The sequence below is a fragment of the Sycon ciliatum genome, chromosome 8 (assembly GCF_964019385.1).
Source record: "Sycon ciliatum chromosome 8, ocSycCili1.1, whole genome shotgun sequence".
Lineage (NCBI taxonomy): Eukaryota > Metazoa > Porifera > Calcarea > Leucosolenida > Sycettidae > Sycon > Sycon ciliatum.
The window spans coordinates 2317400-2389488 of record NC_088650.1 but is presented as its reverse complement, the minus strand read 5'-3'; the positions used below and the strand labels follow the sequence as shown (position 1 = coordinate 2389488).

At 46.7% G+C, this 72089-nt stretch overlaps 2 protein-coding genes across 2 annotated transcripts in view; both read left to right on the top strand.

Moving 5' to 3' along the window:
• Positions 1 to 939, top strand: part of LOC135823006 (uncharacterized) — a 1746-nt gene extending 807 nt beyond the window's left edge. Inside the window, exon 1 of the mRNA XM_065335842.1 lies at positions 1 to 939. This exon is cut by the window's left edge and continues 807 nt beyond it. Within this exon, the coding sequence (XP_065191914.1) occupies positions 1 to 939 (939 nt within the window).
• Positions 940 to 44982: 44043 nt separating this feature from the next.
• Positions 44983 to 46728, top strand: LOC135823004 (uncharacterized). The gene has a single exon (XM_065335839.1). The coding sequence runs from the start codon at positions 44983 to 44985 to the stop codon at positions 46726 to 46728; it is 1746 nt and encodes a 581-aa protein (XP_065191911.1).
• The last annotated feature ends 25361 nt before the right edge of the window (positions 46729 to 72089 follow it).

Genomic DNA, 72089 nt, shown 5'->3' with positions numbered 1-72089 from the left:
CATCGGCGATTTTGCAGGGACGTGCGCGTTGTTCGTGGTGCTGAGTGTGGCAGTGACCACCAGCTGCTTTGTATAGTCTTTGAGTTCCCGCATCGCCCGGTGGGGGTTGCCCGACGTGGAGCGAGCCGGGGGCGCCGATTTAATGTCGGCAAGCTGCGGAGTAAGGCGGTGGCCGAGCATGATCAATCGGATTCCTGCGCATCCACGTTACAAGACGTCAACGATGTGGGACGTCGCCCCCCGCGCTGCGTGACCACCGCGGACAAGTATCGTGCCGCTTTATCTGCTGGATTGCGAGATTGCTGGAGCAGCGATGGTAGCGTTGGGGAGAAGTGGACCCATGTGCGCAATACCGTGGTTGCCACAGCCGCTGATGTATTGGGCCCGAGCGAACGCCGTCAGGCCGACTGGTATGATGACAACTCTGCAACCATACAGCCCCTTCTGCGCGCCCGCAATGAGTGCTACGCGGAGTGGCTTGCCCACGGTCAGCAGAGGGGCGACACGTATTGGGCCAGCTTCGGGGCTGCTCGATCGCAGGCGCGCGCAGCCGTTGTAAATGCCAAAGAGGCTTGGATTTTGAATAAGGCACAGGAGGCAACAGAGGCGCGCTTCAACGGGGCAGTCGTCTGGAAATGCGTTCATGCTATCCACGCTGCATGTGAGGGATTAACTCCGTGCAAGACTTCCGCCATTAAGGACGAGAATGGAAACCTGTGCCAGTCGACTGAGGATCAATGCAAGCGGTTCCAGAGGCATTTCACATCTGTCCTGAACCCAGAGAGCTCGTACAACCCCGATATCATGGCTTGCGTTGAGCAGCGACCTGTAGTGTCGAGCCTTGAGGAACCACCAACCATGCATGAGATCTCCAAGGCATTTCTCGACTTCGCAATGGCACCGCTGCTGGTTCATCGAGGATACAGCCAGAGTTGCTAAAGTTCGGTGGCGAGGAGCTCAACAACAAGCTCATGGAGCTGTTTGGAGATGTGTGGCGAGATGGCTGCGTTCCGCGGGAGTGGGCGGATGCTACCCTCATCCCCATTCCAAAGAAGGGAGATTTGTCGCAGTGCGACAATTGGCGGGGCATTGCGTTGCTGGATGTGGTCGGCAAGGTCTTGGCGAGTGTCCTTCAGAGAAGGCTGCAGGTATTCGCAGAGGAATTTCTCCCTGAGTCCCAGTGCGGGTTCCGGCGAGGGCGTGGCTGCTCTGACATGATCTTCACCGTCCGACAGCTCATGGAAAAGTCAATCGAACATCAGGCCAAGGGATTTTTTGTGTTTATCGACCTGAAGAAGGCCTTTGATTCAGTGCCCAGGGGGTGTCTGTGGCAGGTCCTCGGCCGTGCGGGAGTACCAGAAAAGCTTATCAACATCATCCGGTCGTTCCACGACCCCATGTCAGCATCGGTGCAGTTCAACAACATATTATCAGACCCGTTCAGCATTGGCAATGGTCTTCGCCAGGGGTGCTCTATGGCGCCGGTCCTTTTTAATATCTTTATGTGGGCCGTGATGACCCAGTGGCAACACCGCGTCAGGAGAGTTGACGGGGTTGGCTTCGAGCTCCGCTCAGCATACAGCAGCGATTTATACCGTAAACCCCGCCGTGACGACCAACACCATTGCCTAACAGATTCCCAGTTTGCTGACGACTCTTGTTTATTCGCTACAACTCGGTCTGGAGCGGGGGCAGCATTGTGCTGTCTTCACGAGGTGGCGTCGGGATTCGGCTTGACCATCAGTGCAACGAAGACTCAGTTTGTAGTTGTTGGCCCCGGCATCACGCTTACTGACCGCGCTCCCCTCCAACTTGGTCAAGCGGAGGTGGAATGCGTACCGCATTTCAAATACCTCGGTTCTGTAGTGGACAGCGGTTGCCGTTCGTCCCGGGACATCGCCGCAAGGATTGCCCAAGCCTCCAGGGCCTGCGGTGCTCTTCGGAGGTCTGTATTCTCCAATCCACATCTGCTGATGCACACCAAGCGGTGCGTATTCAATGCTTGCGTTCTGTCCCTGCTGTTGTATGGCTCTGAGTGCTGGACGCCCCTTCAGCATGACCTGCAGAAGCTCTCAACCTTCAGCATGAGGTGCATCCGATCCATCCTCGGGGTCTCTCGAAGCCGGATGTGGGACGAACACATCACCAACGAAGAGCTGCTGGTGCGCTGGGGAGACTCCGAGACGATTAAAGACAAAATTGCACATCGGCGGTTGGAGTGGTTGGGGCATGTGGCGCGGATGCCGGACAACCGCATCCCAAAACAGGTACTGTTTGGCTCCTTCTTGCAGCGTCGCCCAGCACATGGCCCACGCCGCAGATGGAAGGACTGTGCTGTCCGAGATCTACGTGCCCGTGGCGTGGAGGCATCATGGTATGATGTTGCATGTGAGTCTCGCGCGGAGTGGCGCAGCACCTACCAAGAGCCTGACAATGTGCCTGAGCCTCCGCCCCGAGTGGTATGTACGGTATGCGGACGGGATTTTGCACGGAAAGGAGACATGGCTCGGCATAAGTGTCTGGAGGAGCGTGCGCGGCCTGTGTCTGAGCAGCGGGGCGCCAGTCAGTGCGGGCGGTGTGGGCGGTGGCTGAGAAGCCGCGGTGGCTTGGTCCGGCATGTGTTTGCCTCAACGGTGGATGCCGCAGTGCCACCTGGAACTACCGGAGCGTCGGCACCGGCGGAGGGATGTTGTGCCGCGCATTGTGACAGGTGTGGTCGCTGCTTTCGCGGTGTCCGGGGACGGGGAAGGCATCGCTGTTCAAGGGTGGCGCATAGACCAACAGCAGAGGAGCGCTCAGCCTTCCAGCACGTGTGCATATGCGGCAAGCGGATGCGACTACCCGTGCACCTGGAGCGTCATCGAGCGTCGTGTCCTCTCTCTCTCTCTTCTCAAGTTTCCCAGTGATGGGATCACGTGACCCTTTTGCGGCAGTGACTCTACAGGACAGGACAGGACAGGTGTGTGTGTGTGTGTGTGTGTGTGTGTGTGTGTGTGTGTGTGTGTGTGTGTGTGTGTGTGTGTGTGTGTTTTGTGTATGTGCTGGAGGTGAGTGGAAGGAGATTTTTGAGCTCCGGTTTTTTTAGAAGTTTTCTTCCACGGGCTGGTCTCCAGCTCCGGCTGGGGCCAGCCCAGGTGAGTTATAGACTCACAGTAAGTAGAGTAGCTGTGCTGAGCGAGGCAGCCGTCATCTTGCTGCCGCGGACGAGGACAATTCAGCGTCGACAACATGGTCACCTCGGATATGACCACTCGCGCTGACCCTCGTCCGCCTGAGCGCGGAGGAGTTGCAAACCCCCGCTCAGAGCTTAGCTTGCAGCATGCACCAGCCGCTCGGAGGTTCGTGCTGTCTCTGGGAACCTGGAATGTGAGGACTCTTGTTGAGTCCGACGGCGACGTGAATACGGCTTCAAAATTTCAAAAAAAATCAAAACATTTGTTGCGGGAGGAGAAGAAAATTGACCTGGTTTGTCGGCAGCTTGGACGTTTCGGAGTGGACATCGCAGGTCTGCAGGAGACCCTTTGGTTCGGCACGGCTCAGTACAGCGTTGGCGACTCTCTCGTGTTGGCGAGTGGACGCCCTACTCCAACGGCGGATGACTCTGGACGTCGTGGTGAAGGTGTGGCGATAGTGCTGCGCGGAAAGTGCAAAGACGCCTTTGTCAGCGGCGGTTCGGAATGGAAAGGACACAGCTCGCGACTTGTCTCCGCGAAGGTAAAGTTCGAATGTGGTCGTAATCGTTCAGTATCTTGCATTCATATCGCTGTTGCGTATGCACCAACATTCAGTAGATCACGTGAGGAGAAAGCTGCGTTCTATGAAAGTTTGCAGTCCTTCCTTGATAGTGTACCCAGGAGTGACCAGTATGTCATACTCGGCGATTTCAATGCTCGTGTTGGTGTTGGTGCTGCTGGAGACGAGTGGAGCCGCGTAAGGGGTACACATGGACATGGCGTCATGAATTCTGCTGGAGAGGATTTACTAAACTTCCTGGCCAGAAACAGTGCGCTCATCTGCAACACCTGGTTCAAGAAGAAGGACATCCACAAGCACACGTGGCACCATCCCAGGTATGGGCAGCCTCATTGTATCGACTACTGCATTATTCCAGAGTCATGTCAGCGTCAATGTCTGGATTGTCAAGTTCTCCGCTCTGCGGAGTGTGACACCGACCATAAGTTCCTTGCCATGAGATACCGCTTGGCGGCGGTGCCCAGTTTCCGCAGGCAAAGTAAACCAGCCAACAAACCCATCGCTTCCGCAGTCCTAACGGCTCCCTCCAATGATGAAGTGCGAGCAAAATATTCCACTAGTCTTGATGCTGCCTTGGTTCAGAACTGGCCAGATGAGCTATCTGTGGACGGATGCTGGGCTGCGTTGAAAACTACGGTGGCGGACGTCGCTCAAAAATGCCTTGGCAGAGAGCGGCGCAAACAACCAGACTGGTTCCTGGACAATCGACCGAAGATTGAGGCTGCCCTCCGTGAGCGAGACGATTGCTACCGAGCCTGGATGTCGACCAACAGGGCAAGTGATCAGAAGCTGTATAAGAAGGCCCGAAGTTCAGCTCGCCGTATCGTTCGTCAAGCAAAGCAGGACTGGCTGAGAAAGCAGGCTCGGGACTGCGAACGCTTTAGTCTAACATCTAAGGGAGGCTGGGAGTGCATCAAGAGGATCCAGACTGCACTTGATGGATTGCAGCCCCGCAAGACAGCTGCTATCAAGAATGCGCAGGGTGTTGTGTGCGAGACACCAGAGGCAACAGGTACGCGATGGCGGGAGCATTTTGACGGTGTCCTAAACGTGATCAGTGATTTTGTCCCAGATGCCATTGATTCCATTGGGCAGCTACCGATTCGGCTTGACCTTGAGAACGCCCCAGCCTGCAGCGAGATACACCGTGCTATGCGAGCTCTTCAAAATGGCAAAGCATGTGGCCGATCAGAGATAACAGCGGAGATGCTCAAGTGCGGCTCTGAACTGGTGCCTAGGTTGGAGATGTTGTTGGCTGAAGTTTGGCGGACGGAAAGGGTTCCTCAGGATTGGGCAGACGCCATCTTAATCCCAATTCCCAAGAAAGGTGATCTTAGTGACTGTGGTAACTGGCGAGGCATCGCGCTTCTAGACGTGGTCGGCAAGCTGGTGGCAAGAATAATAGCGGATCGCCTGCAGCTGGTTGGAGAGGAATACCTGCCTGACTCCCAGTGTGGTTTTCGCCATGGTAGGGGATGCTCAGACATGGTGTTCTCAGTACGCCAGGTTGCCGAGAAATTGCATGAGCATTCATCAAAGGGCTTTGCGGTGTTCATTGACTTGCGCAAAGCATACGATTCAGTGCCTAGAGCAGCCATGTGGAGGGTTCTCTCCAGGCTCGGCATGCCGGATAAGCTGATCTCCATCATTCGGTCGTTCCATGAAGGCATGTCTGCATCCATTCGTCTCGGCGCAGATCTGCTCGACCCTTTCCAGGTGGGAAATGGCCTACGTCAGGGATGCACGATGGCCCCGATCCTGTTCAACTTATTCATGGGTGCGGTTGTGGAAAAGTGGCATGCTACCATCGCCAATGACGAGGATATCGGTATCCAGGTGTCGCAGTTTCGCAGAGACTGCTTGTTCAATACGCGTCTCAGAGAGTGTCGCAGGGTGACTATCACGGAGTGTCAGTTTGCGGACGATTCGTCACTGTTCGCCAAAACCTACGGCGGTGCTGAAAGGGCCTTGGCCACGTTTCGACAGGTTGCAGCATCTTTTGGCCTGTCAGTCAATCTGGGCAAAACTAAGTTCATGCCTATGGGCGTTGGTGTGGTGGCGTCGGATATGTTGCCTTTGGGTGGAACCGTCGAATGCGTGGACAGATTTCGCTATCTTGGCTGCCAGATCACTCCTGATGCTAGGAGTAGCTTTGATGTCTCTCGCAGGATCGGGTGCATTTGGCGCATTGAAGAAAGCTGTGTTTGCGAACTCGGAGTTTCCTATCGGTCTCAAGCGTGTTGTGTACGGAGTCACTGTGTTGGCAGTACTCCTCTATGGTGCTGAGAACTGGACACCGAGGCAACGGGATCTCCAGCGTCTGGAGTCGTTTCACCTGCGATCTATACGCATGGTCCTGGGCATCAGTCGGGCGCGCCAGATGGACGAGCACGTGACAACCCTTCAGGTACGGCAGTGGTGGGGTGACATGGAGCAGGTCTCTGACAAGGTCCGGCGCCGTCGTCTCCAATGGCTGGGCCACCTGGCTCGCATGGATGACCGTATTCCCCGCCAATTGCTCTTTGGTGCCTTGCCGTCTAAGCGACCTCCACATGGCCCCCGGAAGAGGTGGAAAGACCCAATCAAACATGACCTGACGGCGGTGTCCATTGACATGAATGAGTGGCTTGAAACAGCAGATGATAGGTCTGAGTGGAGAACCAGGTGTCAGGATGGAGTCTACAGTGTGGTATGCTCTCGTGTACAACCTGCCGTGAAACCACTCCTGTGTATGGTCTGCACACGCCGTTTCAGCCGTCCTCAAGACATCGCTAGACATAGTTGCACCTCCCGTCGCTCCGCAAAGGCAAAAAACAAACAGTGAAACAGCCGTTCACGTCCCGCCGGACTCGCAGGGCCTCATGCCGCGTCCCGGAGACAGCACTCCTCCAAGTCGCCCCGTTTGGGGACACATAGCCAATCGTGGCAGTGGGCGAAGGAAGGAAGGAAGGAAGGAAGGTGTGTGTGTGTGTGTGATATAGAGAATGAATGTGTGTGTGCGTGTGTGAGATATAGAGAATGAATGTGTGTGTGCGTGTGTGTGTGTGAGAGAAAGCGATTTAGAGAATGTGTGTGTGGACGCGCGTGTGAGTGTATGTGTATGTGAGAAAAAGGAGAGAGTGTGGGTGTATGTATAGGATATTGCACGGTTCCGAGGGGATTATTTTTCAAATCCCCAAGGCGCGCAGCGCCGCGGGGATTATGACAAATAATCCTCGCGGACACTGTGCAATATCCTGTATAGACCACACTTTTCGGGTGATCAGCAGCGCTGCATGCAGCATGAACCAGTGCACTGTGAACGGAACACCGAACGCGAAGTACCGGTAGTTCTTATTATAGTCGTTTGTTCGTCGCCTCTCCAGGTTTTGATCCACTTATTGGTTTGACTGAGGCGAATGCGGATTGTCACACACTTTCTTTGGTTTGGCTCCCAAGACGAAGCCTCATGAACTCTGCTGCTTGTTGGTAGCTGACAAGACCGTGGGGAAAAGCGATACTGATAGCGATCAGGTGAAGACGACGAAATAGTAGATATTGTAATTATTTGAAAATAATTTGAGGTGCTCTGCTCGTCTGTCACCTACCGGCGTGGAGGCGATTTATTCCCTATAAATCAAAGACTACAATGAAGAATTGTCAGACACTGACGTCCGTCGCATGGCTTAGTCAAATGGTGTAAGAGTATCCGAAATAAGATGGATTGTTTGTGATCGTGTGGAACAAATTTGCCAAGACCAGTGCAGTAGAGCGTGAATGGGTGCATCTACACGTACATGTAGAACCAATGACATTGAGTTAGTAGTAGGCTAACTGCTGCAAAGATTTATCTTTCAGGTCTGTGAAAGAAGGAATTTTCCAAACACTGTACTAGAAACCAAAGTTTGCATTGAACGGCAATGCTCAGTACTATGCGTCTTTGTCATTTCGTTCAATGTTTCTATGACAACTCGTGTGCTGGACGAGCATTTGTTGTCATTGACTCAATTTCATTTACTCTCCATAGGCTATTGGATTATTTTCCTTACTCGGTCTATTTATAACCAGTATCTATATGAGAGTGTGGTGTGTCTCTATGGTTACCGGTGTTCGGCACACCCGGTTCATGTAGCATGTTGCAAATTAAGATGCTCTTGTTTGTTGCTGATAGAAAGATTGCCACTTCCCTAGTTTTGTTTCACCAATATGCTTTTCTTTTGATAAATATAGCCACTTCCCCTTTTTAGACCTTATCTGGAAGGCCCATTCTTGCATATTCAAACAGCAGCCAAGGGAGCTAGCTCTCATGGTTATGCTGGTAGAAGGACTGGGTCCGACCCACCGTCCGAGGGGATCCACAGGATTTCCTGTGGATATGAGATCCCCTCGTTTGAGGGGATTATGAGCCATAATCCCCTCAAACTAGGGGAAATATCCGTAGATCACCTGAAAAGGGTGGTCTATGTTTGAGTCGTGGTGTGGGAATGTTTGGATTTGGCATTGACTCTTGCGCTGTGATACGCGTCGCCTATGACACCCTCAGAATTTCCCACCTTGCTCCCCCTTATGTTCTGGCTGCCCGTTTTGGATCTATCAGTTGTCTGATGATCGTAGTAATACATGAAACTCAGAGTTGTAACAAAGCTTCCAATCTCTCTCTCTTGTGTACAAGGCTCTGCCCTACATGGGCATTGAGCACTCTTCAGACAGTGAAGCAAACCACTTGACTACTCTAGCTTTACGGATTTTTTTATCGCATTTCCATTCATTGTGGTTATTTTGGTCGCAAAAGAGATTCACAACTATGCACACATTTACATCACAAAACACACACACACTTGTGCTTACTTGCTCACTGCCAAAACTGGTCACGTGTGTCTTCCCCAGGAAAGGGCCCGTAGGGTCCGGTGGATTCTGCCGGCAGAAAAATTGGCAGAATTCGGTACTTTTTCTGGTAAGTTTCATGCATGTTTGGTATGTGGATAAAGAAATGGAGCAGAATTCGAGGAATTGCCCGCCATAAGGTTTGTATGGTTCTGCCAATTTCACTGCTTTTTGAGCACAATCTGCCACCTTTTCGAGCAGAATCCGCTGGTCCTTAGAAAGGGGAGAGAGACTCAAAAGGAATTTTGGAAAGATGACTCGGTTGGCTATTGGACCGCCCAACGGGGGACACCCCCTGAAAGCCCCAAACGTTGGGTGGGCTTGGAAATAATCCCACGTATGGCCCAATATAGGCTCATAAAGAGGACATACATACATACACACACACACACACGCGCGCGCACACGCAAAATGTTCTCTTAATGGTAGATTCTATTCCAGGACTGCATACATGTACATCATTATCCTAATCACCCATTCCTACTCTGCTCTGTTTGCGTATAGCATCATGTGGATGAATGTCTGGTGATATGCACATAGCTAACTGCTACATCACACTCATAACGTATACACTGTAGTGCAGCTTACGCATGGTTGATCACACAGTGAGCAATGAGTCCTGGAGGCACGAAACCTACGTCACAATACCAGCCAAGTCGTGGATGAGTGTCCGCCTATGCACCAGACACTACCTGATGGACAGGTATCAGTCAGCTATGTGAGTATCATCAGCCATGCATCTACTAGGCCACGTGCGTAAAGTATAGATGATGGTGGTGAGAGAAGCATGGCTCTTTGCCAGTCTGATCTGAAGACAAGATTAGAATAGAATTACTTAGAAGAAGGAAAGGACCAAAGGTTTACACCGCAGTATGCATTGTTGTCCAATAACTTATTTTCAAGATGATGTAGGGTCAGAACGTGTGGCATTTTCAACAATATTCACTGATGATACTGACATTCAACGACCTGACGTTTGCCTCGATCACGTCTTGGATACACTGACCAACAGATTTCCAGCTGGTCATAAAATTCCATTCATTCAAAGAAAAAGAAACTGTGAAAAACTGAACAAGTTATCGTCGCACACATGATGTCATTGCCGTGACAACTTTGACAGGATCAAGATCATAGAGGTGTCAATGAATGAACCAGTGATTCATTGACTCAATTCCAGGGAATCGTTAGTATTCGGTACCACTACAGTCGTTCCTCTTAAACTTTAATCCAGCACTTTATAAACCAGCACCCTCTATAAACCAGCACCCTCTATAAACCAGCACCCTCTATAAACCAGCACCCTCTATAAACCAGCACCCTCTATAAACCAGCACCCTCTATAAACCAGCACCCTCTATAAACCAGCACCCTCTATAAACCAGCACCCTCTATAAACCAGCACCCTCTATAAACCAGCACCCTCTATAAACCAGCACCCTCTATAAACCAGCACAATTTTCAGTTACTAAAAATGTCCTCTTCATGCACATTGCAGCAGTATATCAGATTTTCTAATCCAGCACCCTCCCCAAGCCAGCAGAATTTCCGTAGCACAAATGGTGTGGGATTATACAGGGACCACTGTACTACAATTATGGTCTATATGTATGTGAGCCTTTCCTGATACGTTGAACATGTTTTCACGATGACAGCGTGAACAAAGCGGAGAACCTACTGTATGAGAAACAGTGTTCATAACTGAAACCATAAACTGGTTGGTAGAGTCTCAGTCTTGCCAACATTTGAACCACGAGATCAGGGATTATTCCTTTACTATAATGCTCCCTAGAATAATGAGTGTCTGAACAGGGGTATAGCCCCATACGGTTCAAATGGGCACAAGATCGAGACCCTACCCGGCAACCGATGTATGGTTGCAGTGAGCCTGGAGTACTGTTTTCCCATACAGTGGGTCGTCTGCTGAGCTGGTTGTTGCTGAGGCCCAGGTTGCTCGCATGTGAGAATCTATAAATTACAGCAGATTATTTTGAAGTTGATTGTTCCAACTAGGAACACACGCTTCTTGCCGAACTTGACACTTGACTGACTCACGACTGCCATCCGGAGCACACGTGGAGCACTTCGCACCTTCCACTGGGCAAACCTGCAAGAAAGCACCACTCCCTGCTCAATACACAGTGTTTCGGGGAATTCACCCCTCATCAGTTGAGCTTGAGTAGACTGAGGAAAATTGTGCCTGAAAGGCACCACTTATATACTGCTCTCCAGGCCAAACCATCACCAGGGATACAAACTGATGAGAGGTGAATTCCCCGAAACACTGTGTATTGAGCAGGGAGTGGTGCTTTCTTGCAGGTTTGCCGAGTGGAAGGTGCGAAGTGCTCCTCGTGTGCTCCGGATGGCAGTAGGCCCCGGTGTAATATGCCTGAAACTTTGCCGAAAATGCTTTTTGGGAAATTCTCGTAAACCTTGCCGAAAATGCTCCCAAACCTTGCCGAAAATGCTGGGAAAATGCTCACTTTTTTGTCATCCTCAGCACACGCCGTCAAAACCAGGGAGTCAGAAAATACTCAATAAGAGACTTGCTCGAGTCTGCCATGGTAAACAATTCATAAACTACTCAACAAGAAGCTAACCCACGGAATGCGGAAGTGACGTTCTTGTTTGGGAAGTTTTTCTTCTCTCAATTTTGATACACAACGGCCAAGTGCTCCGTTTCCCCCAAAATGCTGCATCACGAGCCCAAAGTGCTGGGTTCGCGGATTGTACCGAAAATGCTCAAAAAACTTGATGCCGGCATATTACACGGGGGCCTAGATGGCAGTCGTGAGTCAGTCAAGGGTCAAGTTCGGCAAGAAGCGTGTGTTCCTAGTTGGAACAATCAAGTTCATGACTATTACCGCCGAAGCCTCAATTTCTAAGTTCAGATTATTTTTATTATAAATACTGTCAACACCTTGCTAAGGGTGTGCAGACTCCACTGTAGCCTGTAGCCACTTCATGTTTCACACAGTTACACACCACTACTCGAAAACGGTCTCTTGGCTACAAATTCGTAAATACTGGACATGGATATTGAATAACTGTACTCAGTGACTCTTTACATTTTACAGGCTACGTTTTTTTATTACAGGCTGCGACAGAGCTCTCGGCCATTGAAGAAAATGTTGAGTCACCTCCACCATTAAACTGTGCTCGCAGTTTAATGGTGGAGGTGACTCTACGTTTTTTTTTATTATTATTATTGTATCTCTTTGTCTGTCAAATCCTATATATAGGATTTTTCCAATTTTCGGGAAAAGGTAGATCATACCTCACAAAGTAAAGTTCTTTCTTCAAAAACCTGCTGGAGTCTGCATTCCGTGTTTATCAGAGATGATGCCTGCCACGTTTCACCAGCACAAGGGCTTTACCTTTTCTGTAACAGGCCTTCCCAATTCCCGTGCAAAGGTGTCCAGAATTTTCAAAATCCTTTATATAGGATTTGACCCCTTTAAAAATTGGTTATGTTCTTCCCAGTTGCCCCTGTCAATAAAAACCATGGTTGGCAATATCCAAGCCTAGATATAGCCCATATGGAGCTAACAAAAACATTCTATGTATCATGGCTAAAGAGTAAGCACCTCCTAGGCTAGTACAAAAATAGTATTCCACTATTAATATGTGTACATAACTGATTTAGCAAATGCCCCAAACATGTAGTGTCTTTAGTTCATATTGATCTGCGAGTACTTTACAACACTACTTCAATGCTAGGATGGTGCTAATATTCATCTATTCCACTCCTAGTCTATTTCTACCACTTGTAATTGCAATTCATCAGCAATAATTGCACACAGATACCTTTCCTGGGGGTCTTAGCCAGTGAGTAACCTCTATTCATTCATTTTAAATAAAGAGAGGCATTGTGGGAAAGATCAAAATGCATCTTCAATACCATTGCTTCCACCTAGACCATTTTCGAGGCTGCAAATGCGTCTTGAAGTCTAATCCTATATATGGGATTAACTGGTGACAGAAAAAGAGATAGCTTTCCTTTTGATCTTGTCTCTTATTGTTGCGACTTTTCTACAATATTGTGTTGCATTGTTTTTATATAGTGGTCCACCTTGTTCACACTGTCATCGTGAAACTTACATACTACAATCAGGTACGTGTAGTTACGAAGTTTGTGTTCAAACCGCACTACCCAGATCTGTTCATTTCCAACAGCAATGGACAAACAGGAATGTCGTGAAATTATGACTCCATACCAGTAAAGAATGTTTCTCCGGCCATTTTCAGTCTTTAATTCGGCAAACATTTGAAATCTGTCCAAACTCTGTAGAGTGAGTTTAGATATTGGGAAACGCTGTCCAGCTGTACTTATACTACATGTACATGTATGTGCTACACTTGATACTGTGCGTAGAGGTACAGACTCACTGAAATGTTTGCTACTTTGTCGGCTCATCATCTCAACACAGATCTTAGTGAGAACAAAACTACTTATACGTACTAACGATGAAGGAATTTAGAAAATATTTTCCAAAGGGAATGTTTGGCCATGTTGCTGAGCGTAAGTTACATGTAGTTGACTATGCTTGAGCCAGTCTCCGTCACGTGATATCATGCACTGCGTTTCTGTGTTCTACGTATAGCTTTGTTAATGATAGCAATGATGATGTCCATGAATGTAACGTGATCACTCTTAGTCAATGTAGTGGTTGATTGTGTGACGATGCAGTTAGACAGTGTTGATGTGTAGCATAGTTTACATACAGTGAAGTCTGTATTCTACATTGCTGTTTATCTCATAGTGGATATGTGGGAGAATCTCCGACAAAATGTCTTTTTCTACACGTCATGTAAGAAGGAAATGATTTCCTAACGTGATCCGCTGCAAATGTGGTAGCTGTGTCTGTGGCTGGAGGCCCAATATGTAGCTGGAACTGCCAGACAAATGCCGCATAGAGCTAGAGATGCATACATCGGTTATCGTGATTGATGTAAAATCAAGCGATGTCAGAGGAGAACAGGGTGTTACGTCTTCGTGAAGAACTTGTCCAGTGAGTGTTGTTTGGTGAGTTTTGCTTGTACAAGTTGCCAAAATATGCCTCCATCATGAGGAAATGCTGATTTTGTGTGTCAGGAGCTACAGCCAGTTACATGACATTGAACATGTATGTAGTGCGTATGTGCACGGCGCGCTGAGTCGTTTGACACCCCACTCGCATACAATGATACATTGCATGCAGTATCGGTCATAGTAATATTATCGCATTATCAAAATCAAACACCAACGCTATAGGCAATACTGACTATACTCCCATGGTGCTGAAATTGGGTATTGGCAAATGAGTGTCCCTGTAATCCACCTGGTCCTGGGGTCATACAACCCTGCAGGAGCTGGCTCTGGATCTCAAGACTGTGTATTCTATTGGTAAAGGTTGCCTGATGATCGCAGTAATACGTGAAACTTAGAGTTGTAACAAAGCTTCCAATCTCTCTCTTGTGTAAAGGTTTGCATTCTGAACTCAATGCCACTGGGTTGTTATGTCTAGTGTTATGTGTAATGACGACGATTGAAGGGAAAACTCTGTACTAAAGGATACAGCCTGCAGTCTTAAGTACAAAATTAATCAAATCAAGAACAGAAGGAAACTGAGCAGGTAAGTACTATACTGTTTAACATACACAGAAGCAGATAAGTTTTTTAAGAATTTTGAAACTCCACTATAGCCTTGTCATATTTTCAGTATACCCAACTCACAACACACAAACAGTCCTTGGCTACACCACGTACAGTTGAAATTGTCCACATTTTCACCCAGGAGGTCATCATCAGGGATGTACATGTAGGAGAAGAATGATAGAAAGTTGGCTGTTAAAAGACAGTACAGGAACAGTCACACTACTACATGTAATCTGAAACAAGTTACAAGCTAACACTAAGACATAACAATGTAAGTGAGCATTTCATCAAGTGTAAAGTGGCCGTCAGACAGCCATGGTAAGCCATGGTAAGATAAGATGAGTTTGATAGAAAAAATACATTTAGGAAAGCGACCCTGTCAGCTTTTCTATTATTGCGTCCACATGGTAAGAGCTAACGACATCGCTATTGAGCCACGTTGTCTATGTAAGTTTCTACGTAACGTGATCGGTACCTGCCTGGACCATGTACGAACTCATACTCCATGGCGCCATGGCTCCTACCATCGTGTGGCCGGCCGCGTGCGTGTGCATGGCAGACATGTTGCTAGGCTCCGGCGGGTTATGCTCGCGAAATCATGGAATTATGCTTTCATGGATTCTCGCATTATGCTCGCAAAATCCTCATATTATGCTTTGCCACGAGGGGATACATATCCACTTATGGAGCCTCAAAGTTCGGAAAATTGTGCCTTTTTCGTACTTGCAGGTGGCCATAATGTACATGTATGTGCAACAAAATAAATGAGTATCCCCATACCAAGGTACTAGGTGTCCATGCATGCTAGAGATCAACATGGAAAAGAGAAAACATTACTTCTTCAATTCATTAGTTGACTACTTTTTTGTAAAAAGATTAATATATTTTTTTCATTGCCGAATTAGTTCGAGTTACCTTTGAAAATTATCATCACGGTTGACCTGTCCTCGCAATCGTCATACTCGCCCAAGCGTTGTCACCCTCACTCTGCGATCAATCAGCTAATCTCTCCCGTAGCTCCATCTCTACTTCCATCATGACCGAACATCAACTATACCTCAATTTGTAGAGCTACATTGTATACTCGTAGCCTGCGCAGTCATGGCTGCTAAAATCCAGAGCAGAGGTCATGACTTCGTAACATGCAGAAGGTACATGTACATGACTGTATGCAGCATTTTGCGGACTACCCGTCACTATCTCGTTCGCGCCGGGATACCTGATAACGGCGAATTCAATCTCATCTTCTGCTACAGCAGTACATGTAGACCTACTGTATCAACGTGAGAAAGAACTTTGAAGGAGACGAGCTCGAGCATACAATAATGTATTGCCATGATTGCTACCCTACTTTTCATTGAAAACATGATGTGCATGACCTCCGAACCCTTTACTGAGTAGCATGCAGACCACGAGCACTACTCATGTGCATTGAACACAATAGTGTATTCTACAATGTACATGTACATACTAGAACTGTGCTGTCTGTACTGCAATACCATGTAGTTATGATCCTACCTCAGAAACGATGCCAAATTATCCTACACATTTTAAACCACCAAATTATGCCGGCATAATTATGCCGGCATAATCCGCCGGTGTCTACATGTTGCAGCCTTTTCGGATGTGCATGCACGAGGAACTTCCTTCTTTGGAACTGCTTCTTTCATGAGCTGTTTCGGATATTTCGTCTCCTGGCCTGGCTTATTTCGATGTCTCTACTGAGACCTCTTTTCACGGAATATTACTCAATGACAGGTGAGTAGACCAGTTCCCTTTGATTCATTTGCTTGTGTTGACTCTTTCATTTACGAAAATGGCTATGAAAAAGAGAAAAAAGTTCGTTTAAAAGACCATCGGCTAGTATAGTATGGTAGTGTGTGTGACAGGCGAAGGATGCTGTCACATTGCTGTGACTGTTGCTGTAGTAGCTGACACTAGAATTGTAAATGTGAACTAGTATGAATTGAGAAAGAGCATAGAAGAGAGTGAAAGTTTGAGGTGTAAAGTGCTCACCTGAAACCCAGCATACAACTACACTAGACAGTAGTTGTGAGTACAGGTGTATGTGAGCAGTACAGTAGTCTACTTTGACCATTACGCATCCCACTATAAGCTCATGGATTGACTGATTCACTTACCCAACACCTCCATGTACTCGTGTGTTTGTGTAGAGTAGTGTGTATTGTGGAGATGCTAGTCATCAACAAGTTCACTGCATGCTAGATCTTTGTGATCTCTATCCTTACACAGTTAGAGACAGCAGTTGTAGAACGTCAGTACCGTTGCTCAGTCTCGTGCAATGCTATCACATGAGATGATTGTCCAGTAACTGGTGGAGTTAGTGGACAGTATAGCGTAACTTGTAGTTCCTTGCTCCTTTTCCTTTCCTTTAATTCTGACTACGTTCTCCATCCGAGTGATAGAGATATCTGCTGGATTACGTTGTATTTCCAGTAAAATCTGCATTGCCAACCCAGTGTTTCTCCTTACCATACTACTATACTATGCTGCAAAACTTCACTCGCGACCGCCAGTTGTGCCATGCAATTGTCGGGTCAAGGCGTCGTGCCCCCTCAACGGTGACTGCCAGTCTTCCGACGTCGTGTACGAGGCGCATGTAGCATCCAACGAAGTCAAGACCTACGTCGGCATGACTGCTACCACATTCAAGCAGCGCTACAACAAACACACTTCGGACTTCCGCCATGAAAAGTACGCCGCATCGACTAAGTTGTCCAAGCACATCTGGGATCTGAAACACGAGAACCGCGGATTCGACATCAGATGGGAGATCAAGGATAGAGCACCTTCGTACAGTAACATCAGCAAGAAGTGTGGCCTATGCTTAACCGAAAAGTTCCACATCCTGAAAGCTTCAAAAGCTACCTCCCTAAACAAGAGAAGTGAGCTGGTATCTAAATGCCCTCACCAGCGCAAGTTTCTGCTGGCCACCCCTATTACATAGACAGCTATGACCGCTGCGGGTTTTTTTGACGCGTGCTTGCAGGAGTTTGTGTGCGCTTAGATTTGTCATACGAACGCACAGATGCCTGTGTATACGTGTGGACATGTGTCTATAGGTGTGTGTAGATGCGTGTGTGCGTGTGTTTGTGCGTGTGCGAGTTTAGGGTGTCGTGGGTGGGTGGGTGTCCTGTGTGTGCGTGCGCCCGTGTGCAAGTTAGGGTGTTGTGGGTGGGTGTATGTGTGTGTTAGTGTGTGCGTGCATGTGTGTATGTGTGTGTGCGTGTTACTATGTGTGTGCGTGTTAGTACTTGTTAGTGCTAGACCTGCGCCTACTGCATCTGCCTCTGAAATAGCCCGTCCCTGTATACATTCACGCGATTACTCCTCTCGCTATTATTATCACACCTCTCTCCACTTAGATATACCAGCGCTGCCTCCTATTCCATTATCGTTGTCTGATGATTGGTTCAGCCATGAAACTCGGAGTCACAACGGAATAAATTTGCCAAGGTTTTCATTGTGTGCCTTTGTGTACATACTACCCCTACATGTTGTCAGTCCATGTATGCAAATCTAATACATAATTATGAACACAAGCTTAAAGCATGCACTGCCCTGCGTCATCGGGGTCTCATTCTTCTTACAAGGTGTAAGTACATGTATGTGCTGTGCACACGTCAGATCATCTGATAGGTATGCTATGAACTGTCTAGTCAATACCATGACAACCACACCTTCAACCTCTCCATCACTCACTACCCTAGTCACCAGCACTATGTAGTCATGGTAACCAATACAATCAGTTGCTAAGCAACAGCTGGTCATTGCGATCATCAACCATCACTCATGCTGCAGGTATTCAGGTCAGTGTGTCCAAGACCAACAGCAATACCTGCATCTACAAACAATCATGCTCTAATACCAAAGGTCAGCGTTCATGCACTGAAACTCCCCAGCTGACAATCATGCTCCCATTCTGCAAACCCAATATTCATGCTCCGAAACTGTGAAGTTAACCGTCATTCTCCTACAAGTACATATAGGTAGTTACACACAGGCAGAAGTCTTGCTACAGAACTGCACAGTCGACAATCAAGCTCTTCTAGCCCCAGTCAACATATTATTATTAGTAAATTAGCTTATACATTGTCTAAGCACTCATCAGACAGCATGATGTTAGACAACTGTGTATTATATATTATGCTCCGATACAGAGTCATCATTTCTACTCCAATGCACACGCCACTGTACATCCAACATTCATGCTCCGATAATCATAACCAACATTCACACCGCCTTACCCAAACTGCAAGCATCCATGCTCTGATATACGCACAGAAAGTATTGCAGCTCCAAGCCTGCCTGCAAGCACTCCCATTGCAAGTCACACAGTCACTGTCCCCATCATGTTCTACAGGTCACTGTAAGTGACAAAGACTGGCACAACACAATCATAATACATCAGTATACAATACACAGTCGTAGCCACTGCGGACAACAGTCATCAGTATACAATACACAGTCGTAGCTACTGCGGACAACAGTCATCAGTATACAATACACAGTCGTAGCCACTGCGGACAACAGTCATCAGTATACAATACACAGTCGTAGCCACTGCGGACAACAGTCATCAGTATACAATACACAGTCGTAGCCACTGCGGACAACAGTCATCAGTATACAATACACAGTCGTAGCCACTGCGGACAACAGTCATCAGTATACAATACACAGTCGTAGCCACTGTCCACATCATGTCAGGAGAAACAATAATATGAAAACATCAAAGGTCACACACACACACACACACAAACACACACACACACACACACACACACACACCATTGACCATTTGACGCTCATCGCCGGAGGCGATGATGGATGCTACAGCAGAAGCCATAGCAACTTTTGCTGGGATTGCACCATTCGACAGCTTGCACACACACACACACACACACACACATACACACACACACACACGCACACGAACAAACACACACACACACCACACCCGCAAACACACACGCACACACTGACACAAAATTCCCCACATACACACGCACGCACCCCCGCCCCCCCCCCCCCCCCACTCACGCACGCCCACGCACCCCCCCCCCCCCCCCTCATACACACACACACATGCAAGCACACATGCTTGCACTTACTCACTGCCATAACTGGTCACGTGGGTCTCCCCTTGGGAGAGGGGAGAGAGACTCAAAAGGAATCTTGGAAAGATCACTCAATTGGCTATTGAACCGCGCAACGGCCCACACCTCCTGAATCCCTAAAACTCTGGGTGGACTTGGAAATGATCCCACTTATGGGCTCACCACACCTCAGTCAGTGGGTAAGGACAAGGTAATGAAAAGAGATTGACGGCATCAGGGTATCCGTCCCGGGATCCAACTGCAGTTACCCCTGCCTCCGGTGAAGGATATACTTGCTACTAGTGTGTGTGGCTAAATCAGAGTGGATCTGATAACAATTATTATAAGCTGCACTAGAACCACTGATTACACAAGAGTTAATCTAGCCAGAAGTAGTCCATGGTTAACAGGTATGTATACTTCAAATAGAAAGTATATGAACCCTGAAACCAACACAGGTGGCAGGTACAACAATACACTTTCAAGCAGCCGAGCCCATTGGCAACAGATCCAACACTATCTGGTATATGTGTACCCACCAACCGAACTAGCTGACACAAATACATACACACACACAGATTAGTTGTAATTTCTAGTCATGTATAAACACGGACAAAAAGTATATGTTCTCTTACCGGTAGATTCTATTCCAGGACTGCATACATGTACATCATTATCCTAATCACCCATTCCTACTCTGCTCTGTTTGCGTATAGCATCATGTGGATGAATGTCTGGTGATATGCACATAGCTAACTGCTACATCACACTCATAACGTATACACTGTACTGCAGCTTACGCATGGTTGATCACACAGTGAGCAATGAGTCCTGGAGGCACGAAACCTACGTCACAATACCAGCCAAGTCGTGGATGAGTGTTCGCCTATGCACCAGACACTACCTGATGTACAGGTATCAGTCAGCTATGTGAGTATCATCAGCCATGCATCTACTAGGCCACGTGCGTAAAGTATAGATGATGGTGGTGAGAGAAGCATGGCTCTTTACCAGTCTGATCTGAAGACAAGATTAGAATAGAATTACTTAGAAGAAGGAAAGGAACAAAGGTTTACACCGCAGTATGCGTTGTTGTCCACTAACGTATTGCCAAAATGATGTAGAGTCAGAACGTGTAACATTTGCAAACATATTCACTGATGATACTGACATTCAACGACCTGACGCTTACCTCGATCACGTCTTGGATACACTGACCAACAGATTTCCAGCTGGTCATAAAATTCCATTCATTCAAAGAAAAACAAACTGTGAAAAACTGAACAAGTTATCGTCGCACACATGATGTCATTGCCGTGACAACTTTGACAGGATCAAGATCATAGATGTGTCAATGAATAAACCAGTGATTCACTGACTCCATTCCAGGGAATCGGTAGTATTCGGTACCACTACAGTCGTCCCTCTTTAAACCAGCACCCTCTATAAACCAGCACCCTCTATAAACCAGCACCCTCTATAAACCAGCACCCTCTATAAACCAGCACCCTCTATAAACCAGCACCCTCTATAAACCAGCACCCTCTATAAACCAGCACCCTCTATAAACCAGCAATCTCTATAAACCAGCACCCTCTATAAACCAGCACCCTCTATAAACCAGCACCCTCTATAAACCAGCACCCTCTATAAACCAGCACCCTCTATAAACCAGCACCCTCTATAAACCAGCACCCTCTATAAACCAGCACCCTCTATAAACCAGCACCCTCTATAAACCAGCACCCTCTATAAACCAGCACCCTCTATAAACCAGCACCCTCTATAAACCAGCACCCTCTATAAACCAGCACAATTTTCAGTTACTAAAAATGTCCTCTTCATGCACATTGCAGCAGTATATCAGATTTTCTAATCCAGCACCCTCCCCAAGCCAGCAGAATTTCCGTAGCACAAATGGTGTGGGATTATACAGGGACCACTGTACTACAATTATGGTCTATATGTATGTGAGCCTTTCCTGATACGTTGAACATGTTTTCACGATGACAGCGTGAACAAAGCGGAGAACCTACTGTATGAGAAACAGTGTTCATAACTGAAACCATAAACTGGTTGGTAGAGTCTCGGTCTTGCCAACATTAGAACCACGAGATCAGGGAATATTCCTATAATGCTCCTATAGAGTAATGCGTGCCTGAACAGGGGTATAGCCCCATACGGTTCAAATTGGCACAAGATCGAGACCCTACCCGGCAACCGGTGTATGGTTGCAGTGAGCCTGGAGTACTGTTTTCCCATACAGTGGGTCGTCTGCTGAGCTGGTTGTTGCTGAGGCCCAGGTTGCTCGCATGTGAGAATCTATAAATTACAGCAGATTATTTTTGAAGTTGATTGTTCCAACTAGGAACACACGCTTCTTGCCGAACTTGACACTTGACTGACGCACGACCGCCATCCGGAGCACACGTGGAGCACTTCACACCTTCCACTCGGCAAACCTGCAAGAAAGCACCACTCCCTGCTCCATACACAGTGTTTCGGGGAATTCACCCCTCATCAGTTGAGCTTGAGTAGGCTGAGGGAGATTGTGCCTGAAAATCACCACTTATATACTGCTCTCCAGGCCAAACCATCACCACGAATACAAACTGATGAGGGGTGAATTCCCCGAAACACTGCGTATTGAGCAGGGAGTGTTGCTTTCTTGCAGGTTTGCCGAGTGGAAGGTGCGAAGTGCTCCTCGTGTGCTCCGGATGGCAGTCGTGAGTCAGTCAAGTGTCAAGTTTGGCAAGAAGCGTGTGTTCCTAGTTGGAACAATCAAGTTCATGACTATTACCGCCGAAGCCTCAATTTCTAAGTTCAGATTATTTTTATTATAAATACTGTCAACACCTTGCTAAGGGTGTGCAGACTCCACTGTAGTCTGTAGCCACTTCATGTTTCACACAGTTACACACCACTACTCGAAAACGGTCTCTTGGCTACAAATTCGTAAATACTGGACATGGATATTGAATAACTGTACTCAGTGACTCTTTACATTTTACAGGCTACGTTTTTATTATTTTTATTATTGTATAGCTTTCCTTTTGATCTTGTCTCTTATTGTTCTGACCTTTCCACAATATTGTGTTGCATTGTTTTCCCATACAGTGGGTAGTCCACCTTGTTCACACTGTCATCGTGAAACTTACATACTACAATCAGGTACGTGTAGTTACGAAGTTTGTCTTCAAACCACACTACCCAGATCTGTTCATTTCCAACAGCAATGGCTAGACAGGAATGTCGTGAAATTATGACTCCATACCAGTAAGGAATGTTTCTCCGGCCATTTTCAGTCTTTAATTTGGCAAACATTGAAATCTGCCCAAACTCTGTAGAGTGAGTTAAGATATTGGTAAACGCTGTCCAGCTGTACTTATACTACATGTACATGTATGTGCTACACTTGATACTGTGCGTAGAGGTACAGACTCACTGAAATGTTTGCTACTTTGTCAGCTCATCATCTCAACACAGATCCTAGTGAGAACAAAACTACTTATACGTACTAACGATGAAGGAATTTAGAAAACCTTTTCCAAAGAGAATGTTTGGCCATGTTGCTGAGCGTAAGTTGCTCTGAGTCATTGACTATGATTGAGCCAATCTCCGTCACGTGATAGAATGCGCTGCGTTTCAGTGTTCTACGTAGCTTTGTAAATGATAGCAATGATGATGTCCATGCCTGTCACGTGACCACTCTTAGTCAATGTAGTGGTTGATTGTGTGACGATGTAGTTAGACAGTGTTGATGTGCAGCGTAGTTTACATACAGTGAAGTCTGTATTCTACATTGCTGTTTATCTCATAGTGGATATGTGGGAGAATCTCCGACAAAATGTCTTTTTCTACACGTCATGTAAGAAGGAAATGATTTTCTAACGTGATCCGCTGCAAATGTGGTAGCTGTGTCTGTGCCTGGAGGCCCAATATGTAGCTGGAACTGCCAGATATGATACCGCACAGAGCTGCTGAAATAGGGTGTTGGCAAATCAGTGTCCTTGTAACCGACCTGGGACCATACCACCCTTCAGGAGCTGGCTCTGTATCTCAAGACTGTGTATTCTATTGGTAAAAGTTTCCATTCTGAACTCAATGCCACTGGGTTGTTATGTCTAGTGTTATGTGTAATGACGTCACGACGATTGAATGGAAAACTCTGTACAAGTACAAAGTACAGTCTGTAGTCTTAAGTACAACTTCTAACGTTATGCTGTATTTGTTTACTAGGACAAACCTTTTTACGTTATGCTGTATTTGTTTACTAGGACAAACCTTTTTACGTTATGCTGAATTTGTTTACTAGGACAAACCTTTTTACGTTATGCTGTATTTGTTTACTAGGACAAACCTTTTTACGTTATGCTGTATTTGTTTACTAGGACAAACCTTTTTACGTTATGCTGTATTTGTTTACTAGGACAAACCTTTTTACGTTATGCTGTATTTGTTTACTAGGACAAACCTTTTTACGTTATGCTGTATTTGTTTACTAGGACAAACTTTTTTACGTTATGCTGTATTTGTTTACTAGGACAAACCTTTTTACGTTATGCTGTATTTGTTTACTAGGACAAACCTTTTTACGTTATGCTGTATTTGTTTACTAGGACAAACCTTTTTACGTTATGCTGTATTTGTTTACTAGGACAAACCTTTTTACGTTATGCTGTATTTGTTTACTAGGACAAACCTTTTTACGTTATGCTGTATTTGTTTACTAGGACAAACCTTTTTACGTTATGCTGTATTTGTTTACTAGGACAAACCTTTTTACGTTATGCTGTATTTGTTTACTAGGACAAACCTTTTTACGTTATGCTGTATTTGTTTACTAGGACAAACCTTTTTACGTTATGCTGTATTTGTTTACTAGAACAAACCTTTTTACGTTATGCTGTATTTGTTTACTAGGATAAACCTTTTTACGTTATGCTGTATTTGTTTACTAGGACAAACCTTTTTACGTTCTTTTAAGAACGTAAAAAGCCTTTAAAAAGGACAAGCAGCAGCTTTCGGCTTGTTTATCAATAAACTAATTACACATCCCCCAAACGCGCTCTCCACCAAAAGCCTTGGATTCGTGTTGCTGGTGTGTGAGGTTGGCCAGAGAGGGTGTTTGGTGGAGGCGGAATTACTTTAGCCCTCTTTACTAGCAAAATGAACATATAATACAGGTTGATTTTCACGCACATTCACATGCCAGAGGACAAGACAGCAACAACAACAGCAACAGCCCTCCAAGTCCAAGGTTTCAACACACCATTGCATGCTTACACATACAGTAGACCTGCTCACGCACGAACACCCGAATGTACAGTCTGTTGCTGAGTACTACACCAAACCACACACAAGACGTACCACACCCAAGACCACACTCAAGCAACTCACTACGAGTACAGTGTCTGCATTGTCATTGTCAAGTTGCTCAGAGACGCCATGTCATTATGGTGACATGTTTTTAGCAACAACCAGTTATAAAATAGAATTTTACGACAATCAGATTGACAACACCAACACCACCCTGGTCTGTATGGGACTGTGCCCTAAGACATGATGTCATCAGCTCTTTGTCCATATTTGATGAGAAGAGCGTAGCATTGAATCGTGATTGGTTGCAGGTAGTGTTGTTATGTGGTAATGGGGTAGGTCCCCCATTATGTGTGTAGTCTACATGACTGTGTGAATGTGATTCTTCTCACCAATGACTAGGTAAACAACACATTTTTATGGTCTCGGTCTGTGCAGAGCGCGATGACATCGTGCAGACGTGTAGCATATCACGTGACAACACAATGACACACGCACACACGCAATGCCAATGCTGCGAACAAAAGATGCCTGAGTTCGCGCTAAGGCACACAGCCACAAAGCTAAAGCAGTATCAGTAATGTATGAGTAGATGGCCGTCCGTGGTCTGCCAGACAGTGAGCATGACCGGCCATTTACCACATGCATGTGATGCACGATTCGTTCAAACATTAGATCACATCGCTATTATTAATGGTCAGCACAGCTCAGTCATCCATTTCTCAAGGCACAGTCCAGTTGTCCGTTTTCGTCTCCCTGCCTTTCTCTTTTGTTTCAAACGTCTTCTAGTGTTGTTGAACAGTCCCTCTGACCTACCTTTGTTAGACGTGCATTATCTTTTCCAGTCATTGTTACTCTTTCTCTCAACTACTAATCAGTCTGTAGTGGCTACAACGCTCTCTCAGAGAGTAACAAGTTCAGCACAACGCTCTCTAAATGAATAACAAGTTCAGCACAACGCTCTCTCAGTGAATAACAAGTTCAGCATAACGCTCTCTCAGTGAACAACAAGTTCAGCATAACGCTCTCCTTCTCTCAATGGCCTACTTATTCCAGTCAGCCCACTCAGCCAACGTTTGAAGAAGATCTTTAAAGGAACGGACAACTCACTCAGTAAGTAAAAATACAATCATGTGCTATAGGTCTATTTGAACCCCCCCCCCCCCTACAGCATTAGTATCACTGATATAGCACATTGTGACTATGCCTACTCCAGAGCTAGGTCATCAGGCTGAGTGACACGGTTGAGAGCTAGCGTGTGTGCTCATGCTTGGTAGAAATGCGCCAGGTACTGCACTAACTGACCTGGTTGACATAATGGGTGTATTTGCTCACGTTAGCGACTGGATCATTCGATTCACTCCCTGACCCTGTTCTCGCACTGAGTGCTACATCTTATCGGTCTAGTTAGCAACTGTGGATCGTTCAGTAGCGGTTCATGACCTGTAGATCAAAGTCCAAAGTTCAAACAGTGAGTTACTCCTTCGCTACACCATTCCGTCAAGCAGCTGAATACCTTCTTGCAGGTGTAGGCCCTCCGGACTTCCACGTCAAGTTTCTTCTTTTCTCTTCACTGCTACTTGAAGACAACGTTCAACAAAACGGCAAGGATGACTTTCTTCAATTCAGCTCTTTCCTTTAGACTCACTAACTGTAGCCGTGTTCATCTATGAGAAGTTCAACGGTGACTTTACCCGTATTGCAAGTTAGTTTTGCTGAGAGTTTTTGTACACCTATTCAATGGTGGATGAGATAACAGGCTTTGAATGCTGTCCATAGTTGTTTTCTTGGAAGTAGTAAAACAATGCCAAAAGTGCCCAGAATGCAGGATTTTGCACCCTAATTTCAAACAATTTCCGAGGGGACATCCCCCCCCCGGACCACCGCCAACGGCGGTGCTACGCGCATGCGTATTCAGTAATTGAATGGTTTATTTGGGAATTCCGCTAGGACCTGAAAGGTTTGACGTGGAATTCAGGTCACACTAGGAGGTGAAGGCTTAAAGAGAAAGTTTATATCAAAAAAGGTATTCTTTGTAGACCAAAGAGTGGTATATTAATTATACCAGTCTTTGGTCTACAAAGAAAACCTTTTTTTTGATATTACAATGAGAGTGGCTAACCATTGGCTTGTCCACCAACTCTAAGAGAAAGTTTACACAAACTACAACCTTGTCCCATTGATATTCCTGCTCTTTCTCACAATTCGGCCTTTGATGAGCTCATTTATGCACAAGCAAAAGCCGCGGCAAAGTCTGACAGTGGAGAATGAGACAGCTACAGGGGTGGTGCGGGTGGGAACACACTGTCACATTCTCCGCCTTCACATCCTAGTGTAACCTGAATTTCACGTCAGACCTTTCAGGTCCCAGCGGGATTCCCAATTACACTTCGAAGGCTCCGGCTACGAATGTGACAGTGTGATGTTTAGAGGAAAGACCTCACACGAGTAGCAAGGTAATTGTATTTGAATTTTATTATATTTAAGGATTTCCCAAAGGCTTTGGGCCTGTCGTGGGGATCTCCTGCGAGAAGAATGTAATGACAACTTTATGTAGAGGGAGCAGTTAATTGAGGATAGGCTAAGGAAATAGATCGAGGCATACAAAATATGGTAATTAAGGAGTTGGGATACCGTCAGTGTAATGAATAATTATATCGGCGAAAATGCTGATAGAGAGAATGCTTGAATTCGGGGAGGCTGGTTATAGAGGTAAGAGAAGGCGGCAGGCGATTCCATAGCATTGAAGCTTTGTTGGAAAAGAGGGAAGGAAAACGCACACCGTGATAATTGATGTTAACTGACTGTTCCTTATGCACAGATATACAGAATTCCCTCAAATATTAGGCTAGGGCCTGTTTTGGACTTCCCACTCTAAATAAAGAATACAAACAAACAACAATCAAAGAAAAAGTTTGTTTGGTCTTCTTGGACTTGAAGACAGTGAAAGGTGAACATGTTGGAGGTGTTCTGGATATATATGGATAAGTTTAAATAGTGTAGCAAGAGCTGATACTTATCTGCGAAAGTGCAAGGACTCTAAGTCACAAAGGCCGTTTAACTCGGATTTCGTCTCGCATCTATCTACAATTGATATTTTACGTAGCAAATACTTCCTAGCTACTCTGGCTTGTAAAAATGTTTAAACGCTCCAGCTCAGGTTTGGTGATGGTATAGGACCAGGCCGAGGTGGCGTGTTCCAGGGCGGATCGGACATAACCTTTATATAGAAGTAGAAAGGCTGTGGGGGCAAGATGCCGTCCCATGAAGCATAGCAGATGAACACGACGTTGGAAGGTTTTCAGGATGGTCTGAAGGTGGATGGTGTTGGACTGGTCGGGTTTTAAATACACTCCAAGATGCTTCGTAGCTTCAACGATGGTGATAGGTTGGGAAGAGAGCTGGATAGGGTGGTCGTTACTGTAGTTACGGATCTCAGTCGTTTTGGCTGGTGAGAACTCTCCACCGACGTTGCTGGCCCATAGTCGGCAGGCAGAAAGGTCGCTCTCTAGACGAGATTGGTTCCACTGCAGGGAATTCTTGTTATCATGTACATACAGGAGGGTGACATCGTCAGCAAATAAGTATGGGGTGCAGTAGGTGATTGATGAGGGCAGGGAATTAACAAATAATAAAAGAGGGCTGGAGCAAGATGCGATCCCTGTTGGCCTCCACAGGTGAGGACCTTGGCCTCGGAATACTGTCCTTCCAACCTTACAGACAGCTTTCGCTCGGATAAGAAGCTTCGGAGCCAGCCGACTGCTGGCCTATCAGCAATTCCTTCAAATGCATTTTGCAATGCTTGATGATCCACACGATCAAAAGCTTCTTAAAGTCGAGGAAAACACAGTCGAACTTCAGCTTCTTGTCATTGCACTCAGCCATTTGATGTGTCAGCAAGAATAATGAATGGCTAATGTATATTGCCATCTACACTACACTTCGTCAAGAGAAAGAAGCCGGAAGGAACCCGCTTGCTATAACCACTGAGGACAGAGACACTTCCTTTCTCAAATCAATATGAAGCAGATTCAACTGTAGTGACCAGGGAGTCGAATTTGACGACTCCCTGGTAGTGACACGAGCAAAGCAACGGCATGGACAGTGAAATAATCAGCAGGAGCAGGCATGATCACTATTAGAAATCATGCATAGAAATCGGAAGCACAGCCCGCACTTGTAGAAGACCAATCCTGACCTATCCGAGATATTCAGGCAGAAGTTCATCGTTCTGGTCTGGAGGTCTCGGAATGAGCACGCAAGTTCTGAACTGCAAGCCCTCCTAGTTCCTTCGTCAGCTGGCCCAACTAGGTTGCACTCCACCATGGGTCTGCGCCAACCGCCAGTTTCCACCAGGTTCGGCAAGGGTTGCCTCGCGTTCCGGGGCGCCCAGCTGTGGAACACATTACCCAGCGATATACGTGCCATCTCCACGCTCCGCCAGTTCCGCGCCAGCATGATCCCGCACACACTTACTGGCCTTAGCACCTAGAGTACCAAACGTCCTGTTTGATGATCAGCTGGCTTAGTTTTTCTCCACCTCTATCCTAATTACATCAGTCCCCAATTTCATTTATTACTGCTTTCTATCTGCATTCGCCACCTTTTCATTGGGCAGATCTGCCCGTTTGGTTTGCGAATTAAAATAAACACAACAACAACAACCTAGTGCTAACCGTCAAGACGGCTTGGCGAAAAGAAGCTTGGCTGTGCGGTCGCCAATCATGGTATTATAGTGGCGGATGAATGTGTTGGGCCGTGACCATGGTGACCAGTCACCTGTCGCCAACACATCCGCCAGTGACACCCCGGCTTGTCGTGCAGCGCCAGTGGAAGCATCCCGCGGGGAATGGGCTGAGAAGTATGAATGGAATTCGTGACTAAAGAGAATGATGAAACTACAAAAGGATTGATAAAGAAACACAATGGATGAAAATGCAATACAAATTTTTAAAATGTGAACCCAGAAAAGGAAAAAATGTACCCCAAAAGAAAAACGTGTGTAATTAACACTATGTACACTATGTAGACCAGGGAGTCGTACTCAAACTACGACTCCCTGGTGTACACTAGTGTATGGGATGTACTTGTATCACCACTCCAAAACTACAGCAGCACATGATACAGATTAAAATACAATGAAAATCATAAGAACTAAGACAAACAACACCTCACATATGCCCCTCGACAACAGCCAACTCTCGGAGTGCATTGACTGAACGGTGGTATGCCGAGCGGGAGCCGCGGATGCACATTATGGCAGCTCTTAGCAGAGCGAATGCTAACCGAGTCCGTATTTAGCACATCATTTCTCCATATTAATTTATTGTTGTCGTTGCTCCAGAATACCGCACAAACGCTTGAAGAATCGGTTGGTTTCTGGCGACGTACATCCGGTCGTGGAGAAGATGAGGGGAGTGAAGGTCCCACGATCGACATGTACGATACGCTCAGCGTATTCCAACTTCTTTCTCCGTTCGTGCTCGAGGAGAAGGGTATCAACTGGCTTCTTTGCATATGACGCCGCATCCGGACGAAGAACCCGCGAACATCCACAAATGCGTCCTGGGCCCTGGTCGAGAAACCTTGCACCTCTATGTCAGCTCTTGCGTCATCCGCAACATTCGCGCTGGCTGCTCGGAACATTTCACCAGTGACAGGAGCAAGCGGAGGCTCAACCAGTACACTCTTGCACACCTGACCTCTGTAAGCAGGTCGGCTACCAAATCCCTCACCTCGTTGTGGCGGATTGTGGGAAAGCCTCCCGTTGGACAGCACATGGCATGAGTTACCGAGAAGGTCTCTCCACAAACACATAATGGCTGGCACATCCTTCAAAGGATCACCACGTGGAACTCCCTGCCTACCGAGATTAGGATATCTGAAACCCGTGGTGTATTCAGCCGGCACTTTCAGACCCATTTCCACAGGTATAGATTCCATCCTCGAGGTTTTCTCACTTCCTGATTACCCCCCTTCTTTACCACTACCCTTTTCGCTTACTTCTACTCAGACTTCTTAATTAACCTCTTCACATTAATCTTTTTTTATCTTAATATTTTCTTCCTTTTAAAAATTGCACCCTATTGTACACGTATTGTACACGTATATTTATTCTCGGAGACCCCGTTGATTTAGGCTTCGGCCTTTGGGGAATCCCTCAAATAATAATAATAAAATGCCACTCACAACGTAGGGCAAGTACATCCCGAAAGTCACCCTCTGACAGATGGTAGCCATGTTCATCAAGTGGCAAAGCATTCAGCCACGTTGACACTCCCTTCTTTGAGAGCTGGTCCAGCCTCCAAACAACGGCAGATGAAGCCGAGTGGCCAATCTCATTGTACATTATTCTCTTCCTCCTGGCACAGCGGACTTTGCTCGCAACGCAGACTCGATTATAGCACGTGGAGATCTACAGGTAACCACGATGCATAGTGTTGGTTAACAATCTCAGCCACCTGGAAATCAGTTACGGACCGAGACGAGGTTAATTCACAAGCCGCCATCCGCTGGAAATGCGGGATAGCAAGCCCGCCAAGGCGCGTGGGCAATCGCAATACTGTTAGGTCCTCATCAGTAAAGGTTTCTCTCCCTGTGAGCGCCGGCAGCAATTCATTTGTTATGATATCAAACAATCAGTGGGGAATGGGACCTTGCGCAACATGTAGGTGACCTGGTCCATCGACCACGCAAACCATGAGTGATAGCTGAATAGGCAGCATACGGTTCGGTGTGCGCAAAGACAGTGAGGCGTCGCAACTCAACAATCCATATTTCTACTGTTTGTTTCCCGCACATTGCTTGCAATTGCACTAGTCTCACCAATTTGCGCAACCAAGTATTTCACAGCACCAGTTACTATTCGTATACCTCTTCCGCTGCTGCAAAGCTTGAAATACATCACAAGAAAATCCTTAAAATTCTCCTCCGTCAACCCCGCATGCTCTCATCATCCGCCCTTTATAAAATCGCTCACACAACCCCGTTATCACTTGGACGCAGTGCACACCTGGCTTCTCTTGTCCATTCTATTAAGCTTGAGTTGTGCCCACCTCATCTAATGTGTTTTAATTGGTTCTCTTCTCTAAGAACTAGAAACTCGCTCTTACTCCCTATTATTAAAGTGTAACTCATCCACTCTTTTGCGCTCCCCTCTCTTTATTGCTTATTCTGTTTGGCTCACTCTACCCAGAGAAGTTAAGGACCTGACCTCACTCCGCCTGTTTAAGATCCGTGCCGCCCCTTATTTACTATGACATACATAGCTCATTATCCGCATGTCCTTTGCGTTTCTGTGTTTTTCACTGTCTTTATTTGACATTATCTTTCTTTACGGAGTTGTTGTTGCTGTTCGTTTTGCTACTTTTTTTTCCCTCCCCTTATTTCTATTTATCGCCGTGGTTGGCAATCACCCACTCTCGTAACATTGGCCGGTGTTTCCGCCGAGTCTTGAGATGTTGTAATAAATTATAAATAAATAATACCGCTATTATGGAAAATGCGAGATGCCTCATCAACCATGCCAGGCTTTACCAGAAGCAGAGTCTTCTTCGAATAGGTGTAATAGCCATATTGTTTGACCGTTTTGTTGTAGATTGTCCCACCACAAGCCCAGACATCGCAGTCTTCCTCCACCACTGGAGTCAATCTGCAATCTGCAATCTTCCTGAATCTGCCTTAAAACGCTGAACCAAAGGCAGTGTGGCAAGGGCATAAAACACCATAGAAAGGGGATCACCCTGTGTAGTGCCCTCGTGCGAGGCCAACTCACCACCGCCCACCACAAACAGCCGCGCTGACTGACCGTATGAATTACGCATAATAAATTAATAATCGCTAATGATGGACATAATAGTCGAACAATATGAAGTGAAGCAGCTCTGTTATTTAGGCTATTAATTACGCGCGTCCACAAGCAGAATGCCTTCTGTAGACTGTTCGTCGTAGATGGCCTGCATTGCATGATGGGTGAACTGCCACCTGGATCCCCTCAGGGAGACCAGAGCACTTTTGGATGCAGCCACACGTCTCCTGGACTTCTTGCCCTGCGACCTTCAGAATTGCCTTCTCAAAATTCTCCACAGCACTTCTCCAACGCCGATTGGTCACACTCCAGGATTCTTATTCAAGGCCACCAGACCGTTCCAACAAATAACCTCCATTGGTCTGATGATCTATCCTAATGATAGTGAAACAAGCTTGTTACCAACATTACCTTTGGATGGTCTTCCTCCACCTTTCCACCATTACACCCACACTTTTCATCTATTGTGTTCCTTTGCATTGCTTTGTGTTCTATTTTCCATATCCACCGCACCCTTTTCCACACAGCTTTGCATCGCGTTTTCATTTGTGCCGCCCTACGACCGTTCTGCTGTGCAGAATCTTCCCACCCCTCATCAATAGAGCTTGAGTAGGCTGAGGAATATTGCGCATGAAGAGTACCACTTATGTAGTGCTGTCCAGGCACAAACATCACCAGGGATACAAACTTACAGAGACGCTCCGTTTCCTGCGCGACAAACACCTCGTAAACACCAGATAGCAGCGCGAGTCAGTGTCGCTCATGGAGGTGCTGAACAAGCGCTGAGGACCGTTGGCCATTCACAACATTGTTGCCTCCAAACCATCTAAAATGCAAGTCGGCGCTGGGGACAACAATGTGAAGAAGAAGTTGGTGCCACTTCGGCGATACTTGGGGTGCTCTGGATGGCAGTCGTGAGTCAGTCAAGTGAGAATTCAAGTCGGCAGGAATAGTGCAAGCTCCCACGTAGGGAGCAACAGACAATTGATCACTATAGGCGATATATGACGTATTTTTGTTGTTGATGTGTTCAAGCCTCTTGTACTGGCAAAAATACCATCTTGATCAATAATTGAAATGCAAATAAAACCCAAAACAATTTTACAATGTAAAAAAACTCAAAGCAAATGAAAAGAACTCAAAGTTAAAGAAAAGAACTCAAAGTTAAAGAAAAGAACCCAAAGTTAAAGAAAAGAACACAACCAGCCGCACACGGAGCACACAAGAGGCAACAGCATTAACAAGTAATAATAATAATATTCGCGGGATCCGCGTCGGCATCGCTTGAATGTTCAGAAACACACAAACTAGCCTTCGCATCCGCAGGCCACCACTATGCCTGTTCACCTACATGTAAGTGGCGAATGCAGACCTCACAAGTGAGTCAGGGGAGAGGAGGTGAGTCTCTCAACCAATCGGGCGTGTAACGGCCCATAACCCTGTAAACTGCATCCTTGTTATTCTCACTCCGAGCTGTGAGTACCCAGTTGACCGTGGGTGTCGGCGCAGTTCAGCACGCGTAAAAAGTTTTTTTACACGCTCCCTGCTGCCAGCGCGGGTCTTGAACTCGGGACCTCATGATTCGCAGGCAGGCCTGCAAACCAATCGGCCATATGCGTTGGTTTGTAGTAAGTAAAGTAAACTTCCTCAAAACACGTAACAGTGAAAGCCACGATATAATAGACAAAATATTACTATACGCGATAACGGTGTATACTTAGTTATGGAGAATGAATATGAATTTGAGAAATTGATCACTATAGCCGGTATATTACTATAGCCGGTATATTACTATAGCCGGTATATTACTATAGCCGGTATATTACTATAGCCGGTATATTACTATAGCCGGTATATTACTATAGCCGGTATATTACTATAGCCGGTATATCACTATAGCCGGTATATTACTATAGCCGGTATATTACTATAGCCGGTATATCACTATAGCCGGTATATTACTAAAGCCGGTATATTACTATAGCCGGTATATCACTATAGCCGGTATATTACTATAGCCGGTATATTACTATAGCCGGTATATTACTATAGCCGGTATATTACTATAGCCGGTATATTACTATAGCCGGTATATTACTATAGCCGGTATATTACTATAGCCGGTATATTACTATAGCCGGTATATTACTATAGCCGGTATATTACTATAGCCGGTATATTACTATAGCCGGCAACCTTATAATGCGAGACTGAGTGTATGCTAGTCTGTGCGACAGGCAAGCTTCGTGACGTGACAGCGAATCTGCTCAAGAGAGTTGCCACGAATGTGGCAGTCGAGCCTCGACTCCAGCCGCTAACTGGAGAAAGGCTGCAGTACCGAACCGCTATCACTGATGACCAGGCCCGATTGGATGTGGCGGCTAGTGGTGTGTGGGGTGGAAGATTCGAGCGTGTGTTTCTCGAGGTACGGGTTTTCAACCCTTTCGCGCAATCGAATCGGACCTCCTCACTCACCAGCACGTACCAGCCATGAGTAGGCCTTGGCGGATAATGCTCGAAAAGGTGGCAGATTCTGCTTTTTTTGCACCGAAATTGGCAGAACCATACAAACCTTATGGCGGGCAATTCCTCGAATTCTGCTCCATTTCTTTATCCACATACCAAACATGCATGAAACTTACCAGAAAAAGTACCGAATTCTGCCAATTTTTCTGCCGGCATTATCCGCCAAGGCCTAGCCATGAGAAGGAAAAACGTCGACACTATGGCCAACGCGTCAGGGATATTCAGGTTGCGTTGCCACCTTCCTGCCATTGGTTTTCTCAGCCAGTGGTGGGATGTGGAAATCCGCCACCACCTTCTAGAAGCGTGTCGCGTCTCTAGTTTCAGAGAAGACGAAGGAGCTGTACAGCCAGGTCATGTCGTGGATCCAGTGCCGGCTGTCTTTTGGCCTGCTAAGATCCAGCATTGCTTGTTTGCGGGGCGCACGGCGGATTCGTCCCCTGCCAGCCATGGACACCTCTGTCATGAGTGTGGTGGCTGAAGCGGCTATCCGGTTCTGAGGCAGTTGTGTTCGGTGTCCAAGGCCGGTTTTTGACATGACTGTACTAAGTACATCGTAGTTGTACATTTGGTTAACAGCCATTTATCTCCTTCCTTCCTGTTCTATAATCACTGTCCGGTCCGGCGTGTATTTATCTCCTTTCTTCCTGTTGTATAATCACTGTCCGGTCCGGCGTGTATTTACCGCCATATTGCCAGGTGCGTGTTTACTACCATAATTATGAATAAAAATACTCGTTGATCAGAAAAAAAAAGAAAAAAAGGATGCTGTGGCTGTTGCTGTAGTACCTGGCACTACAGTCCATTCAGAAAAAAATGAACTTCTAGCTTTTGGCCATAAATGGGTCAAACGTTGAGTTTTTTTAGAATTTTTTTCTGCAATCCCATTATGGAATCCTCTTCCAATTATGTTTCTGAAGTTTTTTTGTCCAAAAAGCAAGCCATAGCAAGAATAGGATTTCGGCCAGGTTTTGCCCCAAAAGCACTGAATTGGGAAAAACCATCAAAATCTAGGCCGTTTGACCCCGCCTGCAACAGTGCATTCTGCGGTTCGAACCCCAGTTCAGGCACCCTTTTTGGACCCTTTTTCAAATTTCAAAGTTCGCAGCACTGCACTGTGTACGATGAAATCACGAAAAATCGCCAAATACGGGAGCTCGCCAGAGCCAGGACCCATCTTTTTATGAATGGACTGTAGAATTGTAAATCTGAACTAGTATGAATTGAGAAAGAGCATAGAAGAGAGTGAAAGTTTGAGGTGTAAAGTGCTCACCTGAAACCCAGCATACAAGTACACTAGACAGTAGTTGTGAATACATGTGTATGTGAGCAGTACAGTAGTCTACTTTGACCATTACGCATCCCACTATAAGCTCATGGATTGACTGATTCACTTACCCAACACCTCCATGTACTCGTGTGTTTGTGTAGAGTAGTGTGTATTGTGGAGATGCTAGTCATCAACAAGTTCACTGCATGCTAGATCTTTGTGATCTCTATCCCTACACAGTTAGAGACAGCAGTTGTAGAACGTCAGTACCGTTGCTGAGTCTCGTGCAATGCTATCACATGAGATGAGTGTACAGTAACTGGTGGATTTAGTGGACAGTAACTGGTGGAGTTAGTGGACAGTTTAGTGCAACTTGTAGTTCCTTGCTCCTTTTCCTTTCCTTTAATTCTGAATACGTTCTCCATCCGAGTGATAGAGATATCTGCTGGATTACGTTGTACTTCCAGTAAAATCTGCATTCCCAACCCAGTGTTTCTCCTAACCATACAACATACTACCCGTCCATGTTGTCAGTCCCTGTATGCAAATATAACACATATGAACACAAGCTTAAAGAATGCACTGCCCTGCGTCATCGGGGTGTCATTCTTCTTACAACAATACCATGACAACCTCACCATCAAGGCATCAACCTCTCCATCACTCACTCCCCTAGTCATCAGCACTATGTAGTTATGGTAACCAATACAATGAGTTGCTAAGCAACAGCTGGTCATTAGGCCTTGGCGGATAATGCCGGCAGTAGATTGAGCATTATACGTAGTTTGGGGCAGTAGAGCATTATACGGCATTCAAAAGCATTATGTACCAGGTACTGTAGCCATATACGGGGCACTATACCCATTTTTGAGGCATTTCCCTTAGTAGATCCACGTAGTAGTAGTACCGGTAGAATGACGAGTCTTCTGCACTGCAGTGTCGGAAGTACAGTCGACATGAGAACAGTGAACACCAGTCACTACGTATGACGTGATACTGGTGTTGCTGCGTAGAGATGTATCCGGGAGGATGTGAAACATGTTAATTATGGAGGATGTGAAACATGTTAATTATTTTGATGCTTGCCGAGCGCCTGGCATATGATATATATTTTATTTATTTTATTCCAAGCAATACATGGCTGGGGTACGGGTAGCCAATGACCACTTTGCGTGGCGATTGCAGGGTTTTTATAGCCAACCACGCCTAACAAGAAAAAGAGTAAGAAGTCAAAAAGAAAAGGAAAAGAAGAAAGAAGCAAATATGGACTAAAATTGTGGTCTACTTGTAAAGCAAGGCGTTCCTGAATGCTGTTAAAGTAGAAAGGCCCTTTGTCTCCTGGTGCAGCTTAAGGGGGCAGCCTACCCATAAATTTCATATGGCATTCAATTGACCGTAACTTTGGTGTTTCTCAGTGGATTTGAGTGAAATTTTGACCACACACTCCTGCCACTATGCTGGCCCTCAGGACATGATTTACAAGTTCTTGCGCCTCACTGACAGGCTTTCCAGGCCGGAAAAACTCAAATTTCCGGCATAGTGTCACGGTGTGCGAGCCACCCAGGAGCCAAACAAATGCATTTACATTTTTTTCACATTTTCGTGCCCATTCTGTCCGTGCGCGGGACCCAAACCTAAAACAAGTCCAGAAGCAGCCATGGGTGGTGGGGTAGGGCCCCTCAACGTGGCCCTGGAATCTGTCACAACGGAACGAGTGGGCGTTCTCTCGCGGACTCCCACAGACCCAAGTCAATTATTTTTGAATTTTTTAGGTTTAGGGTGTGCTACGAGGTCGTACCTTTGATACAACATCCAGTGCTGGGACCTCCACAGCAAGCCATTTCCACAGCGCTGCACACCAAATCCAGGATGCCCTCAGAAACCGGCAGGGACCGCCACTCACGTTTCACTACTGCCTAGTACTGAATCCTACCTGACTTCTTGACACGACTCAAACTTGCCAAAGTCACTAAATCAACGTCAACTACAATAATCAAGCCACATATCTGCAACGTCACGAGGGTGCTGGCAAAAGTCCTGCTGCACGGCGGCGGGCTTCGCCCGCCGCCGTGCAGCCCAATACGTGGTTTTTTAACGTGATTTTTTGGACTTTTTTGGACTTGGGGCAAAATTCTGCACACTTTCGCGTGTTTCCATAATACGACAAGTTGCGCACGGTCTGCTCACATTCAAATACAGTGCTGCCAACAAATGACAGCATGCAACAAAAAAATCTTTCCTTGCAAGGGCACATTTTCGGCCATAACTCTTGAACGGCTGGTCAGATAGGGACACAATTTTCAGAGAATTTGCAGCTATTCATGCTCTTTCAACTGACGTAGCACTCAATATGAATTTACAAATTCGATTTTTCAGCGAATTTTTGGGTAGTCTGCCACCTTAAGCCAATGCAAATAGCCATTGAAAAGTGGGGAGTGTAGCAATGCAGAAGAGCGGGCTAGAGGAAGGGAGAGTTGGTTCCTAGTGGAGTTATCCCGTCGGAACCAGTCAAATGGTTTAAGATGCGGGGGTATTTTGGAAAGCCGAATACGATGGATAAGACAGCACATCATGATTCGTATATGCAGCTAGCTCATGACTCAAGCTCAGTGCTGCGCTAGCACAGAAACCATGTGCTTTCGGGACATAAATCCACGACTCCCGCGAGAGGATGTAAAACATGTTAAAACTATAATGTTGATGCTGGCCTAGCGCAAGGCATGTGCAGCTCGGTGCATGCTGCGCTAGCACAAAAACCATGTGCTTTCGGGACATATCCACCACTCCACGAGGTAGCTCACCGGCGCAGGCCGGAATGTCTTCCTCCGAGAATGAAAGTACATGTAGGGCGAGATGGTGGGACTGGGATAAGGCCGGTCTCGATGAAGATATTCTTAGCGATACAGAGGAGAGCGATGCTTTGGAAGCTCTCGCTTTTGCCGATGGAGCGCAAGTATCCAGGAAGAGATCGCTTCAACGGACTAGTTTAGAAAAGTCGGAGGCGTCCGCGTCGTCAAAACGAAGCAGAATTGCTCACGGGAAGAGCACTGTTGTGGATGTCAGTCCCGCCAAGAAAATCGAGGAATTGCGGTATGTCGACAGGGATTGGTGCATCCAGCAGTGGCTCGTTCGATTTCATGTTCTTTCTAAGAGCATGTTCGGCCAGCAACTTGCTCATGAGCTGATAACATGCTTGTCTGGAGTTCGGCCTGCCGTCACACAATATAGTAGCTGCTAGGTGTGACGGAGATTCAGTGAATGGTGCAGCACTACGTTCCGTGAAAGGGATCATGTACCCCGAACTCATAGACATCACCTGCTCTTCCCATTCCCTGGACAACGTCGGCAAGCGCTTCCAGACGCTCATCCTAACTGACTTCAGCCAGTGGTGGATAAGCCTATTCGCCAGAAGCCCAGCTGCTCGGATTGCCTGGAGAGAGCGGGCCAGCATAGACATCAGGTCACGCAACAACATACGCTGGTGGAGTCTGTGGGAGGTGCAGAACCAGCTGTTAACCCACTTTGGTGATCTCCAAGCATTATATGCCCATTTTGATGCTTGTTTCGAGCATTATAGGTACATTTTGAAAGCATTCCTAAAACCAGTAAAGCGTGATTTTCCGAGCATAATCAGCCAAGGCCTACTGGTCATTACGATCATCATCAACCATCACTCATGCTGCAGGTATTCAGGTTAGTGTGTCCAAGATCAACAGCAAACCTTCATGCTCATAATACCTGCATCTACAAACAGTCATGCTCTAATACCAAAGGTCAGCATTCATGCACTGAAACTCCCCAGCCGACAATCATGCTACCGTTCTGCGCACCTAATATTCATGCTCCGAAACTGTGAAGTCAACCGTCATTCTCCTACAAGTACATATAGGTAGTTACACACAGGCAGAATTCTTGCTACAGAACTGCACAGTCGACAATCAAGCTCTTCTAGGCCCAGTCAACTTTATTATTTAATTTTGTGAAGTAGCTTATACATTGTATACAATAGAGTAGAGGGCTTGTCCGAAAGTGGTAACACTCATACATTACTATCCTAACAATTCTTGCTCCGTTACTCAAACAACACATCTACACATACAGGTTAAGATACAATACACACACAGTAGTGACACAAGCAAATCCTTTTCTGCCGTTACGCAGAGTATCGTGTTAGAAAATTGGGCAGAACTGCCCGTTTGCCATGCGATGTAAAATAAATAAACAACAACAACAACAACAACAACAAAACACTCATCAAACAGTATGATATTAGACAAGTTTGTATATGCTCCGATACATAGTCATCAGTTTTACTCCATTGTACACGCCACTGTACATCTAACATTCATGCTCCGATAATCACAACCAACATTCATACCGTCATACCCAAACTGCAAGCATCCATGCTCTGATATAGGCACAGAAAACATTGCAGCTCCAAGCCTGCCTGCAAGCACTCCCATTGCAAGTCACACAGTCACTGTCCCCATCATGTTCTACAGGTCACTGTAAGTGACAAAGACTGGCACAACACAATCATAATACATCAGTATACAATACACAGTCGTAGCCACTGCGGACAACAGTCATCAGTATACAATACACAGTCGTAGCCACTGCCCACATCATGTCAGGAGAAGAACGACATAGATGGGTAGATTGGTTTGCATTTTTCATTCTCTATTTTTACACAAGAGAGAGTGGACCGTATGCGTGTTAAAACAAAATGGCGTCACGATTTATTGAAAGTGGTATAGTTGGTGGAACGAGTGTTCAAACCCATTTGAACTTCATACTGTTCGTCTTCTTTTTGACATGCTCTCTTTCCATCGTCCTTAGCTTTTGTTTGTTGAGAGCTGTTTTGGCTTTCTCCTACACCTCTGGGGGATGCCAAGTGATGGTTTTGAGAGGCTGGTGATGGCTGTGAGCGAGAGTTTGCCGATCGGCGTCGTCCTCGCTATAGCGATGAAAATACTAGTTACTGCGCACCTGGCAGATATCACAACACGTCGGAGCGTCCAGGAGCAAAGGAATCTTGGGTTTTCACTGGAATCTAGTTCCACCAGCATCGTGTAGCCCACCGTCGGTGAATGGCGGTCCAGAAAGGTCGAAACTGGTCTTCTGCAGCATCTCGCAGTCCTGCGAGGCACACTGAATACGCCTGTCATGTATTCTACTAATAAAAATCACGAAGTAGTGGACTTTACAGTGATGAGTCTATCCTGTATGCTGCAAAAGACGCAGGAAATGTGACTGGTGTCCGTACACTGGACGCCAATATCATCCCAGTCTTCTCCTGCAGGATCTGTTTGACATTGACATACCGGTATGCAGTGGGTCGACATTGGCCTGGTTTGGCAGCTATCTGCCTGGGTGGATGTAGCAGGTTTGCATTGGCGCGTCGTCCAGTCCGACATTTTCTTGTAACTGTGGAGTACCGGCAGGGTCTGAGAGGTTGCTCGTGCTGTGAACACATCTCTACTGCCTGTCTCGTCCTGGAAGTGCCGTCTCGCCGCTTCCTTGCTCTACAGTCACGCCGTTATTTCGCTTTGTTTCGTGGTGCAGCTCAAAACCTGCCCAAACAACTGTGAGCTCGCAACATGGTATGGACAAATTGCACCACTCATGCTGGTTAACTAAAACCGGGATAGTCGAGTAAGCGAGTTCACTCCCTGGGCCATGGCAAGATCTGTTCAGCGCGGGCTATTCCAACCTCCAAGTGCATAGTCACCGATCGATCCATGCGATGGTGGTTGACCTACAAAGAGCCAAGGTCTACGAGTACTACTATTGGATGCTGTCTACATGCAGTCAACAAAATCAAAGTACCTCAGTATGCCCCAGAACAGGGCATGTGCATCTATAGCATGACACAACAGGGGTTCTGGCGGCACCTGTCAAACAAGCAGTAGGACTAGTGCCAGCTACCTATTGGAGGCTAGCCGCTACAGTCTGTCACTGGAGATAATTATTATGTTCACTGTTTAGACTGAGCACAATCAATGATGCCCAATCAATCTGCCCAATGTGTGTTCTGTTCCACCTAATTATAACGTCCCATCGCATCAACCCTACTACACGCACATGTCGTCACTCTAGCACGACTTGTGTTATTATTGTTTATTTTGATTCGCACGATAAATAGAGCACAATAAACGTTAACTTGACCGAAGGTTAAAGGCGACTGCAGATAGAGGAACACATCGAGGTACAGGTGCCGGCATCAATACAGTATCAGAGAGGTACGCAGAAAAAACTCTCGTAAGCCCAAGGGGAAGTGGTTGATGAGGGATGAATGTACTCTCCACGCTCGTCTACACTGTTCGTGGAAATGCACACATACATACAATAATATACAACAGCAATAGCATGCACAGAACCGAACAATTTCATGTTCACACATGCAAGCACAGACCTGAACATTAGTACCAAAAGCCGATACAGACAATATCCCCATACACACAGACGCACACACACACAATGTCCCATGTATGCGCCCGTGGCGAGAAAAGCACGCAGATCTAAAAATGCACTGGATGTGAACCCACAGATTTTCTCTAATAGCAATGATAGCGGATCTGATTCTGAATGAAACACACACACAATACAATTATTGAATGCCCATCCGCAGATGATGGCAGGTCCTGAAAGAACAGGCAGTGTTCCAGTGATGGGGAACAGAACTTCGAGTGGCGAGTGAGGTATACACACACACGCGCGTGCGCGGGCACACACCAAAGTATGAAGAAATAGAATCGACATCGTAGTATTCATTGGTTGGGGAATGGAAAGGAAAATAAAACATTGCTATAGGTTATTGTTGTAAGGACACTGGGAGCACAACAGAAAGGTAAGCAACTTGCTTTGAAGCAAAGAAAGTTATTATTCCACGGATCTCAGAAGGAAGGAACGTTCCAGAATGCTGCACTGGCAACAGGCGGCCTGCATGTGCGCGGCCCCTGCAGTCGGTCCAGCTGCCGGCCTTGCAGTGCTGAAAAGAATGTGCAGTACAGCATGTCACATAGTATCGCAGCCTGGACAAATAGACGCTGGGAAGTCCTAGTTATGTGCTCACCTACACCACGATGCACCAATCTTCTGAGCTACTTTGGCAACAATTTTGTCCACTTGAGACTCCCATGGGCTGAGCCAGTTGTTGAGGGCTGCATCAAGGTGGACGGCAATGACCGCTGATGGCAAGGCAATCCATGACACACAGTCACTAGGGCATCGTCAACATGGCGCTAAGGCTGGATGAATAAAATCAACCTTTAGGCTGCCGCGGGATTGACAACGAGGCCGCTGTCTCGAAGCTAGTCAGTCAGCCTGGTCACCGCCATTGACGAACCAGTCGCCACCGCCAGCAGTGGCGGTAGGTTGTGACAAGTATGGTGCAATATTGTCAGCAAATTCAGTACTCAGGATAAGATGAGTGACAAAGGGAACGTTGTGTTTGATAATATTGAAGTGAACAGGGATGATCACAAACCCTGCGCGTACTCCACCGTGAGTTACAAGAAAATTCCGGACTGGACGACGAGCAAACACCAACCTGCTACATCCAACCAGGCAGATACTATAACGATAGCTGCCAAACCAGGTCAATGCCGACCTACTGCATAATGTCAATGTCAAACAGATCCTGCAGGAGAAGACTGGGGTGTTGGCGTCCAGTCACTGAGTGTACAGACACCAGTCACATGTCCTGCGTCTTTTGCAGCATACAGGATAGACTCATCACTGTAAAGTCCACTACTTCGTGATTTTTATTTGTAGAATACATGACAGGCGTATTCAGTGTGCCTCGCAGGACTGCGAGATGCTGCAGAAGACCAGTTTCGACCTTTCTGGACCGCCATTCACCGACGGTGGGCTACACGATGCTGGTGGAACTAGATTCCAGTGAAAACCCAAGATTCCTTTGCTCCTGGACGCTCCGACGTGTTGTGATATCTGCCAGGTGCGCAGTAACTAGTATTTTCATCGCTATAGCGAGGACGACGCCGATCGGCAAACTCTCGCTCACAGCCATCACCAGCCTCTCAAAACCATCACTTGGCATCCCCCAGAGGTATAGGAGAAAGCCAAAACAGCTCTCAACAAATAAAAGCTAAGGACGATGGAAAGGGAGCATGTCAAAAAGAAGACGAACAGTATGAAGTTCAAATGGGTTTGAACACTCGTTCCACCAACTATACCACTTTCAATAAATCGTGACGCCATTTTGTTTTAACATGAATATCGCGGGTTTGGAAGCTTTGTTACAACTCTGAGTTTCATGTATTACTACGATCATCAGACAACTGATAGATCCAAAACGGGCAGCCAGAACATAAGGGGGAGCAAGGTGGGAAATTCTGAGGGTGTCATAGGCGACGCGTATCACAGCGCAAGAGTCAGGTGCAGGCGTGAAATAATTGCCAAGTCTTCAGACTTGGGGCTGTGCAGCAGTAGTTCCGGCGTGAATGAGAATAGAGCTGGGGACAAATGCCAAATCCACACATTCCCACACCACTACACAAACATACACCCACACTCTCTCCCTTTTCTCACATACACATGCACTCACACGCGCGTCCACACACACATTCTCTAAATCGCTCTCTCTCTAAATCGCTCTCTCTCTCACACACACACGCACACACAGTGGAATATTCCCGAGTGGAATATCTCCATCCAGCTCCGAAAAGCTATGAAGTACGTCAAGGAGAGGGAGAAGAGTGGGAGAGAGGGACGGCGCTGCTTGACGTTTGGGTCGTGGAATGTTCGCTCCCTTGTGGAAAGGAGTGGCGGCGTAGCTACGGCGAGCGTTTCTGGCCGAGTAGCAGAGGACAAGAAATGTCGTCGTGTTGCTGCCGAGCTGCGCAGGTTGAGCGTGGCGGCGGCTGGATTGCAGGAGACACACTGGTTCGGCGATGACATTTATGTCGTTGACGGTTTTACTATCTTGTGTTCGGGTCGCCCCGTGCCTGGCGATGGAGCTCCGGGCAACAGACGAGGAGAAGGAGTCGCCCTGGCACTCAATAAATTTGCAACAGACGCGTGGAAGAATGGTGGTTCGGTCTGGCGGGCTGTGGGCCCTCGTCTTGTCACTGCACGTCTCAAATTCGCCCTGCGTGGGGGAGAAGTCGCATGGGTGACGGTAGTCAGTGCGTATGCTCCGACTTATGCAGCTCCGCGTGCCAGCAAAAATCAGTTTTACGAACAGTTGCAGGAGGTAATAGCTGGCGTTCCTGACAGGGACTGCTGTATTCTGCTTGGAGACTTCAACGCCCGTGTGGGTTCAGGAACAGCTGACGATGGCTGGAGTGGTGTGCGCGGCATGCATGGTTTTGGACAGTTGAATTCCTCTGGAGATGAGCTACTGTCGTTTGCAGCAATAAATAATTTGTGGATCTGCAACACCTGGTTCCCCAAGCGGGATATCTTCAAGCGGACGTGGCAGCACCCCGGCTCTCTGCAGTGGCACTGCATCGACTATATCTTGATGCGTCAGGATCATCGGCGATTTTGCAGGGACGTGCGCGTTGTTCGTGGTGCTGAGTGTGGCAGTGACCACCAGCTGCTTTGTATAGTCTTTGAGTTCCCGCATCGCCCGGTGGGGGTTGCCCGACGTGGAGCGAGCCGGGGGCGCCGATTTAATGTCGGCAAGCTGCGGAGTAAGGCGGTGGCCGAGCATGATCAATCGGATTCCTGCGCATCCACGTTACAAGACGTCAACGATGTGGGACGTCGCCCCCCGCGCTGCGTGACCACCGCGGACAAGTATCGTGCCGCTTTATCTGCTGGATTGCGAGATTGCTGGAGCAGCGATGGTAGCGTTGGGGAGAAGTGGACCCATGTGCGCAATACCGTGGTTGCCACAGCCGCTGATGTATTGGGCCCGAGCGAACGCCGTCAGGCCGACTGGTATGATGACAACTCTGCAACCATACAGCCCCTTCTGCGCGCCCGCAATGAGTGCTACGCGGAGTGGCTTGCCCACGGTCAGCAGAGGGGCGACACGTATTGGGCCAGCTTCGGGGCTGCTCGATCGCAGGCGCGCGCAGCCGTTGTAAATGCCAAAGAGGCTTGGATTTTGAATAAGGCACAGGAGGCAACAGAGGCGCGCTTCAACGGGGCAGTCGTCTGGAAATGCGTTCATGCTATCCACGCTGCATGTGAGGGATTAACTCCGTGCAAGACTTCCGCCATTAAGGACGAGAATGGAAACCTGTGCCAGTCGACTGAGGATCAATGCAAGCGGTTCCAGAGGCATTTCACATCTGTCCTGAACCCAGAGAGCTCGTACAACCCCGATATCATGGCTTGCGTTGAGCAGCGACCTGTAGTGTCGAGCCTTGAGGAACCACCAACCATGCATGAGATCTCCAAGGCATTTCTCGACTTCGCAATGGCACCGCTGCTGGTTCATCGAGGATACAGCCAGAGTTGCTAAAGTTCGGTGGCGAGGAGCTCAACAACAAGCTCATGGAGCTGTTTGGAGATGTGTGGCGAGATGGCTGCGTTCCGCGGGAGTGGGCGGATGCTACCCTCATCCCCATTCCAAAGAAGGGAGATTTGTCGCAGTGCGACAATTGGCGGGGCATTGCGTTGCTGGATGTGGTCGGCAAGGTCTTGGCGAGTGTCCTTCAGAGAAGGCTGCAGGTATTCGCAGAGGAATTTCTCCCTGAGTCCCAGTGCGGGTTCCGGCGAGGGCGTGGCTGCTCTGACATGATCTTCACCGTCCGACAGCTCATGGAAAAGTCAATCGAACATCAGGCCAAGGGATTTTTTGTGTTTATCGACCTGAAGAAGGCCTTTGATTCAGTGCCCAGGGGGTGTCTGTGGCAGGTCCTCGGCCGTGCGGGAGTACCAGAAAAGCTTATCAACATCATCCGGTCGTTCCACGACCCCATGTCAGCATCGGTGCAGTTCAACAACATATTATCAGACCCGTTCAGCATTGGCAATGGTCTTCGCCAGGGGTGCTCTATGGCGCCGGTCCTTTTTAATATCTTTATGTGGGCCGTGATGACCCAGTGGCAACACCGCGTCAGGAGAGTTGACGGGGTTGGCTTCGAGCTCCGCTCAGCATACAGCAGCGATTTATACCGTAAACCCCGCCGTGACGACCAACACCATTGCCTAACAGATTCCCAGTTTGCTGACGACTCTTGTTTATTCGCTACAACTCGGTCTGGAGCGGGGGCAGCATTGTGCTGTCTTCACGAGGTGGCGTCGGGATTCGGCTTGACCATCAGTGCAACGAAGACTCAGTTTGTAGTTGTTGGCCCCGGCATCACGCTTACTGACCGCGCTCCCCTCCAACTTGGTCAAGCGGAGGTGGAATGCGTACCGCATTTCAAATACCTCGGTTCTGTAGTGGACAGCGGTTGCCGTTCGTCCCGGGACATCGCCGCAAGGATTGCCCAAGCCTCCAGGGCCTGCGGTGCTCTTCGGAGGTCTGTATTCTCCAATCCACATCTGCTGATGCACACCAAGCGGTGCGTATTCAATGCTTGCGTTCTGTCCCTGCTGTTGTATGGCTCTGAGTGCTGGACGCCCCTTCAGCATGACCTGCAGAAGCTCTCAACCTTCAGCATGAGGTGCATCCGATCCATCCTCGGGGTCTCTCGAAGCCGGATGTGGGACGAACACATCACCAACGAAGAGCTGCTGGTGCGCTGGGGAGACTCCGAGACGATTAAAGACAAAATTGCACATCGGCGGTTGGAGTGGTTGGGGCATGTGGCGCGGATGCCGGACAACCGCATCCCAAAACAGGTACTGTTTGGCTCCTTCTTGCAGCGTCGCCCAGCACATGGCCCACGCCGCAGATGGAAGGACTGTGCTGTCCGAGATCTACGTGCCCGTGGCGTGGAGGCATCATGGTATGATGTTGCATGTGAGTCTCGCGCGGAGTGGCGCAGCACCTACCAAGAGCCTGACAATGTGCCTGAGCCTCCGCCCCGAGTGGTATGTACGGTATGCGGACGGGATTTTGCACGGAAAGGAGACATGGCTCGGCATAAGTGTCTGGAGGAGCGTGCGCGGCCTGTGTCTGAGCAGCGGGGCGCCAGTCAGTGCGGGCGGTGTGGGCGGTGGCTGAGAAGCCGCGGTGGCTTGGTCCGGCATGTGTTTGCCTCAACGGTGGATGCCGCAGTGCCACCTGGAACTACCGGAGCGTCGGCACCGGCGGAGGGATGTTGTGCCGCGCATTGTGACAGGTGTGGTCGCTGCTTTCGCGGTGTCCGGGGACGGGGAAGGCATCGCTGTTCAAGGGTGGCGCATAGACCAACAGCAGAGGAGCGCTCAGCCTTCCAGCACGTGTGCATATGCGGCAAGCGGATGCGACTACCCGTGCACCTGGAGCGTCATCGAGCGTCGTGTCCTCTCTCTCTCTCTTCTCAAGTTTCCCAGTGATGGGATCACGTGACCCTTTTGCGGCAGTGACTCTACAGGACAGGACAGGACAGGTGTGTGTGTGTGTGTGTGTGTGTGTGTGTGTGTGTGTGTGTGTGTGTGTGTGTGTGTGTGTGTGTGTGTTTTGTGTATGTGCTGGAGGTGAGTGGAAGGAGATTTTTGAGCTCCGGTTTTTTTAGAAGTTTTCTTCCACGGGCTGGTCTCCAGCTCCGGCTGGGGCCAGCCCAGGTGAGTTATAGACTCACAGTAAGTAGAGTAGCTGTGCTGAGCGAGGCAGCCGTCATCTTGCTGCCGCGGACGAGGACAATTCAGCGTCGACAACATGGTCACCTCGGATATGACCACTCGCGCTGACCCTCGTCCGCCTGAGCGCGGAGGAGTTGCAAACCCCCGCTCAGAGCTTAGCTTGCAGCATGCACCAGCCGCTCGGAGGTTCGTGCTGTCTCTGGGAACCTGGAATGTGAGGACTCTTGTTGAGTCCGACGGCGACGTGAATACGGCTTCAAAATTTCAAAAAAAATCAAAACATTTGTTGCGGGAGGAGAAGAAAATTGACCTGGTTTGTCGGCAGCTTGGACGTTTCGGAGTGGACATCGCAGGTCTGCAGGAGACCCTTTGGTTCGGCACGGCTCAGTACAGCGTTGGCGACTCTCTCGTGTTGGCGAGTGGACGCCCTACTCCAACGGCGGATGACTCTGGACGTCGTGGTGAAGGTGTGGCGATAGTGCTGCGCGGAAAGTGCAAAGACGCCTTTGTCAGCGGCGGTTCGGAATGGAAAGGACACAGCTCGCGACTTGTCTCCGCGAAGGTAAAGTTCGAATGTGGTCGTAATCGTTCAGTATCTTGCATTCATATCGCTGTTGCGTATGCACCAACATTCAGTAGATCACGTGAGGAGAAAGCTGCGTTCTATGAAAGTTTGCAGTCCTTCCTTGATAGTGTACCCAGGAGTGACCAGTATGTCATACTCGGCGATTTCAATGCTCGTGTTGGTGTTGGTGCTGCTGGAGACGAGTGGAGCCGCGTAAGGGGTACACATGGACATGGCGTCATGAATTCTGCTGGAGAGGATTTACTAAACTTCCTGGCCAGAAACAGTGCGCTCATCTGCAACACCTGGTTCAAGAAGAAGGACATCCACAAGCACACGTGGCACCATCCCAGGTATGGGCAGCCTCATTGTATCGACTACTGCATTATTCCAGAGTCATGTCAGCGTCAATGTCTGGATTGTCAAGTTCTCCGCTCTGCGGAGTGTGACACCGACCATAAGTTCCTTGCCATGAGATACCGCTTGGCGGCGGTGCCCAGTTTCCGCAGGCAAAGTAAACCAGCCAACAAACCCATCGCTTCCGCAGTCCTAACGGCTCCCTCCAATGATGAAGTGCGAGCAAAATATTCCACTAGTCTTGATGCTGCCTTGGTTCAGAACTGGCCAGATGAGCTATCTGTGGACGGATGCTGGGCTGCGTTGAAAACTACGGTGGCGGACGTCGCTCAAAAATGCCTTGGCAGAGAGCGGCGCAAACAACCAGACTGGTTCCTGGACAATCGACCGAAGATTGAGGCTGCCCTCCGTGAGCGAGACGATTGCTACCGAGCCTGGATGTCGACCAACAGGGCAAGTGATCAGAAGCTGTATAAGAAGGCCCGAAGTTCAGCTCGCCGTATCGTTCGTCAAGCAAAGCAGGACTGGCTGAGAAAGCAGGCTCGGGACTGCGAACGCTTTAGTCTAACATCTAAGGGAGGCTGGGAGTGCATCAAGAGGATCCAGACTGCACTTGATGGATTGCAGCCCCGCAAGACAGCTGCTATCAAGAATGCGCAGGGTGTTGTGTGCGAGACACCAGAGGCAACAGGTACGCGATGGCGGGAGCATTTTGACGGTGTCCTAAACGTGATCAGTGATTTTGTCCCAGATGCCATTGATTCCATTGGGCAGCTACCGATTCGGCTTGACCTTGAGAACGCCCCAGCCTGCAGCGAGATACACCGTGCTATGCGAGCTCTTCAAAATGGCAAAGCATGTGGCCGATCAGAGATAACAGCGGAGATGCTCAAGTGCGGCTCTGAACTGGTGCCTAGGTTGGAGATGTTGTTGGCTGAAGTTTGGCGGACGGAAAGGGTTCCTCAGGATTGGGCAGACGCCATCTTAATCCCAATTCCCAAGAAAGGTGATCTTAGTGACTGTGGTAACTGGCGAGGCATCGCGCTTCTAGACGTGGTCGGCAAGCTGGTGGCAAGAATAATAGCGGATCGCCTGCAGCTGGTTGGAGAGGAATACCTGCCTGACTCCCAGTGTGGTTTTCGCCATGGTAGGGGATGCTCAGACATGGTGTTCTCAGTACGCCAGGTTGCCGAGAAATTGCATGAGCATTCATCAAAGGGCTTTGCGGTGTTCATTGACTTGCGCAAAGCATACGATTCAGTGCCTAGAGCAGCCATGTGGAGGGTTCTCTCCAGGCTCGGCATGCCGGATAAGCTGATCTCCATCATTCGGTCGTTCCATGAAGGCATGTCTGCATCCATTCGTCTCGGCGCAGATCTGCTCGACCCTTTCCAGGTGGGAAATGGCCTACGTCAGGGATGCACGATGGCCCCGATCCTGTTCAACTTATTCATGGGTGCGGTTGTGGAAAAGTGGCATGCTACCATCGCCAATGACGAGGATATCGGTATCCAGGTGTCGCAGTTTCGCAGAGACTGCTTGTTCAATACGCGTCTCAGAGAGTGTCGCAGGGTGACTATCACGGAGTGTCAGTTTGCGGACGATTCGTCACTGTTCGCCAAAACCTACGGCGGTGCTGAAAGGGCCTTGGCCACGTTTCGACAGGTTGCAGCATCTTTTGGCCTGTCAGTCAATCTGGGCAAAACTAAGTTCATGCCTATGGGCGTTGGTGTGGTGGCGTCGGATATGTTGCCTTTGGGTGGAACCGTCGAATGCGTGGACAGATTTCGCTATCTTGGCTGCCAGATCACTCCTGATGCTAGGAGTAGCTTTGATGTCTCTCGCAGGATCGGGTGCATTTGGCGCATTGAAGAAAGCTGTGTTTGCGAACTCGGAGTTTCCTATCGGTCTCAAGCGTGTTGTGTACGGAGTCACTGTGTTGGCAGTACTCCTCTATGGTGCTGAGAACTGGACACCGAGGCAACGGGATCTCCAGCGTCTGGAGTCGTTTCACCTGCGATCTATACGCATGGTCCTGGGCATCAGTCGGGCGCGCCAGATGGACGAGCACGTGACAACCCTTCAGGTACGGCAGTGGTGGGGTGACATGGAGCAGGTCTCTGACAAGGTCCGGCGCCGTCGTCTCCAATGGCTGGGCCACCTGGCTCGCATGGATGACCGTATTCCCCGCCAATTGCTCTTTGGTGCCTTGCCGTCTAAGCGACCTCCACATGGCCCCCGGAAGAGGTGGAAAGACCCAATCAAACATGACCTGACGGCGGTGTCCATTGACATGAATGAGTGGCTTGAAACAGCAGATGATAGGTCTGAGTGGAGAACCAGGTGTCAGGATGGAGTCTACAGTGTGGTATGCTCTCGTGTACAACCTGCCGTGAAACCACTCCTGTGTATGGTCTGCACACGCCGTTTCAGCCGTCCTCAAGACATCGCTAGACATAGTTGCACCTCCCGTCGCTCCGCAAAGGCAAAAAACAAACAGTGAAACAGCCGTTCACGTCCCGCCGGACTCGCAGGGCCTCATGCCGCGTCCCGGAGACAGCACTCCTCCAAGTCGCCCCGTTTGGGGACACATAGCCAATCGTGGCAGTGGGCGAAGGAAGGAAGGAAGGAAGGAAGGTGTGTGTGTGTGTGTGATATAGAGAATGAATGTGTGTGTGCGTGTGTGAGATATAGAGAATGAATGTGTGTGTGCGTGTGTGTGTGTGAGAGAAAGCGATTTAGAGAATGTGTGTGTGGACGCGCGTGTGAGTGTATGTGTATGTGAGAAAAAGGAGAGAGTGTGGGTGTATGTATAGGATATTGCACGGTTCCGAGGGGATTATTTTTCAAATCCCCAAGGCGCGCAGCGCCGCGGGGATTATGACAAATAATCCTCGCGGACACTGTGCAATATCCTGTATAGACCACACTTTTCGGGTGATCAGCAGCGCTGCATGCAGCATGAACCAGTGCACTGTGAACGGAACACCGAACGCGAAGTACCGGTAGTTCTTATTATAGTCGTTTGTTCGTCGCCTCTCCAGGTTTTGATCCACTTATTGGTTTGACTGAGGCGAATGCGGATTGTCACACACTTTCTTTGGTTTGGCTCCCAAGACGAAGCCTCATGAACTCTGCTGCTTGTTGGTAGCTGACAAGACCGTGGGGAAAAGCGATACTGATAGCGATCAGGTGAAGACGACGAAATAGTAGATATTGTAATTATTTGAAAATAATTTGAGGTGCTCTGCTCGTCTGTCACCTACCGGCGTGGAGGCGATTTATTCCCTATAAATCAAAGACTACAATGAAGAATTGTCAGACACTGACGTCCGTCGCATGGCTTAGTCAAATGGTGTAAGAGTATCCGAAATAAGATGGATTGTTTGTGATCGTGTGGAACAAATTTGCCAAGACCAGTGCAGTAGAGCGTGAATGGGTGCATCTACACGTACATGTAGAACCAATGACATTGAGTTAGTAGTAGGCTAACTGCTGCAAAGATTTATCTTTCAGGTCTGTGAAAGAAGGAATTTTCCAAACACTGTACTAGAAACCAAAGTTTGCATTGAACGGCAATGCTCAGTACTATGCGTCTTTGTCATTTCGTTCAATGTTTCTATGACAACTCGTGTGCTGGACGAGCATTTGTTGTCATTGACTCAATTTCATTTACTCTCCATAGGCTATTGGATTATTTTCCTTACTCGGTCTATTTATAACCAGTATCTATATGAGAGTGTGGTGTGTCTCTATGGTTACCGGTGTTCGGCACACCCGGTTCATGTAGCATGTTGCAAATTAAGATGCTCTTGTTTGTTGCTGATAGAAAGATTGCCACTTCCCTAGTTTTGTTTCACCAATATGCTTTTCTTTTGATAAATATAGCCACTTCCCCTTTTTAGACCTTATCTGGAAGGCCCATTCTTGCATATTCAAACAGCAGCCAAGGGAGCTAGCTCTCATGGTTATGCTGGTAGAAGGACTGGGTCCGACCCACCGTCCGAGGGGATCCACAGGATTTCCTGTGGATATGAGATCCCCTCGTTTGAGGGGATTATGAGCCATAATCCCCTCAAACTAGGGGAAATATCCGTAGATCACCTGAAAAGGGTGGTCTATGTTTGAGTCGTGGTGTGGGAATGTTTGGATTTGGCATTGACTCTTGCGCTGTGATACGCGTCGCCTATGACACCCTCAGAATTTCCCACCTTGCTCCCCCTTATGTTCTGGCTGCCCGTTTTGGATCTATCAGTTGTCTGATGATCGTAGTAATACATGAAACTCAGAGTTGTAACAAAGCTTCCAATCTCTCTCTCTTGTGTACAAGGCTCTGCCCTACATGGGCATTGAGCACTCTTCAGACAGTGAAGCAAACCACTTGACTACTCTAGCTTTACGGATTTTTTTATCGCATTTCCATTCATTGTGGTTATTTTGGTCGCAAAAGAGATTCACAACTATGCACACATTTACATCACAAAACACACACACACTTGTGCTTACTTGCTCACTGCCAAAACTGGTCACGTGTGTCTTCCCCAGGAAAGGGCCCGTAGGGTCCGGTGGATTCTGCCGGCAGAAAAATTGGCAGAATTCGGTACTTTTTCTGGTAAGTTTCATGCATGTTTGGTATGTGGATAAAGAAATGGAGCAGAATTCGAGGAATTGCCCGCCATAAGGTTTGTATGGTTCTGCCAATTTCACTGCTTTTTGAGCACAATCTGCCACCTTTTCGAGCAGAATCCGCTGGTCCTTAGAAAGGGGAGAGAGACTCAAAAGGAATTTTGGAAAGATGACTCGGTTGGCTATTGGACCGCCCAACGGGGGACACCCCCTGAAAGCCCCAAACGTTGGGTGGGCTTGGAAATAATCCCACGTATGGCCCAATATAGGCTCATAAAGAGGACATACATACATACACACACACACACACGCGCGCGCACACGCAAAATGTTCTCTTAATGGTAGATTCTATTCCAGGACTGCATACATGTACATCATTATCCTAATCACCCATTCCTACTCTGCTCTGTTTGCGTATAGCATCATGTGGATGAATGTCTGGTGATATGCACATAGCTAACTGCTACATCACACTCATAACGTATACACTGTAGTGCAGCTTACGCATGGTTGATCACACAGTGAGCAATGAGTCCTGGAGGCACGAAACCTACGTCACAATACCAGCCAAGTCGTGGATGAGTGTCCGCCTATGCACCAGACACTACCTGATGGACAGGTATCAGTCAGCTATGTGAGTATCATCAGCCATGCATCTACTAGGCCACGTGCGTAAAGTATAGATGATGGTGGTGAGAGAAGCATGGCTCTTTGCCAGTCTGATCTGAAGACAAGATTAGAATAGAATTACTTAGAAGAAGGAAAGGACCAAAGGTTTACACCGCAGTATGCATTGTTGTCCAATAACTTATTTTCAAGATGATGTAGGGTCAGAACGTGTGGCATTTTCAACAATATTCACTGATGATACTGACATTCAACGACCTGACGTTTGCCTCGATCACGTCTTGGATACACTGACCAACAGATTTCCAGCTGGTCATAAAATTCCATTCATTCAAAGAAAAAGAAACTGTGAAAAACTGAACAAGTTATCGTCGCACACATGATGTCATTGCCGTGACAACTTTGACAGGATCAAGATCATAGAGGTGTCAATGAATGAACCAGTGATTCATTGACTCAATTCCAGGGAATCGTTAGTATTCGGTACCACTACAGTCGTTCCTCTTAAACTTTAATCCAGCACTTTATAAACCAGCACCCTCTATAAACCAGCACCCTCTATAAACCAGCACCCTCTATAAACCAGCACCCTCTATAAACCAGCACCCTCTATAAACCAGCACCCTCTATAAACCAGCACCCTCTATAAACCAGCACCCTCTATAAACCAGCACCCTCTATAAACCAGCACCCTCTATAAACCAGCACCCTCTATAAACCAGCACCCTCTATAAACCAGCACAATTTTCAGTTACTAAAAATGTCCTCTTCATGCACATTGCAGCAGTATATCAGATTTTCTAATCCAGCACCCTCCCCAAGCCAGCAGAATTTCCGTAGCACAAATGGTGTGGGATTATACAGGGACCACTGTACTACAATTATGGTCTATATGTATGTGAGCCTTTCCTGATACGTTGAACATGTTTTCACGATGACAGCGTGAACAAAGCGGAGAACCTACTGTATGAGAAACAGTGTTCATAACTGAAACCATAAACTGGTTGGTAGAGTCTCAGTCTTGCCAACATTTGAACCACGAGATCAGGGATTATTCCTTTACTATAATGCTCCCTAGAATAATGAGTGTCTGAACAGGGGTATAGCCCCATACGGTTCAAATGGGCACAAGATCGAGACCCTACCCGGCAACCGATGTATGGTTGCAGTGAGCCTGGAGTACTGTTTTCCCATACAGTGGGTCGTCTGCTGAGCTGGTTGTTGCTGAGGCCCAGGTTGCTCGCATGTGAGAATCTATAAATTACAGCAGATTATTTTGAAGTTGATTGTTCCAACTAGGAACACACGCTTCTTGCCGAACTTGACACTTGACTGACTCACGACTGCCATCCGGAGCACACGTGGAGCACTTCGCACCTTCCACTGGGCAAACCTGCAAGAAAGCACCACTCCCTGCTCAATACACAGTGTTTCGGGGAATTCACCCCTCATCAGTTGAGCTTGAGTAGACTGAGGAAAATTGTGCCTGAAAGGCACCACTTATATACTGCTCTCCAGGCCAAACCATCACCAGGGATACAAACTGATGAGAGGTGAATTCCCCGAAACACTGTGTATTGAGCAGGGAGTGGTGCTTTCTTGCAGGTTTGCCGAGTGGAAGGTGCGAAGTGCTCCTCGTGTGCTCCGGATGGCAGTAGGCCCCGGTGTAATATGCCTGAAACTTTGCCGAAAATGCTTTTTGGGAAATTCTCGTAAACCTTGCCGAAAATGCTCCCAAACCTTGCCGAAAATGCTGGGAAAATGCTCACTTTTTTGTCATCCTCAGCACACGCCGTCAAAACCAGGGAGTCAGAAAATACTCAATAAGAGACTTGCTCGAGTCTGCCATGGTAAACAATTCATAAACTACTCAACAAGAAGCTAACCCACGGAATGCGGAAGTGACGTTCTTGTTTGGGAAGTTTTTCTTCTCTCAATTTTGATACACAACGGCCAAGTGCTCCGTTTCCCCCAAAATGCTGCATCACGAGCCCAAAGTGCTGGGTTCGCGGATTGTACCGAAAATGCTCAAAAAACTTGATGCCGGCATATTACACGGGGGCCTAGATGGCAGTCGTGAGTCAGTCAAGGGTCAAGTTCGGCAAGAAGCGTGTGTTCCTAGTTGGAACAATCAAGTTCATGACTATTACCGCCGAAGCCTCAATTTCTAAGTTCAGATTATTTTTATTATAAATACTGTCAACACCTTGCTAAGGGTGTGCAGACTCCACTGTAGCCTGTAGCCACTTCATGTTTCACACAGTTACACACCACTACTCGAAAACGGTCTCTTGGCTACAAATTCGTAAATACTGGACATGGATATTGAATAACTGTACTCAGTGACTCTTTACATTTTACAGGCTACGTTTTTTTATTACAGGCTGCGACAGAGCTCTCGGCCATTGAAGAAAATGTTGAGTCACCTCCACCATTAAACTGTGCTCGCAGTTTAATGGTGGAGGTGACTCTACGTTTTTTTTTATTATTATTATTGTATCTCTTTGTCTGTCAAATCCTATATATAGGATTTTTCCAATTTTCGGGAAAAGGTAGATCATACCTCACAAAGTAAAGTTCTTTCTTCAAAAACCTGCTGGAGTCTGCATTCCGTGTTTATCAGAGATGATGCCTGCCACGTTTCACCAGCACAAGGGCTTTACCTTTTCTGTAACAGGCCTTCCCAATTCCCGTGCAAAGGTGTCCAGAATTTTCAAAATCCTTTATATAGGATTTGACCCCTTTAAAAATTGGTTATGTTCTTCCCAGTTGCCCCTGTCAATAAAAACCATGGTTGGCAATATCCAAGCCTAGATATAGCCCATATGGAGCTAACAAAAACATTCTATGTATCATGGCTAAAGAGTAAGCACCTCCTAGGCTAGTACAAAAATAGTATTCCACTATTAATATGTGTACATAACTGATTTAGCAAATGCCCCAAACATGTAGTGTCTTTAGTTCATATTGATCTGCGAGTACTTTACAACACTACTTCAATGCTAGGATGGTGCTAATATTCATCTATTCCACTCCTAGTCTATTTCTACCACTTGTAATTGCAATTCATCAGCAATAATTGCACACAGATACCTTTCCTGGGGGTCTTAGCCAGTGAGTAACCTCTATTCATTCATTTTAAATAAAGAGAGGCATTGTGGGAAAGATCAAAATGCATCTTCAATACCATTGCTTCCACCTAGACCATTTTCGAGGCTGCAAATGCGTCTTGAAGTCTAATCCTATATATGGGATTAACTGGTGACAGAAAAAGAGATAGCTTTCCTTTTGATCTTGTCTCTTATTGTTGCGACTTTTCTACAATATTGTGTTGCATTGTTTTTATATAGTGGTCCACCTTGTTCACACTGTCATCGTGAAACTTACATACTACAATCAGGTACGTGTAGTTACGAAGTTTGTGTTCAAACCGCACTACCCAGATCTGTTCATTTCCAACAGCAATGGACAAACAGGAATGTCGTGAAATTATGACTCCATACCAGTAAAGAATGTTTCTCCGGCCATTTTCAGTCTTTAATTCGGCAAACATTTGAAATCTGTCCAAACTCTGTAGAGTGAGTTTAGATATTGGGAAACGCTGTCCAGCTGTACTTATACTACATGTACATGTATGTGCTACACTTGATACTGTGCGTAGAGGTACAGACTCACTGAAATGTTTGCTACTTTGTCGGCTCATCATCTCAACACAGATCTTAGTGAGAACAAAACTACTTATACGTACTAACGATGAAGGAATTTAGAAAATATTTTCCAAAGGGAATGTTTGGCCATGTTGCTGAGCGTAAGTTACATGTAGTTGACTATGCTTGAGCCAGTCTCCGTCACGTGATATCATGCACTGCGTTTCTGTGTTCTACGTATAGCTTTGTTAATGATAGCAATGATGATGTCCATGAATGTAACGTGATCACTCTTAGTCAATGTAGTGGTTGATTGTGTGACGATGCAGTTAGACAGTGTTGATGTGTAGCATAGTTTACATACAGTGAAGTCTGTATTCTACATTGCTGTTTATCTCATAGTGGATATGTGGGAGAATCTCCGACAAAATGTCTTTTTCTACACGTCATGTAAGAAGGAAATGATTTCCTAACGTGATCCGCTGCAAATGTGGTAGCTGTGTCTGTGGCTGGAGGCCCAATATGTAGCTGGAACTGCCAGACAAATGCCGCATAGAGCTAGAGATGCATACATCGGTTATCGTGATTGATGTAAAATCAAGCGATGTCAGAGGAGAACAGGGTGTTACGTCTTCGTGAAGAACTTGTCCAGTGAGTGTTGTTTGGTGAGTTTTGCTTGTACAAGTTGCCAAAATATGCCTCCATCATGAGGAAATGCTGATTTTGTGTGTCAGGAGCTACAGCCAGTTACATGACATTGAACATGTATGTAGTGCGTATGTGCACGGCGCGCTGAGTCGTTTGACACCCCACTCGCATACAATGATACATTGCATGCAGTATCGGTCATAGTAATATTATCGCATTATCAAAATCAAACACCAACGCTATAGGCAATACTGACTATACTCCCATGGTGCTGAAATTGGGTATTGGCAAATGAGTGTCCCTGTAATCCACCTGGTCCTGGGGTCATACAACCCTGCAGGAGCTGGCTCTGGATCTCAAGACTGTGTATTCTATTGGTAAAGGTTGCCTGATGATCGCAGTAATACGTGAAACTTAGAGTTGTAACAAAGCTTCCAATCTCTCTCTTGTGTAAAGGTTTGCATTCTGAACTCAATGCCACTGGGTTGTTATGTCTAGTGTTATGTGTAATGACGACGATTGAAGGGAAAACTCTGTACTAAAGGATACAGCCTGCAGTCTTAAGTACAAAATTAATCAAATCAAGAACAGAAGGAAACTGAGCAGGTAAGTACTATACTGTTTAACATACACAGAAGCAGATAAGTTTTTTAAGAATTTTGAAACTCCACTATAGCCTTGTCATATTTTCAGTATACCCAACTCACAACACACAAACAGTCCTTGGCTACACCACGTACAGTTGAAATTGTCCACATTTTCACCCAGGAGGTCATCATCAGGGATGTACATGTAGGAGAAGAATGATAGAAAGTTGGCTGTTAAAAGACAGTACAGGAACAGTCACACTACTACATGTAATCTGAAACAAGTTACAAGCTAACACTAAGACATAACAATGTAAGTGAGCATTTCATCAAGTGTAAAGTGGCCGTCAGACAGCCATGGTAAGCCATGGTAAGATAAGATGAGTTTGATAGAAAAAATACATTTAGGAAAGCGACCCTGTCAGCTTTTCTATTATTGCGTCCACATGGTAAGAGCTAACGACATCGCTATTGAGCCACGTTGTCTATGTAAGTTTCTACGTAACGTGATCGGTACCTGCCTGGACCATGTACGAACTCATACTCCATGGCGCCATGGCTCCTACCATCGTGTGGCCGGCCGCGTGCGTGTGCATGGCAGACATGTTGCTAGGCTCCGGCGGGTTATGCTCGCGAAATCATGGAATTATGCTTTCATGGATTCTCGCATTATGCTCGCAAAATCCTCATATTATGCTTTGCCACGAGGGGATACATATCCACTTATGGAGCCTCAAAGTTCGGAAAATTGTGCCTTTTTCGTACTTGCAGGTGGCCATAATGTACATGTATGTGCAACAAAATAAATGAGTATCCCCATACCAAGGTACTAGGTGTCCATGCATGCTAGAGATCAACATGGAAAAGAGAAAACATTACTTCTTCAATTCATTAGTTGACTACTTTTTTGTAAAAAGATTAATATATTTTTTTCATTGCCGAATTAGTTCGAGTTACCTTTGAAAATTATCATCACGGTTGACCTGTCCTCGCAATCGTCATACTCGCCCAAGCGTTGTCACCCTCACTCTGCGATCAATCAGCTAATCTCTCCCGTAGCTCCATCTCTACTTCCATCATGACCGAACATCAACTATACCTCAATTTGTAGAGCTACATTGTATACTCGTAGCCTGCGCAGTCATGGCTGCTAAAATCCAGAGCAGAGGTCATGACTTCGTAACATGCAGAAGGTACATGTACATGACTGTATGCAGCATTTTGCGGACTACCCGTCACTATCTCGTTCGCGCCGGGATACCTGATAACGGCGAATTCAATCTCATCTTCTGCTACAGCAGTACATGTAGACCTACTGTATCAACGTGAGAAAGAACTTTGAAGGAGACGAGCTCGAGCATACAATAATGTATTGCCATGATTGCTACCCTACTTTTCATTGAAAACATGATGTGCATGACCTCCGAACCCTTTACTGAGTAGCATGCAGACCACGAGCACTACTCATGTGCATTGAACACAATAGTGTATTCTACAATGTACATGTACATACTAGAACTGTGCTGTCTGTACTGCAATACCATGTAGTTATGATCCTACCTCAGAAACGATGCCAAATTATGCTACAAATTTTAAACCACCAAATTATGCCGGCATAATTATGCCGGCATAATCCGCCGGTGTCTACATGTTGCAGCCTTTTCGGATGTGCATGCACGAGGAACTTCCTTCTTTGGAACTGCTTCTTTCATGAGCTGTTTCGGATATTTCGTCTCCTGGCCTGGCTTATTTCGATGTCTCTACTGAGACCTCTTTTCACGGAATATTACTCAATGACAGGTGAGTAGACCAGTTCCCTTTGATTCATTTGCTTGTGTTGACTCTTTCATTTACGAAAATGGCTATGAAAAAGAGAAAAAAGTTCGTTTAAAAGACCATCGGCTAGTATAGTATGGTAGTGTGTGTGACAGGCGAAGGATGCTGTCACATTGCTGTGACTGTTGCTGTAGTAGCTGACACTAGAATTGTAAATGTGAACTAGTATGAATTGAGAAAGAGCATAGAAGAGAGTGAAAGTTTGAGGTGTAAAGTGCTCACCTGAAACCCAGCATACAACTACACTAGACAGTAGTTGTGAGTACAGGTGTATGTGAGCAGTACAGTAGTCTACTTTGACCATTACGCATCCCACTATAAGCTCATGGATTGACTGATTCACTTACCCAACACCTCCATGTACTCGTGTGTTTGTGTAGAGTAGTGTGTATTGTGGAGATGCTAGTCATCAACAAGTTCACTGCATGCTAGATCTTTGTGATCTCTATCCTTACACAGTTAGAGACAGCAGTTGTAGAACGTCAGTACCGTTGCTCAGTCTCGTGCAATGCTATCACATGAGATGATTGTCCAGTAACTGGTGGAGTTAGTGGACAGTATAGCGTAACTTGTAGTTCCTTGCTCCTTTTCCTTTCCTTTAATTCTGACTACGTTCTCCATCCGAGTGATAGAGATATCTGCTGGATTACGTTGTATTTCCAGTAAAATCTGCATTGCCAACCCAGTGTTTCTCCTTACCATACTACTATACTATGCTGCAAAACTTCACTCGCGACCGCCAGTTGTGCCATGCAATTGTCGGGTCAAGGCGTCGTGCCCCCTCAACGGTGACTGCCAGTCTTCCGACGTCGTGTACGAGGCGCATGTAGCATCCAACGAAGTCAAGACCTACGTCGGCATGACTGCTACCACATTCAAGCAGCGCTACAACAAACACACTTCGGACTTCCGCCATGAAAAGTACGCCGCATCGACTAAGTTGTCCAAGCACATCTGGGATCTGAAACACGAGAACCGCGGATTCGACATCAGATGGGAGATCAAGGATAGAGCACCTTCGTACAGTAACATCAGCAAGAAGTGTGGCCTATGCTTAACCGAAAAGTTCCACATCCTGAAAGCTTCAAAAGCTACCTCCCTAAACAAGAGAAGTGAGCTGGTATCTAAATGCCCTCACCAGCGCAAGTTTCTGCTGGCCACCCCTATTACATAGACAGCTATGACCGCTGCGGGTTTTTTTGACGCGTGCTTGCAGGAGTTTGTGTGCGCTTAGATTTGTCATACGAACGCACAGATGCCTGTGTATACGTGTGGACATGTGTCTATAGGTGTGTGTAGATGCGTGTGTGCGTGTGTTTGTGCGTGTGCGAGTTTAGGGTGTCGTGGGTGGGTGGGTGTCCTGTGTGTGCGTGCGCCCGTGTGCAAGTTAGGGTGTTGTGGGTGGGTGTATGTGTGTGTTAGTGTGTGCGTGCATGTGTGTATGTGTGTGTGCGTGTTACTATGTGTGTGCGTGTTAGTACTTGTTAGTGCTAGACCTGCGCCTACTGCATCTGCCTCTGAAATAGCCCGTCCCTGTATACATTCACGCGATTACTCCTCTCGCTATTATTATCACACCTCTCTCCACTTAGATATACCAGCGCTGCCTCCTATTCCATTATCGTTGTCTGATGATTGGTTCAGCCATGAAACTCGGAGTCACAACGGAATAAATTTGCCAAGGTTTTCATTGTGTGCCTTTGTGTACATACTACCCCTACATGTTGTCAGTCCATGTATGCAAATCTAATACATAATTATGAACACAAGCTTAAAGCATGCACTGCCCTGCGTCATCGGGGTCTCATTCTTCTTACAAGGTGTAAGTATGTGCTGTGCACACGTCAGATCATCTGATAGGTATGCTATGAACTGTCTAGTCAATACCATGACAACCACACCTTCAACCTCTCCATCACTCACTACCCTAGTCACCAGCACTATGTAGTCATGGTAACCAATACAATCAGTTGCTAAGCAACAGCTGGTCATTGCGATCATCAACCATCACTCATGCTGCAGGTATTCAGGTCAGTGTGTCCAAGACCAACAGCAATACCTGCATCTACAAACAATCATGCTCTAATACCAAAGGTCAGCGTTCATGCACTGAAACTCCCCAGCTGACAATCATGCTCCCATTCTGCAAACCCAATATTCATGCTCCGAAACTGTGAAGTTAACCGTCATTCTCCTACAAGTACATATAGGTAGTTACACACAGGCAGAAGTCTTGCTACAGAACTGCACAGTCGACAATCAAGCTCTTCTAGCCCCAGTCAACATATTATTATTAGTAAATTAGCTTATACATTGTCTAAGCACTCATCAGACAGCATGATGTTAGACAACTGTGTATTATATATTATGCTCCGATACAGAGTCATCATTTCTACTCCAATGCACACGCCACTGTACATCCAACATTCATGCTCCGATAATCATAACCAACATTCACACCGCCTTACCCAAACTGCAAGCATCCATGCTCTGATATACGCACAGAAAGTATTGCAGCTCCAAGCCTGCCTGCAAGCACTCCCATTGCAAGTCACACAGTCACTGTCCCCATCATGTTCTACAGGTCACTGTAAGTGACAAAGACTGGCACAACACAATCATAATACATCAGTATACAATACACAGTCGTAGCCACTGCGGACAACAGTCATCAGTATACAATACACAGTCGTAGCTACTGCGGACAACAGTCATCAGTATACAATACACAGTCGTAGCCACTGCGGACAACAGTCATCAGTATACAATACACAGTCGTAGCCACTGCGGACAACAGTCATCAGTATACAATACACAGTCGTAGCCACTGCGGACAACAGTCATCAGTATACAATACACAGTCGTAGCCACTGCGGACAACAGTCATCAGTATACAATACACAGTCGTAGCCACTGTCCACATCATGTCAGGAGAAACAATAATATGAAAACATCAAAGGTCACACACACACACACACACAACACACACACACACACACACACACACACCATTGACCATTTGACGCTCATCGCCGGAGGCGATGATGGATGCTACAGCAGAAGCCATAGCAACTTTTGCTGGGATTGCACCATTCGACAGCTTGCACACACACACACACACACACACACATACACACACACACACACGCACACGAACAAACACACACACACACCACACCCGCAAACACACACGCACACACTGACACAAAATTCCCCACATACACACGCACGCACCCCCGCCCCCCCCCCCCCCCCACTCACGCACGCCCACGCACCCCCCCCCCCCCCCCTCATACACACACACACATGCAAGCACACATGCTTGCACTTACTCACTGCCATAACTGGTCACGTGGGTCTCCCCTTGGGAGAGGGGAGAGAGACTCAAAAGGAATCTTGGAAAGATCACTCAATTGGCTATTGAACCGCGCAACGGCCCACACCTCCTGAATCCCTAAAACTCTGGGTGGACTTGGAAATGATCCCACTTATGGGCTCACCACACCTCAGTCAGTGGGTAAGGACAAGGTAATGAAAAGAGATTGACGGCATCAGGGTATCCGTCCCGGGATCCAACTGCAGTTACCCCTGCCTCCGGTGAAGGATATACTTGCTACTAGTGTGTGTGGCTAAATCAGAGTGGATCTGATAACAATTATTATAAGCTGCACTAGAACCACTGATTACACAAGAGTTAATCTAGCCAGAAGTAGTCCATGGTTAACAGGTATGTATACTTCAAATAGAAAGTATATGAACCCTGAAACCAACACAGGTGGCAGGTACAACAATACACTTTCAAGCAGCCGAGCCCATTGGCAACAGATCCAACACTATCTGGTATATGTGTACCCACCAACCGAACTAGCTGACACAAATACATACACACACAGATTAGTTGTAATTTCTAGTCATGTATAAACACGGACAAAAAGTATATGTTCTCTTACCGGTAGATTCTATTCCAGGACTGCATACATGTACATCATTATCCTAATCACCCATTCCTACTCTGCTCTGTTTGCGTATAGCATCATGTGGATGAATGTCTGGTGATATGCACATAGCTAACTGCTACATCACACTCATAACGTATACACTGTACTGCAGCTTACGCATGGTTGATCACACAGTGAGCAATGAGTCCTGGAGGCACGAAACCTACGTCACAATACCAGCCAAGTCGTGGATGAGTGTTCGCCTATGCACCAGACACTACCTGATGTACAGGTATCAGTCAGCTATGTGAGTATCATCAGCCATGCATCTACTAGGCCACGTGCGTAAAGTATAGATGATGGTGGTGAGAGAAGCATGGCTCTTTACCAGTCTGATCTGAAGACAAGATTAGAATAGAATTACTTAGAAGAAGGAAAGGAACAAAGGTTTACACCGCAGTATGCGTTGTTGTCCACTAACGTATTGCCAAAATGATGTAGAGTCAGAACGTGTAACATTTGCAAACATATTCACTGATGATACTGACATTCAACGACCTGACGCTTACCTCGATCACGTCTTGGATACACTGACCAACAGATTTCCAGCTGGTCATAAAATTCCATTCATTCAAAGAAAAACAAACTGTGAAAAACTGAACAAGTTATCGTCGCACACATGATGTCATTGCCGTGACAACTTTGACAGGATCAAGATCATAGATGTGTCAATGAATAAACCAGTGATTCACTGACTCCATTCCAGGGAATCGGTAGTATTCGGTACCACTACAGTCGTCCCTCTTTAAACCAGCACCCTCTATAAACCAGCACCCTCTATAAACCAGCACCCTCTATAAACCAGCACCCTCTATAAACCAGCACCCTCTATAAACCAGCACCCTCTATAAACCAGCACCCTCTATAAACCAGCACCCTCTATAAACCAGCAATCTCTATAAACCAGCACCCTCTATAAACCAGCACCCTCTATAAACCAGCACCCTCTATAAACCAGCACCCTCTATAAACCAGCACCCTCTATAAACCAGCACCCTCTATAAACCAGCACCCTCTATAAACCAGCACCCTCTATAAACCAGCACCCTCTATAAACCAGCACCCTCTATAAACCAGCACCCTCTATAAACCAGCACCCTCTATAAACCAGCACCCTCTATAAACCAGCACAATTTTCAGTTACTAAAAATGTCCTCTTCATGCACATTGCAGCAGTATATCAGATTTTCTAATCCAGCACCCTCCCCAAGCCAGCAGAATTTCCGTAGCACAAATGGTGTGGGATTATACAGGGACCACTGTACTACAATTATGGTCTATATGTATGTGAGCCTTTCCTGATACGTTGAACATGTTTTCACGATGACAGCGTGAACAAAGCGGAGAACCTACTGTATGAGAAACAGTGTTCATAACTGAAACCATAAACTGGTTGGTAGAGTCTCGGTCTTGCCAACATTAGAACCACGAGATCAGGGAATATTCCTATAATGCTCCTATAGAGTAATGCGTGCCTGAACAGGGGTATAGCCCCATACGGTTCAAATTGGCACAAGATCGAGACCCTACCCGGCAACCGGTGTATGGTTGCAGTGAGCCTGGAGTACTGTTTTCCCATACAGTGGGTCGTCTGCTGAGCTGGTTGTTGCTGAGGCCCAGGTTGCTCGCATGTGAGAATCTATAAATTACAGCAGATTATTTTTGAAGTTGATTGTTCCAACTAGGAACACACGCTTCTTGCCGAACTTGACACTTGACTGACGCACGACCGCCATCCGGAGCACACGTGGAGCACTTCACACCTTCCACTCGGCAAACCTGCAAGAAAGCACCACTCCCTGCTCCATACACAGTGTTTCGGGGAATTCACCCCTCATCAGTTGAGCTTGAGTAGGCTGAGGGAGATTGTGCCTGAAAATCACCACTTATATACTGCTCTCCAGGCCAAACCATCACCACGAATACAAACTGATGAGGGGTGAATTCCCCGAAACACTGCGTATTGAGCAGGGAGTGTTGCTTTCTTGCAGGTTTGCCGAGTGGAAGGTGCGAAGTGCTCCTCGTGTGCTCCGGATGGCAGTCGTGAGTCAGTCAAGTGTCAAGTTTGGCAAGAAGCGTGTGTTCCTAGTTGGAACAATCAAGTTCATGACTATTACCGCCGAAGCCTCAATTTCTAAGTTCAGATTATTTTTATTATAAATACTGTCAACACCTTGCTAAGGGTGTGCAGACTCCACTGTAGTCTGTAGCCACTTCATGTTTCACACAGTTACACACCACTACTCGAAAACGGTCTCTTGGCTACAAATTCGTAAATACTGGACATGGATATTGAATAACTGTACTCAGTGACTCTTTACATTTTACAGGCTACGTTTTTATTATTTTTATTATTGTATAGCTTTCCTTTTGATCTTGTCTCTTATTGTTCTGACCTTTCCACAATATTGTGTTGCATTGTTTTCCCATACAGTGGGTAGTCCACCTTGTTCACACTGTCATCGTGAAACTTACATACTACAATCAGGTACGTGTAGTTACGAAGTTTGTCTTCAAACCACACTACCCAGATCTGTTCATTTCCAACAGCAATGGCTAGACAGGAATGTCGTGAAATTATGACTCCATACCAGTAAGGAATGTTTCTCCGGCCATTTTCAGTCTTTAATTTGGCAAACATTGAAATCTGCCCAAACTCTGTAGAGTGAGTTAAGATATTGGTAAACGCTGTCCAGCTGTACTTATACTACATGTACATGTATGTGCTACACTTGATACTGTGCGTAGAGGTACAGACTCACTGAAATGTTTGCTACTTTGTCAGCTCATCATCTCAACACAGATCCTAGTGAGAACAAAACTACTTATACGTACTAACGATGAAGGAATTTAGAAAACCTTTTCCAAAGAGAATGTTTGGCCATGTTGCTGAGCGTAAGTTGCTCTGAGTCATTGACTATGATTGAGCCAATCTCCGTCACGTGATAGAATGCGCTGCGTTTCAGTGTTCTACGTAGCTTTGTAAATGATAGCAATGATGATGTCCATGCCTGTCACGTGACCACTCTTAGTCAATGTAGTGGTTGATTGTGTGACGATGTAGTTAGACAGTGTTGATGTGCAGCGTAGTTTACATACAGTGAAGTCTGTATTCTACATTGCTGTTTATCTCATAGTGGATATGTGGGAGAATCTCCGACAAAATGTCTTTTTCTACACGTCATGTAAGAAGGAAATGATTTTCTAACGTGATCCGCTGCAAATGTGGTAGCTGTGTCTGTGCCTGGAGGCCCAATATGTAGCTGGAACTGCCAGATATGATACCGCACAGAGCTGCTGAAATAGGGTGTTGGCAAATCAGTGTCCTTGTAACCGACCTGGGACCATACCACCCTTCAGGAGCTGGCTCTGTATCTCAAGACTGTGTATTCTATTGGTAAAAGTTTCCATTCTGAACTCAATGCCACTGGGTTGTTATGTCTAGTGTTATGTGTAATGACGTCACGACGATTGAATGGAAAACTCTGTACAAGTACAAAGTACAGTCTGTAGTCTTAAGTACAACTTCTAACGTTATGCTGTATTTGTTTACTAGGACAAACCTTTTTACGTTATGCTGTATTTGTTTACTAGGACAAACCTTTTTACGTTATGCTGAATTTGTTTACTAGGACAAACCTTTTTACGTTATGCTGTATTTGTTTACTAGGACAAACCTTTTTACGTTATGCTGTATTTGTTTACTAGGACAAACCTTTTTACGTTATGCTGTATTTGTTTACTAGGACAAACCTTTTTACGTTATGCTGTATTTGTTTACTAGGACAAACCTTTTTACGTTATGCTGTATTTGTTTACTAGGACAAACTTTTTTACGTTATGCTGTATTTGTTTACTAGGACAAACCTTTTTACGTTATGCTGTATTTGTTTACTAGGACAAACCTTTTTACGTTATGCTGTATTTGTTTACTAGGACAAACCTTTTTACGTTATGCTGTATTTGTTTACTAGGACAAACCTTTTTACGTTATGCTGTATTTGTTTACTAGGACAAACCTTTTTACGTTATGCTGTATTTGTTTACTAGGACAAACCTTTTTACGTTATGCTGTATTTGTTTACTAGGACAAACCTTTTTACGTTATGCTGTATTTGTTTACTAGGACAAACCTTTTTACGTTATGCTGTATTTGTTTACTAGGACAAACCTTTTTACGTTATGCTGTATTTGTTTACTAGAACAAACCTTTTTACGTTATGCTGTATTTGTTTACTAGGATAAACCTTTTTACGTTATGCTGTATTTGTTTACTAGGACAAACCTTTTTACGTTCTTTTAAGAACGTAAAAAGCCTTTAAAAAGGACAAGCAGCAGCTTTCGGCTTGTTTATCAATAAACTAATTACACATCCCCCAAACGCGCTCTCCACCAAAAGCCTTGGATTCGTGTTGCTGGTGTGTGAGGTTGGCCAGAGAGGGTGTTTGGTGGAGGCGGAATTACTTTAGCCCTCTTTACTAGCAAAATGAACATATAATACAGGTTGATTTTCACGCACATTCACATGCCAGAGGACAAGACAGCAACAACAACAGCAACAGCCCTCCAAGTCCAAGGTTTCAACACACCATTGCATGCTTACACATACAGTAGACCTGCTCACGCACGAACACCCGAATGTACAGTCTGTTGCTGAGTACTACACCAAACCACACACAAGACGTACCACACCCAAGACCACACTCAAGCAACTCACTACGAGTACAGTGTCTGCATTGTCATTGTCAAGTTGCTCAGAGACGCCATGTCATTATGGTGACATGTTTTTAGCAACAACCAGTTATAAAATAGAATTTTACGACAATCAGATTGACAACACCAACACCACCCTGGTCTGTATGGGACTGTGCCCTAAGACATGATGTCATCAGCTCTTTGTCCATATTTGATGAGAAGAGCGTAGCATTGAATCGTGATTGGTTGCAGGTAGTGTTGTTATGTGGTAATGGGGTAGGTCCCCCATTATGTGTGTAGTCTACATGACTGTGTGAATGTGATTCTTCTCACCAATGACTAGGTAAACAACACATTTTTATGGTCTCGGTCTGTGCAGAGCGCGATGACATCGTGCAGACGTGTAGCATATCACGTGACAACACAATGACACACGCACACACGCAATGCCAATGCTGCGAACAAAAGATGCCTGAGTTCGCGCTAAGGCACACAGCCACAAAGCTAAAGCAGTATCAGTAATGTATGAGTAGATGGCCGTCCGTGGTCTGCCAGACAGTGAGCATGACCGGCCATTTACCACATGCATGTGATGCACGATTCGTTCAAACATTAGATCACATCGCTATTATTAATGGTCAGCACAGCTCAGTCATCCATTTCTCAAGGCACAGTCCAGTTGTCCGTTTTCGTCTCCCTGCCTTTCTCTTTTGTTTCAAACGTCTTCTAGTGTTGTTGAACAGTCCCTCTGACCTACCTTTGTTAGACGTGCATTATCTTTTCCAGTCATTGTTACTCTTTCTCTCAACTACTAATCAGTCTGTAGTGGCTACAACGCTCTCTCAGAGAGTAACAAGTTCAGCACAACGCTCTCTAAATGAATAACAAGTTCAGCACAACGCTCTCTCAGTGAATAACAAGTTCAGCATAACGCTCTCTCAGTGAACAACAAGTTCAGCATAACGCTCTCCTTCTCTCAATGGCCTACTTATTCCAGTCAGCCCACTCAGCCAACGTTTGAAGAAGATCTTTAAAGGAACGGACAACTCACTCAGTAAGTAAAAATACAATCATGTGCTATAGGTCTATTTGAACCCCCCCCCCCCCTACAGCATTAGTATCACTGATATAGCACATTGTGACTATGCCTACTCCAGAGCTAGGTCATCAGGCTGAGTGACACGGTTGAGAGCTAGCGTGTGTGCTCATGCTTGGTAGAAATGCGCCAGGTACTGCACTAACTGACCTGGTTGACATAATGGGTGTATTTGCTCACGTTAGCGACTGGATCATTCGATTCACTCCCTGACCCTGTTCTCGCACTGAGTGCTACATCTTATCGGTCTAGTTAGCAACTGTGGATCGTTCAGTAGCGGTTCATGACCTGTAGATCAAAGTCCAAAGTTCAAACAGTGAGTTACTCCTTCGCTACACCATTCCGTCAAGCAGCTGAATACCTTCTTGCAGGTGTAGGCCCTCCGGACTTCCACGTCAAGTTTCTTCTTTTCTCTTCACTGCTACTTGAAGACAACGTTCAACAAAACGGCAAGGATGACTTTCTT

Coding starts and splice junctions, on each gene's coding strand:
- LOC135823004 (XM_065335839.1), top strand. CDS start 44,983: ATGAAGTACGTCAAGGAGAGGGAGAAGAGTGGGAGAGAGGGACGGCGC.